Source organism: Hakea prostrata, chromosome 10, assembly GCF_041222555.1.
Source record: "Hakea prostrata isolate BN-2017 chromosome 10, UWA_Hpros_2, whole genome shotgun sequence".
In the NCBI taxonomy this organism is placed as follows: Eukaryota; Viridiplantae; Streptophyta; class Magnoliopsida; order Proteales; family Proteaceae; genus Hakea; species Hakea prostrata.
This window is the reverse complement of record NC_142609.1, coordinates 31,802,026-31,870,170: the sequence shown is the minus strand read 5'-3', so window position 1 is coordinate 31,870,170 and position 68,145 is coordinate 31,802,026. Positions and strand designations below refer to the sequence as shown.

The following is a 68,145-nucleotide window of genomic DNA, read 5'->3' as shown; positions in this document are numbered from 1 at the left end:
CTTAGAGGGATGATACCATATAGAAGACAGGAAAATAGAATGTATTGAATGTTATCTATTCTAAATCTCAGTACGAATATTTATAGAAGCTTTGAGTACTTTCTAACTATATGGCTATACACCATTTATACAGGTGTCTCTATAGATATAACTTGACAACATCATTGAAGTTGATTTCTCCTGGTGGGTCATGGACAATAAGTATGTGTTTTTGCTGGATAAAAAAAATGAAGAACAAATCCAATGGAATCCAGAACTAACTCTTGTCGGCCGAGTTATCGCTGGAAACCATACATTCAGCAAGCTATTGAGGAAGCCCTTGTTAAGGCATGAAACACCAGATTCTCAGCTGAGGTGAAGTTGTAGGAGAAAAATGTGTATCACTTTTGTTTTCAACATAAATTGGACATGCATAATGTGATCAATGAAGGCCCTTGGGCGATGTCTAAGTAATAATCTTATCGTATTAGAATTTAGAAAAATGAAGATTAAGAGAAAAAATGGAATTTCTCACATGCTTGGTTCTGGATTCAACTGCATGAAGTCCCTAGAGAACTCTTGAATCTTTATTCTGCATCTAGAATAGCTAATCATGTTGGGTTGGCTCATAAAGTCATGATTATTCATTTTATGAGAGGAAATATATCGAATTCGTTTATCATGATCAGAACTATGTAGATATCATGAAACCATTAAGCAATCTATCAAGATTCAAAGAAGAGATTGTTCATTACATTCCTTTTTGATCAAATATGAGAAGATGCCACTCTTTTGCTTTTATTGTGGACTGATTGGACACGAGAAACAGTGATGATGCGCAAAGTTATTTGACGATGAACAGCATCACAAAGTGAAGTCCATGGACGCAGTTTGGAAGCCAAGTGTGAAGCCTTTAAAAGAATGAATTACAATTCAGATATTAGAGGTGTTATTCCAAATTCAAGTCACTGTCAAAAAGCTCCTACAAGGTTTATCAAGAGTATGGACGATATTTGTTATGATCCTGGTTAAGGGTAGGGCCTCATATAGGGTTTATTACACGGAGGTGTGGGTGGGAATGTTTTAATGGAAAATAGACCATGGTTAGTAAAGGTTAGTATGGTCATTAACATAGGGTAATAGTTCTAGGCTATAAAGATGTAAGGGTTAGGCATTCGGAAGTGAATGAATATACAGCAAACTTCTCTTCTATCTCTTGAATCCTAGGAGGTTTGCTGCCCTCTAAGCAGCTCGTCTTCCCCAATCCCCAATCTTCTGATTTCTACTCCCAACTCCTCTGAAATTCTTCTGTTGTAGATTCTTACAAAATGGGATCACAACAATGGTCTGACCTGCCGGATCTGGACGATGGCGAAATGGAACTCAATTCCTTCCAAGCAGCCATGGCGGAGCAGAAGGCTCTCTTAGCTAAGATCCTTGCACGTCTCTCATCGATGAACAAGCAACTCGATCAATATCTTCCGCCAAGTTCGTCTCTCTTCCCGTCTAAGCGGCCATGCGTGATTTTTCCTCGATTCACCGGTGGCAATCCGAGCTGCTGGATTAGATCATCTAGATGTTTCTTCAACTATTACGGCACCGACGAGAAGTTCCGTCTCTTGATTTCTCGGTTTCACATGGATGGTGAGGCTCTGCGATGGTTTCGTGAGATGAATCACAGAACTCCATTCACAACCTGGTTGAGTTTTATAGAGGCATTGGAAGCTCGATTTGACGATTCAGAGTATGAGATGGAGCAATCTAAAGCAGAACCAGAGGTAGTACTAGTCTCGGTTGGGGATAACGCGGATTCATTGACGGAAGAGATTGTACAGCCAAATGCTCAAATCGATGAAGTTCCCCTAGTTTCAGATGTGAGCAGCGGTGATTCAAGCAGCGATATTACAATGGTGGATCGAACTATGCCTTATGAGGACAAGAAGAAATTAGATATGGCCAACGGGTAGAGTGTGTGGCAGATTGCTAAATCGAATACAGATTTCGATTTGAATGAAGTGTTTGCCAAGGTAGGTCCTGATCAGAAACTTCAATCTGGTGCTCGTTCTCATGGGACGCCGGCAAGGGCACCGAACTGGCGGCGACATCGACTAAGAAAACCAAGAGCAGTGGCCAAGCCTCCATGGCTGCAAATCATGAGAGGAAAGAAGCGTCGACAACACCGCCAATGGAGGCATTTGCAAATGAACTTTGCGATGAGGACAACCCATGTTCCATTGCCGATGTTTGACGGAGAGGCTATGTACCTTAACACTGTGGCGGCGATTAGAGTTTTGTGTGAGGAAAATAAAATCGCAGGAAAAAAACGGATGAAAGAGAGAGTGAGCTGGTCTGTTCGGTGTGGGTTGATGGGCTCAATCCGAGTCAAACCCTTGGCCCAAGAAACTGAATCGTGGGAATTAAAATTTGGGAAATGGGCTTTTAAGACGTCCAAGCCATTCAAAAGGTCAAAGCCCACTTACTCATACTTTAAAGTCTAAACTATGGAATTTAGACTCCATGCAAGGGCCTGTTATTTGCAATACTACTGAGATGATACCCAAGCAAGTAGAGGCCCAGACATTAGATGAACCACTTACTACATTTAATCAACAAGGGCATGTATGGAACTATACTATTCTATCTTCTTCTTTCACCATCGTTGTAGACAAGACCGTGCAACTGATCCAAACGAAGCCACAAGAAGTGGCGTTGGTGGAGGACTTAATTCCAACGGCAGTGGAGTGGTTCCTCGTCTCTTGCGATGCGACCAACTGGGCTGATTATGCAGGACCATTACTTACATTTTCTTTGGTGTTGGTGGATTCCATTCTTATGAGTTCAGGAAGTGGTGAGGATACGCCCAAGGTTGTTGCTGAAATATATCTTGCAAGGGAAGCATTAGGTTCTCGGATTGTGCAGCGATTTTCAACTACAAAAGATGGTGATGTGGGTGTCAATGTTGCCGACTCTGTGACGTGGTTGCAGCAAACCCATCGGAAACCTCTATGCGACGCTCTGGAGAAGACGAAAGAGGGATCGATTGTGCTCGGGTTACTATATCCTCTTCTTACTGGTACCTCGAGGACCATTTCAGGTATTTGTATTGAAACAAATTACTTAAACAGCAGACTCGATCCTTGTTCTATATCTAAGGTGGAAGCTTCAGGGCTGTCTAACTCAATTCATTATTCTACTAATTTGCCAATTTTCTGTCAACATGGCAATAAATTCGAACATCGGATTGCAACTCTTGAGTTCGATCGTGATCACAAGCTCGTGGGAGTTATGAAATCGGCTTCAAGAAGAAATTCATTACTTGTAACAGCGGCAGTAGAAAATGTGTTAGAAAGGAGCTACACTGTGCAATTGCTTGGTGGTTCTGAACCCGAAATGAGTGCGAGTACAACCGACCTAATTCTGTTATTCCTTGACTTGGGTCTGTATGAGAAAGGATTTGAAGAGTTGTTGGGTTTGTCCAATGAAGATACCACTTCTATTTTACAGCCTCTTGGGTTCTCAGCTGTTACAAAAATCCTAATCACTGGAATGCCCTTAAGCCTTATGCTAAACTCTGTGGGACTTTACCAGATTTCAAAGCTGAGCATGATTCCCGTGGTTTGTGTGATGGAGTGGATTCTTCATAGCAAACAGTACTCAAACAAAGTGAAGATGGCAGTATCGGTGGTGGGGGAATGTGTAGTTGGCAGCAGCCTAACTGGTGTAAGAATTAGTGCCAAAGGTTTCCTGTGTGCTGACATAGCTGACGTTGTGACCTCCTTGCTGCAAATTTTCAAATGGTTATTGATTTTGGGTTGTGCTGGAAGGGAGAGGGTGGAAAGCTTGATCACTGACGATGGTTACAAATTCTTGGACGTGCCAAAGGGTAGGCTTGAATGGCAAGTTTTGCAAGGTATTGTTCAGCATTACATCGAAGAGAGAGAAAATATAGAGAACTTGGATCTAGACCAGGGAGGAGCAGCTGTGTATCATTGTCTTAGTGAATCAAATGGCGATTACAGATTAACAGCCCGCTTACATTTTATCCACTTATTTAACAATTCTCCAACTAGACTTGTCACAACCACATTGGATCTTGTTGGGAAGAAGTTTCACTCTGCCAGGGATGATTACAACATGATTACAACTTCAAATGTGAACACAATTGAGGCCATTAATGACAAAGCTGAAGGTCGACTGGCACTTGCAAATGTTTGGGATTATGCGTGCCACCAAGCTGCTGAGAAAACAATTATTCTGGCAACATTGACTGGGGCTTGTGTAGTTGCCATTGAGTCCATTTTTGCAACATACGTTACACCAATTATTGATCGGGCAGACAGGGTTCTTATTGCTTAGCGGATCTCTGGTGAGCAATTTGAGAGAATGCAGTTGGAGGCTGGATATTGGGAGTCTGTGAAATCTGGGTTGTTGCCATAGTGCACACATCTGATCGTCATGGTGGTGCCTGCACCACACATATCTTTCTGAAATGGTTTGTGGCTGTAGAAGTCCAGTGGTTGCACATAGACATGGCTGGCCCCATTTGGAGTGATGTGAAGGAGGGTGCACCGGGTTCGTGTGTCATCGCTCTACAGGCAGCAGAGGTTATAATTGTGGCATGCATTTTCAAAACCTTGGGGAGGTGTTCGCTTGAACCATCAATCAAGGCAGTCTTCCTAGGGATAAACTGGAAGATGTTGAGCCTGAGCCTGAACCTTGAGGACAAGGTTCTCTTAAGGGGTCACTATTGTTATGATCCTGGTTAAGGGTAGGGCCTCATATAGGGTTTATTACACGGAGGTGTGGGTGGGAATGTTATAATGGAAAATAGACCATGGTTAGTAAAGGTTAGTATGGTCATTAACATAGGGTAATAGTTCTAGGCTATAAAGATTTTTTTTTTTTTGGTAAAGGCTATAAAGATGTAAGGGTTAGGCATTTGGAAGTGAATGAATATACAACAAACTTCTCTTCTATCTCTTGAATCCTAGGAGGTTTGCTGCCCTCTAAGCAGCTCGTCTTCCCCAATCCCCTCTACTCCCAACTCCTCTGAAATTCTTCTATTGTAGATTCTTACAAAATGGGGTCACAACACAATATTGCTCTTGGCTGCTACAGACGTCATACCGTTTCAGCCCAACTAATCCACTTTAATTCTCCAATCTTCATCCAAAAATAGCTAACATACGTTTTCTACCCAAAAAATAATAAGTAGAAAAAATAGCCCACATACATTGGCTCTATAATTACCCCAACAACCCCAACTGTCACAAACTATTCAAAACCTAATTCCTTACTTGTCAGAAGTCAGCTCACTTAACTCCCCACTAAAAAAACACCTAACTCTCAATCCTCTCATCCGTCCATAACCAATATTTCCAGTACTATAGATTATGAAAACCATCCAACCCAGTGACTGATTTCTCACCCAAATAATCATCCAACCCAAAATGAACCTAACTTTGAACATTAACCAAGTGTTAAAAATAGACCTTCAGAATGTGTCATAGATAATTAAGACCTCAACTTCTTCTACGAGACTTAGAACCGTGGCATGAGGGGGATAATTGTATAGAAGGCATGGAGTTTGAAGATGCAGAAGATGACAGCATGGAAGAGTCTTTTTTATTGTATGGCCCTGTGTGGCTGGGGGAGATCAACCAACCCCCCCCCCCCACTCCCCCCTCCCCCAAAAAAAAAAAACACTCCTACGAAGCCCATTGAATTGTTTTTCAAGATCATGAAGTCTTACTCTTACAGAGCCCCACTGAGCTGTTTTTCAAGGTCTTGGAGTCTTTTTGGCATGAAGCTTTCTAAAGCACTTTCGACGCGTTTGTTGCAAAGGTGGGGTGGGAAAAAAAAAACATATGGGCCCCGTGTGTAGTGGGTGAGGGAGAAGAAAAAGGGTTTTGTGGAAAAGTGATAGTGGTGGGTCCAACTTTTTACTTTTTTTAAATTTTTGACAAAATTCCACCAAATTTGTGGGGTCTTTGGGGTGGGAAAGTTGGGCTATCACCTCACTAGACAAGTTTCCTTGATTCAAGGGAAATTGTCTCTCACTTTCCCGCACCAAACAAGATACGCTTTTAGGAAAAGTAGAAAAAGTTTGTTTTTTTAAAGAATTTTCCCACCCCACCTTTATTCCAGCAAACAAACGCAGCCTTTAGTTTTTTGGGTAATGGCTTTCTAAAGGATTTTCAAACACACCTCTTCAGTCATATGCAATGGCATGGCTCTTTTGTATTCCATTCTTGCATTGTGCACAACTAATTCAAAAGTGTCAAGGGATTCTGTAAGGTGAATTTCCACAATAGATACGATTTTGTTTTTGGGTTATTCCACTCACTCCATGCATACTGTCTGAAACATTGATTTTAGCTTTATATGTTTATTTTTTATATTGGATTAATTGGTAGCTTAGAAAGAAGATCACCGGACAAAAATGAAGGAAAAAAAGGAAAATAAATATAATTTTAAATCAGTATAATTAATATTAAAGAAGTGACAAATACCTCGTGCATATGCACATGAATTTTTACTAGCTTATATAAAAAGAAGGAATAGATGCCAATACCGATTTGACTACAACTTTCCTTCCTGCAAAGCTTAAATGATGAATTTTCCAACTCTCAAGCTTAGAAGACACCTTTTGCATTAAAAAAAAATAAAAAAAAAATCACAAGTCCCTAACCCTAGATTTGGAATGCATTAAGTCCACAGAAACCTACTCTTAGAATCCATCTTAGAAATACCTATAAGATAAGAAAGAGCTTCCCTACTATTTTGAGACACATTCTTATTGAACCATAGGCCACTCTTCTATAAGTTAATTTCCTGCCTCGATAAATCAGAAAAAGGTCAAGAGCTACTTTAATTGTGACAACATCCTTCTCTAGTGCTTTAGAAGAGATAAACACATCATCACCAAAAAACAAGGGAGTTATTTCTAGGGTTCCCTAGCCACACGGATGCCCTGAAGCCCTTCAAATCATGATACATTGTTACACCTACAAGATTCTGAAAAGAACCTCCATAGCATACAAGAAGAGATACATGCTTACTAGATAGCCCTGTCGAAGCCATCTAAATGGATAGAGAAACCCTAAAGGAGATCCTTCCAATTTTAATGAAAAAGGAGGAAGAAGAAATAAGAGATGAACTAGCTATATTCATTTCTCATTAAACCCTAATGGTTTGAATATGGATGATAGGAAGTTCCACTTAAGCCCATCATAGGCTTTAGAAAGGTCAATTTAATAGCCAGATATTCTAAAATTCCCTTCTTGTGATTAAAGTAGTGAAAAATCTCATGGGTAGTAGTGAGTATTGTCAAAGATTGTCTCTTAGGAACAAAAGCTCCCCATAGAGGGAAATAAATCTATCTAGTATCCAACATAGATCAATTTTAATCCATGGAAGTCTTGGAATGCCTACCACATATGATAATGTTCTAGACAAAATCTCATGACACAGAATGAAAATGTAAGGACTCAAAGGACCCAAAACCCTATATCTTAAACCCTTGGCGGGAATTATATGCCCATGTAGTTGACCATTAATCTTCACTTGGTATTCTATAGTTGTAATACATTGTAGAATCCATTGAATCCACCAGTGGTCAAAACCCAAAACGCTAAGGGTATCTTTGACAAAAGTCCATTCCATTTTATCATATGCCTTACATAAATCCAGTTTGAGTGTCATATATAAACTCTTTTTTTTTTTTTTTTTTTTTAATTTTTTTGGCAAATTCACTGACACCCCAAATGCTTTCACCCCCCCTTTGTTTAACCAACCCCCTTCTTACTCTGTCCTTCGTTGTTCTTTCCCTTTCTTTTCTTTCTCCTGCCCTTCCCTTCTTTCTCTCCCTCAATCGGTCTCCTCTGCTTCCCCTGTGGTGCTTGCGCCGGGGGGCGCGCGCGGGGGTCGTCGTGTGGGGTGGCTGCCCGCCTCCCTGCCCCCGGCCTCTCCTCGTCTTCCCCTTCATCGCCTGGCTTGGTCTTCGTCTCTTGGTCCTTTCGCTTTTTTCTCCCGTTCTTGTTGTCCTGTGGGCTTGCCTTTCCTTCTGCCGCGTGGTTTGCCCTTTATCCATCTCCCTTCGGTTTTCCCTGCCGTGCTCCCTTCCTGGGTCGGGGTGTTCTGGCCTGGCCCCTTTTCTGGTTTGTCTCTGGCCGTGCCTTTTGGTCCCGTGTCTCCAGCCTCTCTTCTTTGTCTCCCCCTCTCTCCTCGCGGTCTCGCCTTGGGTGAGGTGGGTGGGGTGGACTATTGGAGCCGCCATCCTTTTGCCTTTCCTGCCTCCGGTTGCGCCCCCCTCTCTCTCCGGCGCCGTGGCGGCGGCTGTTCTCTATCCCTTTGTTGTGTGTGGTGTGTGGGCGTCTGGGGGTTGGTGCGCTGGCAGTCCTTGGTCCGGTCCCTTTGTCTTCCCTTCTTCTGGTGTGCTGTTGTCCTTTCGTCTCTTCTTCTGGTGTGTGTGTTGCTCGGGTTTTGTCGCGGTGCGCGGTTGCGCGCCTCCCTCGCTCTCTGCGGCTCTCTGCTTCGCCGCTGCTTCCTCTCCGGCTGCTGCTCCTTGGTTGGCGGGGTTCGTTGGGGGGTAGTAGGTAGGGCATTTTTGTTGTGCGTGGGTTTGGTTTTCTCCGTGGCTGTGTGTTTATGTGGGGTGTTTGTGTTTTTCTGTGGTGTCGCCTTCTTTTGGGGTGTCGGTGTTTTGCTCTTTTTTTTTTGTAGTGGAGGCACTCATGCTATGTAGATATTATCAGATATTGATATACCTATAATAAAAGCACTATGGGTTTCACTATCAATGTAATATAACATGGGTTTAAGTTTATTAGCAAGACACTTTGCTATTAACTTGTAAGGCACCATGCACAGAGCTAATGGGACAAAGATGACTCACCTCTTGAGGATTTTTCTGCTTCAGGATCAAGGTGATAATTGTTTTGCTTAAGACTTTTTAAAAGGTATGCACCAGTGAAGAAATGTTGAATGTCAGCAACTAAATCGTCCCCCCCCAAAATGTCCCAATTTTCCTGATAAAACCTAGTAGGAAGACCATCGACCCTAGGAGATTTATTGCCCTTCATTTGGAAAAGAGCCTTTCGAATATCCTCTCTTGAGAGAGGTTGACACAAGGCCTCATTATCTCAATAAGAATACAAGGTTGAACTGAGTTTAAGAAAGGATGAGGAGATGGTGGTTGGGTTGAAGTGAACAGGGAGGAAAAGTAAGTTATAATTTCCCCAACAATTGAGTGGTGATCAGTTAACCATTGCCCCGACTGAGATTTTAGTTTGTGGATAGCATTTTTATGTCGATGCTAACTTGTAGCCGCATGAAAGAAGGTGATGTTTTTATCACCAACCTGCAACCACTGGATTCTAGATCTTTGATGCCAATACAACTCCTCCTCCCTCATCAGAGTAGCTAATTTGATGGTGAGAATTTTCTCATGACCTTCCAAAGATGATGAAGGGGGTAGTTGTTGCAAATCCTCTAAGGCTCTATGAGTTTCAGCTATCTCATAGACAACTACTTGAATATTTGTTTTACTCCACCGTTTAAGCATTGCAGTGCAATTGTATATTTTATGTTGGAGCAAGTAGGTTGGAGAACCATGTATGGATGTTTTCCATCCTTGTTGAATATTAAGAACTGGGTGAGCCTCGCATTTTGTTTCATAGTTTAATCAATTGGCCTTCTAATTGTTTTTTGAATTGTGACTTCTAAAGGGGTATGATCCGATCCTACCATTGCCAATTTATGCGCATGCAACTCACCAAAAGTGGTGAGCATGGATGGATTAGTAAAGACCTTATCTATGTTGTCCTTAACCAAAGCATACCCCTTTATTTTGTTTGACCACAAATATTTAGGTCCAGAACAAAATAGTTCACATAAACCACAATGGGAAATAGCCTCCCGAAAGGAGTCAATTTGGATTTGGGGTCGTGGGGACCACCCCACTTATCCTCCTAACTAAGAATTTCATTGAAATCTCTTAGCACTAGCCAAGGGGAATCTATAGAATTACCCAGTTGTTTAAGTTCAATCCAAAGCCTAGGTCTATTTTCTACTTGATGAGGAGCACCATAGACCAAGGTTAACCGAAAATCAAGACTTACATCGTTTATAGAAATAAACATATCAAACAAATTCTTAAAAGAAGAATAAAAAGTTATTGAAACCATACCATCCCACATGATAGAAATGCCCCCAGACCTACCAATAGGACTGATATGATGGCTATTCGCAAACCCCAATGAACTTGCAAATTTATTCATGGCCCTATCCGATTGTTTTGTCTCCATAAGTAGAACCAAGTTTGGTCTAGAAGCCTTGCACACCCGATATGATGCAAGTAGTTTCTAGTCAAGGGTTGACCACACCCTAACTATTCTAGCAAATAAGTCTCATGGCGCCCGAGGGTGGCTGATCAAGGGCAGCCGACCACACCCTATGAAGGTTATCCAAAGAAGGCATGTTCAAAGGAACAAAAGCTGAAGATAAATGGGAACCTGAATTCTACACATGGGCATTTCTAGCCCTAACTTTCATACGGTTAGATGGAGATGGGAAAGTAATAGCTGGAAAAGAGGGCGGAGTCACAGGTTTCTAGTTTCATCTTTTTGAATTTAGAAATGAGACCAATAGTGGAAAATATTTTCCTCTTAATAATTGGATCAGGCGGGGGACGTTTGGTTTCATGCAACGCCCCCACAACAGGAAGAGGCAGTTTTCAGTTGAAAGGAAATGCCCCCACCTCAGAAGGGCGCCCTCGCTCTCTTGGCAAAACGCTTCGAAACGAAAGAAGAACGTCTCGCCATTTCGAAGAACGCTCACCCCCTTTCTTTGCCCACCGGCCGCCTAGCTCATCCTTCCATTTTGAGATTTGGATTACCTAAAGTTGGATCTAGATTCCTCAATAATGACTGAGGAAGACATCAATAATAATCAGGTTGGCTTTGGCTAAGGCAATTTCTACTATTAGTGCAGAATCCATGTTTGGGGATTTATTATGAATTGCCAAAGAATGATTTCCACTCATCTGACATTGGGAAACCAAGCTCTCAACCTCAGAGATAGCAGGAATTAAATTATGTTTAGTTGCAGAAACACCAAAGGCTGAACCAGAACTAGAAATTGAACCTGAATGGTTGTTGGTAAGAGGTTGAAGGTCTGAAGGTTCACCAAGGGCTGGGTTACTTAAGGTTTGATCCATTACATTTAGGCTTGAGTCTTGAGAAGAGATACTCGATAAAACTTCATTGGCCAAAATATTGGGCTGTCCTTCCATCACATTAAGTCCATCCACCGTAGAAGGCCCATCCTTCAAAATTAATTGCATTTTGGAGTCTCTGTGTTTTGATGAATTTGGAACCAATCTAATTTAACTAAACTATGTTCTATTAATGTTACAATCGGATCAAATTTGGATTAGGATAATCACATTATTATCCGCCAATCATTACTTCATCAATTGATTGGAGGGGTGGCCCTTATGGTATCTCGTACACATTCCGACAACCGAAAAGGGCCATGGAGTTGTCATATTATGTAGCTCGGTGGCAGGAGCATTGATCTTATCAGCGTCACCCAAGATCGAGAGAAGGGGGAAAGAATGCAACAAGCGATAGGAATAAGGAATTGATTGGTACCGGGATCCGGACCAGAGTGAGATCATTAATATCTTCTTGATTTATTTTAGTTGCCTGTTAGACATCATTCGAATGGTAATTTTTCTAATATTGGTATTCCTAAATAACTATAGATATAGATTGAATATAAATTTTAACTATTCATGGATAATACCTATGAATATGAATTCATGTCCTATTTGTTATTTTTAGTTTCATTTTTCTGCTGGTTTGCAGCGGTCATATTGCTATATGTATTTACATTATTTAAAATTATTATATCATTGGGGATGTAGCTCAGATGGTAGAGCGCTCGTTTAGCATGCGAGAGGTACGGGGATCGATACCCCGCATCTCCACGACCAAATGTTTTTTTGTTTATACAACTACCAAAAGCTAATTGGAAGATATCCAAGGCCCAAGCCCACTGGGGATGGATGGGTTCTAACACTATGTTACTTTTAAAAACTTGGGCTGAGAACACTTCCTGAACTTTTAAACTATCAACATCTTTTAATCAGATCCTCCTTCAAAGCACATGGGCTCAGTCATGAATGATTCCCATGAGTCCGGATCAGCGACTTTGACGGGACGCTTCGTGACCACAAAGATCATGGGGCCCACGGTGAAAAACACGTTTTGGAAAAAAATTTAAAAAAACTTTTTTTTCACCAGTGGGACCCACTGGTTTTTTGTGGTCAGGAAGCCATGGGGGAGCACTCTCCGACGGGGAGATGATCCGGATTCAATTTCCATAGTGTCAAATCTTCATTTAGAACCAAAGAAAAGAAAAGAAAAACTTCAAGGGTACGAAACCAATAGCGTGTTAATCTCCCTATCTTTTCTTCTTTTTTTTTTTGTTGATACAAACAAATAAAGCTTATTACAAACTATTTGTTATATGGTTCCATTCACATGATTGTTGTTCCTGTAATGCCGCTTCCACTAAAAGTTTAGCCTTCAGTAGAAATTCCTGTTCGTCAGATGTAACAATTGGAATTGCTTGTATCTTGGTAGCTAAGAATAGCAGATCATGGATTATCTCTATCGGCCAAGGAGTAGTCGGTCTTGGCAAATATTGATTAATGCATTTCCAATTGGTTGCTATTAAATCAATTTGGAGCTTGTGATTTAGTGCCAATTGCAGCCCTGATGCTAATCCTTTAGCTATAGATGATATTAGTGAACTGCCGGCCTGTTTGCCACTGCGACAATATATGATTTTTCCTGATTGAATGATCCCCCAACATCATCCTACTTCCTTTGATGATTGTTGCGTTGTACCTGCACAAAATAACATTGTGAGATGCATAGGTACTAAGTTTTGCATATGTGAGAATATTATCCTACTATGCTCAACATGAGTGACATTAGTTACATTTGGATGGGAATGACTTGAGTTCCCAGGTGGTTGAATTTTTAAATTTTGACACCAAGAATAAATGCTTTTCATCACTTGTTCTAGATTTGGGTTAGCCTTTCTAAACAGAACTTCATTACGTACATGCCACACCATGTAGCAAGTGATGATGATAACAGAGAAAATCCAGCATAGCATAGGTTTCCCATATGAAGAGTTATAAAACAAATCAAAGCAGTAATTGTTAATCTCCCTATCTTATGAGAAGAAAAATCCAACTCCATCTAATCACTATTATTGAAATCCATATTCATCCGGGAAGAAAGATTAATTGGGAGAATGGCCAATAACTCTAGCACTCATTGGTCAATCCAAGGCCAAGAAGTTAGTCTGGAATGAGCTTAGGGGTGGTTTGGTTACTTGAGTCTGGAGATTTAAAAAATCTAGAGATTTTAAATTTATAGATTTCAAATTTATAGAATCATAGTTCATAAAATTAAGGGTAAATATCACTTACCTCCCCTCTTAGCTGAACAAATGACACTTAGACCCCCTCTTAGTTGAATAATGTTATTTACCTCCTCTCTTATCTAGCAATCAAACACCTCATCTCTATTAACTTTCTAGGTTTAATTTTACCCTTGGCTAAAAACATATTTTTAGTATAAACCCTAAATCACCTTCAATTGATGTTTCCTTAAGTCCCAAAACACTCTTAATTAACTTCAATTCTTTAATTTAAACTTTAAAAAGAAAAAGAACAGAGAGAATCGATGCTTCATCTTCTTCAACCAAGATATCTCAATTTAAATTGCATTTTGATATCAAGTAGTACGTGTTTTTTTAGTTGTTTGATAAAATAAAATAAAAATGTACGTTGGGGTTTTAATAATTAAAGATAATTTGGGTTTTAACTCTGGCATTTTGGTTTTTAACAATTATTTTAATTGAGGATAATTTAGTATTTTAACTGCTAGGCTAGGGTGATTAAGGGTTTAAACTAAAAAATGTTTTCAGCCAAAGGTAGTTTGGGGTTTTAGAAAATATTTAACAGTAAAAGTTAAATTTAACCGAGAAAGTTAACAGAAATGAGATGTTTGATATATTTGCTAGGTAAGAGGGGAAGTAAGTGACATTATCCAACTAAGAGGGGGTCTAAGTGCTATTTGTTCAGCTAAGAGGGGAGGTAAGTGATATTTACCCTAAAATTAACTATTTTGTTAGCTTAAATATTTGGAATGAAATATGTAGATTCATCCTGAAAAAAATCTATGGAGTCATCGTTCAAATGCTTAGCGCTTTCATATTAGGGATAAAATCTCTAGATTTCACTTTATACCCATAAATCCACATATTCACTTTTTTTTTTGTAAAAAGGTGAATCCTTAGATTTCATGAATCCAGGAATTCACACAACCGAACGAGTATAAATCTCCCATTTGTGAATCCAGAGATTTCATGTAACCAAACAAGCCCTTAACTTCAGTTGTGGACTTAAATGAGCCTTTTCTGCTTTTGGGCAATTTCAATGAAGTATGGCCTTCAGAAAGAAGAGGAGGTGCTTCAATTTTTCCTTTCAAAATCTGCTTCCACTTTCAAAAATCTTTGTTTTGATATGGCCCCTTCTTGAAACATCTTATCCTGAGTCAGTCATTACTTGGTCTAATAAGCAAAAATGGAGGTTTTGAATTAGGAAAAAGCTAGATTGCATTCTTGCTTCTAACAATTGGTTAAAAACTTTTCCCAATTCTACATCTAGAAAACTTCCCTTGATAGATTAGATTATAACCCATTGCCACTGTCCATCCCAAACTCTTATCTCAATATCCACAAACTTTTTCATTACCATGATGCTTAGGCATCTCACCCTGACTGTGCCTCCTATCTCTCCTCCTCTGGGCTCCAATTGAACAACCCTTCCCTTCCTTCTAAGTTAGCCAGCTTATCTGTAATTTTAAGAAGTGGATTCTTGAAGTGGAGCAGTGTTCTAGTTCCAAAAGCTAGATGTGACTTCATTAACAATGGGGATCCTAATACCAAATATTATCACTCCATTTCAAAAATTCATCACCATAAAAATATAATCAAACTTATCATCAAAGTTAATGGGAAAAGACTCTCTAATCTTAGAGATATTGCTCTAGAGTTTGTGGGTTTTTTTAAGTCTCTTTTCTCTTCGTCTAGCCCTCTTGAGCCTAACATGGTTGAATGTGTGTTCGAGCCTTGCATTTAGAGGAAGATAGAACTAGAATCTCTCATCCCCTTCCTTTAAGGAAATCAAAGATGTTGTTTTCTCCCTAAGACCTTATAAAGCCCCTAGTATGTGGGTATTAGACTATTTTTTATCAATGATTTTGGGATATTATTAGTCAAGACATGGTAAACTTTATCTTGAATTTTGTTTTTCTGTTCAATGTTGATCACACCTTAATTAGCTTGACCCCTAAAGATCTAGATGCCTCCTCTGTCAGTTTGTACAATGTGAACTATAAAGTCATTAATTACTAGGATTGTTGCTAACAAGTTTAAGTGTCAAACCCCATCCGCCGGTATTGGTCCTACTCGACAACCAGTGGGTGTGATCCACAGTCACAAGATCCACGGTTTACCTATCAATGATAATAAATGCACACAATAATAATCAAGAGCAAAAAAATCCAAATAACTAAATAAAATAACTTATATGAGTCAAGTACTCAAAAGGAATGAATCAAAGAAAAATGAATAAAGTAATTATGTCCCAAAATTTATGAAGTTCAGCGGAAGCAAAAATTAATTTAAGTCTGATTGTTTCTTTGTGTTCTCTCATAAGCGATGGTCTTTTCCTGTAACTCTGCAATGAAGGGAGTCATCCAACCCTCCTCCACTGACTTCTCAAAATGACGCACTATCTGCCTCCTCCTGCCATCAATGGGTGTTATAAGCACACTCCAAGCATCCGCAAGTGGCTTCGTGATATACATCTCACTTCTCATTGGTGCCTCCATAGCTTCTTCACTAGGGTTCTCCTAGTCATAAAAAAATTCTCCCGATTCAGGATTCTCATTTGTTTAGTTTAACAAATAATCACAAAAGGAAATGAGTTCTGATGGACCCAGTTAGAAATACATTTCACATATATATCAACATCGTACCATGAATAACAATGTATATAAAGGATGATATGCAAAAGTGTATGGATGTAGTTAAAATCTAACTATTCAAGTCTCTAATACGGTAGACATGCTTTAAAATATAATACCAGCTCTCTTCTGAGTAGGTCTAATAACTCTGATCCCTCATTGACTGATTACCTCTAATGGGATATTGGGCAAGGGATTCACTCATTGTCAATCAACCATGTTTGGGGTTTAGGTCTACACTCTCTCACCACAACCATTGGCATGAGTATTGCACATGTCGGGATTTTAATCCAATGCAAGGTCATATAACGATATACTACATGTAGTCCAGATACTTCCCCTATGGCACCAACCAACTCAGTTCAGTATCCTTCTCTACCTAGGGATGAAAATCCTCACGGACTGACTAACTCTGTTGGACTCCATTCCCTAACCTTATGGTTATCCACATATTGTTTAGGCAGATGCTCTCATTTCCTCTCACGACTTCCTGCCGCTCCTTGGACACCCATGAGCCCAACCCTAACATATGCAACCCGGCCAATGCATGATTAACAATGGACCATTAAACCTCTGCACGGATTGGCTACCGCTGTAGGATGAGATAGAGTCACATCACCGTCATCACCGGTCATTCGGCTTCAATACCCCTATCAAAAGGGTAGTAACATGTATGAGTACCTAGCCATGCAATCTAGACTTCCTAGATATGTCATCCAGCAATTATGATAGTGCTGGGAGCATCAGTAAGCAATGTCCCATACCACAACCTTTGATATCTTAAGCAATAGATTCCTAATAAGGATACCCTCAATCATAGTTACATCATATCATCAACCACCATCATATAACTAAGCATTCAACATCAAATAACAATTGAAATATATCTAATCAATGAACATAATATTAAAGCAAGTTAATACAAATGCATTAAGTGTTACAAGAATTCATCATAGATCATGTCAATACATATATGCAAGAACGTATCCTTACCTATAAAAGTGTTAAAGATTACTAAAGTGTAGTTAAAACTCACCCACAACAATTCCAAAGAGATTAAAAAATCACCTAACATAGGGTTATAAAGTCATACTAAGAACAAAAGTCAAATAGAACAACAACCAACCTGACTAGGCTACTATGACCCAGCCGGTCGCTTATGGCGGTTGGTTGGGCCAATCAACCGCCTTGAGCGACCACCCCTAATACAGACAATAACTTAAGTCCGAAATTCCGACTTTCGATATTTCAATTTTAAACCGATTTTAGGATGATCTAAATCCAAATTTTGTCTATAAAGTGCCTACAACACAAGCACAAACCAAAACCCTAGAAATTTAATGATTCAGTAACCACATCATCTTCTTCAATCAGATCAATCCTTTATTCGGATGCAAGGATCCGTTTTCAGATATGATCCAATCAAGATCATTGATGAAAATACTGTAACCATCACAATCAACCACCCATAGAAGTATGGAGTAAGGTTTCACACAATTCAAAGGGAAGAAATAGGTAGGGAGAGTGTGAGATCATCTTACCTTCGATTGACTTGCTAAAATGATCATTGATTGAAGCTTCCTTATGAAACACTCGTTCTTCACCTTCCAACACATGTTTTCTGACTCCTAACTGTCCACAGTAGCCTCCACAAATATAATATTAAGTAAATAAGACATGGTTGGCTATAGAGGTCGGGAGCAAAATAGGGTTTAATTTTTGGAATGGAAGCACACCCCAATCTAAGAAAGCTTCCATAATCACGAAAAAACAGCTTTTTAAATCGGTGTTCTTGGGCAGGGTTGGGTTTAAGGGATGCCCAAACTCACAATTTGGCTCTCCTCCACAAGGAGGATTCTACCAAGAAGATTGTTGTTAAGATGAAATACAGGAAACAAATTCTGGTTTTCTAGGGATTCAATTAAAAGTGACATTATGATTGTTGCAAGACAAAAAAGTGAAAGATTGGGGAATAGAAGTGTATAATGGTAGCTGCGAAAGGAGGGTGTGTGTACTACGCTACGGACACCAAAACATTTAGCACTTACATGGAAGCTGTTTTTGATTGTCCAATGATCAGATGGAAAGTAGGGGTTGATAAGAATCTTGTTTTTGAGGAAGCTAGGGGTGTCAATTTATAGTCCGAACCGTTAAAACCGAACCGCACCGGCCCTTTATAGCCCGAACCAAACCTTAATGGGCCGTAATTGGGCTGAGGGTTGTAGAGCCCGCACCAACCCAAAACCGAACCGCAACCCGTTATACAACCCGTTTGTAATTTTACATTAAATAGTATTTGCATCATTATATTACCATTAGGTAGTTGGTATAAACAATTAAAAAATTAAGCATGAATTCAAATATCAAATAGTCACTTTACTATTTAATATTTAAGTTCTTGATTTCTATAGAATGTGTGAGTTTTTTTATAATAAAAATTGACCAATAGCAACTTTGCTTTCCATATAATTTTCGCTTTTGTTGTAGGATGCTCAATTGTTTCTTCTTGTTATTTTTTTTACACACCATAAACCGTTAGTCAACTCAAATCTAAACCGTTAGTTTAAACCGTTAGTTAGCCCGAACCCAAACCGCACCAAATCGAAACCGGTCCTAAACCGTCATTTTGCTAATGGGCCGTATTTGGGCTAGTGTTTTTCAGTCCGAAACCGCGTCAAACCGCACCGTTGACACCCTAGAGGAAGCTTAGAATAATTGTAAGGATATCCTTGACATTGTTGTTGTTGGAGCAAATTTGGCCCCTTGAATTTGCTCTTTATTTTTACGAACATGACTGGTATTAAGTTTGATCCTATTTCATAAATATATTGTAGTAGGACCAACCAACCAACGACAAATGTTTTTTTTTTTTTTTTGGTCGAAGGTCAAATGTTTGTACCTAGGTAATCCTAATGACACTATGACGTTAGGGAGATTCCCATTTCCTTTTCTGCTAATGATTTTTATTAAAAAAATTAACAGAAGTTAATATAATATCTTTTAGATAGAATAATGCTTTCATTGGTGAAAGTTTTGATTAGAATAATATTTTGACTTTCCCTTTAAAACCCTTTGGCCGTTTTTCCACGTAACATAAACTAATATAATAATATTTTCAATTAGAATAACATTTTTTTGGGGATAAAAGTATTGATTAGACTAATTAGAATAACATTTTTTCTTGATCTGGAAATTTATCTGAAAGGTATTATTTTAATTAAAAATAAAATTTTAAAAAACTTATGTTGGTTGGTTTAATTAAAATAATACTTTTTAGGTAAAGTTTCTATTTTGAACCGAAGTGTCCTAGTCGTGTGTTATTTAACTAGAAATGAACCTAGATGGGTTCATGGTCTCATGAATGGTCCTAAGATGGAAGTCATTATTTATCATATTTTTGGAATATAAACCATGAAACCTTATGCACGAATTCAACTCGTCAGCCATGAGGCCAATGACAACAATTTTTCAAACATGTTTGTAAAATTCAAAATAATGGGACGTCCCTGGATTAGCACTCTGTCGTTTGTCACGATCATCACTCTGTCAGCGGAGCACTTTATACTCTCCAATGGCTCTACCACTACAAAATATGTGGGGCCCACAGATTAAAAATAATAAAACATAAAAAGAAATCATCATCGACCCTTGCCGTGGAGAGCAGTCCCCAACGGCTGCTGATCCGGATTGGTCTTATGTGGGGCAACATATTGCACTAGTCAATACCTGACCGAGGACGATACTCGATACTAATACTTTGTTTTTTTTTTTTGATGAGGTTCATCTGGGCCAGCTTATGCACACCACGATTACGTCCTCAAGGGAGATTTTATATATATATAATTAATGCCGCCGAACGGGTGCAAACCCAAGACCTCCCTTAGGGAAGTTGGGCCTTTAACCGCTTTAGTAACCCAATACTTTAAACCTTGATCATATGAACTATTATTTCTATGACGTCATATGGAATGACATCTAATTGCAATCAAAAATCTTTTTGGATTGATTACTTTTGTTTTTGAAAATATTATAAAACATGAGGCCTTTTCTTTTTTTAGTAATTTATTTTTGTAAGGAAGCATGAAACAGGACGCTTTGTGGAATAAAAAATTATTTAATGGAAAGGCACAGGAAGACTTTTCTGGGACGTTGCTTCGGTCCTGGACAATAAATGCGCAGGACCATCAAGCCATTCACTTTGAGCGGTGGGATCAGAATTTCGGTCGTAATTTTGGATCGTACGATCGAAATTTCGGCTTGATGATCCTGCGCATTAAATTCAAGATTTTTCGACGTTGCGGCGTAAAGAAGTCGTTTTACACGTGGGCGTAATTTGGTTCTTAAGTCTGTGGCTCGTAGAACCTATAAGTACACTCTTAACTCCCTTCACATTTCATTACATTTCAGGGTTTCTGATAGAATTTTCCTATAGAGATTAGAATCATCTTCATTGAGAGTTCAGAAATGTCGAAGGGAGAAGAGGTGAGTAACAAACTTTCATGTATTTCAATAGTCTAAATGTAAAGTACAAGGGTTATTTATAGTAGATTACAAAAGATATATGACTAACCATATACTAACCGTATACCTAACCCCCCCGGTATATCCGTCCGCCCCCTCGCGCACGGCTCTATGATCGTGCTTGTCCCGGCGTAGCGTGGCGAGGCAACCCTTGTGTGTCTGCCATCATGGAAGAAGCCCGAATTGTCGTGTGGCCCAGATCTCGAACAATAAGTCTTTCAACATGCTTTGTCGGCATGAAATTGGATTTGCAGTTGTGGTAGCCCCATTTATCCCCAAATCGGGGGCCGTCGGAGTGTCAGCTCTCGATAAGCGAACCCTCATCTCGCGCTGCCGTCTCCCTCGGGGGGCCTGTCGTTGCTTGGTCCCCTGAGACTAGTGTGGCCGGACACAACCGTCGTGGCGCGTCATCGACACCCGCCTCGGCTCGGTCCCTCTGTCATAGGGTCGAGGAATTACCCCGTGTGGTACCCGAGATCGAATCCGCTTGCCCCCCCTGTGATCGTGGGGATGCATAAATTGTGACATGACTTACGGCATATCAGGTCTAGTATTAGCCAAATAATGCAAGCTCTAACGGTGACGATACTCGGTTCCATCCTCTAGAGTGCCATCGTGTGGATAATAGCACCGGCTTGGGTGGCACGATTTAGCTTCTTTCATCTTAGTATGAACCGAGATCGTTGTATTTGTGTTGAGGTAACAGCCCTCGGGGGTGCGGTGCTTCAATACCAAGAATAGTGCAAATCGCCAAGATCTTTAATAGCAAAGACAGTGGCCAAAGATTTTATAAGAGATGAAATAGCGAAAGACTATTCCCTCTGACCAAAATGTCATCAACATAGATGAGAACATAAATTGTCACATCCACATTTGTAAATGTATAAGGAAGTATCGACGCGACCCAACAAATCCTTGGGAGCCAATGAGTAGTAGTTTAGTATACCAAGCACGAGGGGCTTGCTTGAGGCCATAGAGAGACTTTTTACGACACACTGAGTAGAACAGTTGGATCAATAAATCCGGCTGGTTGCTCCATAAATCGTCTCGTTAGATCCCCATGAGAGCATTAGAGACATCAGTTGTCGAATGCCAATGATTGGAGATCGCTAGAAGATGATGCGGATTGTAGTGTGTTTTACACGGGACTATATGTATCACCAAAATCATATCCCGGGCGTTGATGAAACCCTTTGCAACTAACCGAGCTTTATAACGATCTATTGAACCATTTGGTTTTCGTTTAATTCAAAACCCACTTCGCCATATATTTTGAGTAGGCAAAGATGGTGTCAAACCCAGTACCATTTTGAACCAAGGCATTAATTTCTTCATGCATTGCTTGTCGCCAATGTTCGTTTTGCGCTTGAGAATACGTAGTAGGACAACATCCTCACTGTGGCAGATTGAGGCGTATTTAGGTTTCAGTACCCATCCTGCCGAGTAGTCATATGATGAGAGGCAATTGGACCATCATGATTTTTGAAGCGCTTCATCTCAATGGTCTTGCTGTAATATCATTTGTTTCCAACACAATCACCGATTGTGATATTGTCATGTCTAGGAACACAATCTTTAGGCCTAGTAGCTAGATGACACTTGAGGTAAATCAGAACATGTGTTGGAGTTGAGTTACCTTCTGAGGCCCATTGCAACTCAACTCACCCATGGCCCCTACCCCGGCCCCTGGCCCATCCGGGGGTTGGGGATGCTTTATTAATTTTGTAATATCTTGTGTACAAATATCCATATTGGATCTTACACACGTATCCTAACGATCCAATTGCGTTACCGGAGATGGTGCGTGTGTGATCTCCGATGCTGGTAATAGGAGGAACGTGCTCCCTCCCACCCTTTCACGATGTAGAGGCACTTCGCAACATACTATAAGGAATTGATCTTCAACAAACACAACATGCCTTGAAATAAATGTTCCGTTTGTAGCTGGATCATAACACATATAACCTTTGTAGGCCGACGGATACCCAATAAAAACACAAGGCCTGGAGCGAGGATGGAGCTTAGTACAAGCATAAGGCCGTAGCCATGGATAACATAGGCATCCAAAGACTTTTAAAGATGCATAATCAGGTTGGAACCCAAAGAGAGCTTCTAATGGTGTTTTGTGATTTAACACGGAAGAGGAATCCGATTAAAAGATAAACAGCAGTTTGAAAAGCCACGATCCGGAAAATTTGAGGAAGATGAGCTTGGAACAGCAATGCCAAACCGGATTCAATGATATGTCTATGTTTCGTTCAGCTGTACCATTTTGAGAAGGGGTATAAGGACATGAAATCCGATGAGCAATCCCATTATCAGCAAGATAGTTGAACAATCCTTGAAATTCTGTCCCACCATCAGTTTGAAGAGAGCATATCTGGGTCTGAAAATGAGTCTCAACCAAGATCCTAAATCTTTGAAAAACAGTTAACAAATCTGATTTGTATTTCATAGGATAGACCCATGTATACTTTGTAAACTGATCAACAAACACGACATAGTAACGGAAACCATCAAAACTTACAAAAGGGGCTGGTCCCCACAAGTCACTATGAACAACATCCAAAGGACCACGACTAACAGATTCAGAAATATGAAAAGGTAAACGATGACTTTTAGAGCATTTACAAGCATTACAAGAAGGAAAAACTGCTGAACTTGTAACACCAATTGTTCTTAGAATTTCAGCAGTTCTTGAAGAGGTTGGGTGACCTAATCTTCTATGCCAGTCTACTGCAGTTACAGAAAATGCAGAAAAGTTACTGTTACAGTTTCTTGTAGTTGCAGAAAATACATTCTTGTCATCAGAAACTTCATTCTTAACAGTAGAAAATACATTCTTGTCATCAGAAACTTCATTCTTAACAGCAGAAAATACATTCTTGTCATCGAAACTTCATTCTTAACAGAAAATGCAGAAAATTCACTGGTGCTTTTTCTTGAAGTTGCAGAAAATGCACTCTTATTAGCGAAAAGACACTCTTGACAACGACGAAATGCAGTAGAACCAAGAACACCATCATGAACAGAAAAGGATATCCCATAAAGTCCATTAGAAATCTTGCCGTGTAGCACAACCTGATGACTCTGCTGCTCCTTAACAACAAAACAGTTTGGATAGAAGACAAAATAAACACCATTTTCTTGAGAGAACTTAGACACTGACAGCAGATTATATTTAATGTTGGGCACCAAAGAACCTCGGACATCTTGAAAACAGAATCACCATGCTGAACGTATAACATGCCAATATGAGAAATAGGTAAGACATTTCCATTACCTACAACCACATTTTGAGACCCTGTATACGGTTCTTGAAAAGCAAAATGAGCCAAGTCTGCAATAATATGGCAATTAGAGCCAGAGTCTAATATCCAAAAGGAAGATTCGGAAAAATTCTCAGTAGAAGATAAAATCGATGAACACATTATCTTACCCACATAAGCATGATTAAACCTTTGAGGACATTGAGCACATAGATGTCCCTCAAGACGACACAATTGACGATAACTCTCGGCTCATTAACAAAGGAAGGAGAAGGAGAAAGCGACGAGAAACAATTGCGCTGAATTTGCATCACCAACATTATGCGTAACATTCACAGGATTAACGAAAATTTCGAGATCGAGAGAGGTTACCGAACCCGGAGGAATTATAGTTTCCTCTACCACCAAGATACCGCGATTCCAAGGCCTTCGATTACCAAACGACCACGCGGAAATTCTTGCGGAGCTCTAGAATTATGAAATTGACCATATGTGTTTCGAGCGGCAACATTCGCAGTGAGAATCGATTTGCGGATGCGGATTAGAAGCCCTCATTCGAACTTCTTGAGTAAGAGTAATCCTTGCAGATCATCAAATGTTCCCGGTTCAGACGGTAACACGACGTCCCAAATTCCCGATATTGATCACCAAGTCCTCGCAAGGTTGCTGCACAAGATCTTCATCTGGACCGGTGCATGAGCGCAGAAGAGTGTCGACAATACCAAGAATCTCAAGAATATAGTCACCAATAGACATCGAACCCCTCTCGTATTTGAAACAATTGATTCTTGAGCTCCAAGATTCGAGTTCTTGAACCGGATGCAAAACACGATGTAATTTCGTCCATGCCTCATTAGACGTTGTTGCTGCAACAATATGAGGAAGAAGTCTCTCCGAAACGAAGCCACAAGCCGCTTAAGATAAGCTGGTCTTGGCGATCCCACATAACCGCGTGACACCGAAGAATCATCTTCGAGACGAAGAAGAAGAAATTGAAGATGGTCTTGATAGGTTCCATCTAAGTAACCGAACAGGCATATCCTCGTGCACGGTATGAATTGCGCCTTCCGGCGGAAATTAGAAGAAGAAAGCTTAATTGGTAAAGCTGCTGCAACATTAATGGAAACAATTGAAGAAGAAAGCATCGCAGGATTCTGAGCGGAAGCCATTCGAAATTAGGGCAAATGCCCAATACCAACTGATACCATGTAGAGAAACTGTAGAAATGTATTTCAATAGTCTAAATGTAAAGTACAAGGGTTATTTATAGTAGATTACAAAAGATATATGACTAACCATATACTAACCGTATACCTAACCACACACTGACGGTATATCCGTAACATGTTGGGTTCCCGAAAGAAACAGATATGGTTCAGAGCACTGGAACCATGAAGTTGAAGGTTCCAGAAGGAACAGAAGCGATTGTAGTGAAGAATCTCTACTTATCTTGCGATCCTTACTTGAGAGGACGTATGTCGAAGCCAGATAGACCCACCTATGTTCCTCCTCTCACGCCTGGCTCTGTAAGATTCTGAATTGTGTTTTCTGCTTTTTGTAATGTTTCGAGTCTCTGAATGGTACATGTTAAATACATTCCTCTGAATTAGAGCAAAATTTCTTTACTTGATAACTGTAATTTCATATTGTACGCCACGTTGCTGAGTGGAGTCAACTCCAAGCCATGATTCTTGTATAAAGAATCAGCAATGGAGTTGGGTTTTATGGATCTTGACGGAATCGGCTGGAATTGACTTGAAACCTAAAAATCCAGTACGAGTCGACCGAATTAGCTGGATTCCAGTTAAACCTTGATTCTTTAAACTGTGAACTCGGCGCTATGCAGTTCTGAATTTGTTCTTGACAGGCTGTGAGGCAACATTGGTTTAATAGAAACTTTAAATGGCAAGCAACATGATATTTTTATGATCATTGTTGAAGATCCTAACAATGTAAAATCTAAGACTTAGTTGTTGAACTTGAAACTTGATCATTTTTTGATTACTGGCAAACTCTATGTTTGAGCTTGCATTTTGTTTTGTAAACGTGCAGCCTATAAATGGGTATGGTGTGGCCAAAGTGGTGGATTCTAGTATTCCAGAGTTCAAGGAAGGTGACTTGGTGTGGGGGACGACTGGATGGGAAGAGTATAGCTTGATTACAAAGCTGGACCCTCTTTTTAAAATTGAACACACTGATGTGCCACTTTCCTACTATACAGGAATACTTGGTAAGTCTTTTTAGCTTCAATACATGCTTGCTTGTGGATGTTAACCAAGATAACTATTCAGATCATTGTTGATTGTTTCTTTCCATCATATTTTTATCAAACGTTAAAAATACTGCTCTCTTTGCTCCGAACTTTATGGGTGCCCTGGAGCAGGGTTCCCATGCATTTCTATAGCTCTTTTTTTCTGGGTCGGTGGGGCTTCACATGTTGATAACACAATTCAATAGATTCTTCAGACATCGAGGAAATAATTAGAAGGTGCTTTCTCAAAGGTATATGTAACAAAAGCCATGGTTACCTGTTTGCCTTAGGTTCAATCTTTCAAGCCAAACTGCTACTGTGCCATTTGTAAGGTAGGCAAGGAGTATATTTTCTTTCTGTTTTGAGATGTTCAGCATTTATGCTTTATTTGTCTTGGCCTGTCCTGAAGGTCCCAGTGATGGTTACAATATTTTCTGGGTTTTTAGATTTAGATCAATTGTGTAGCACATACAAGGTTTTATATTAATTGTTCATTTGATGAGCTTGATGTCGAAAAATTCATGACCGATGAAAAAACGAAGGAGATGAGATTTTGGTATGGATTGAACTTGTTGAAAAATATATGATAATCTGTTGATGTAAATCTTGTGGTGCTCGCTATGAGAAATCAGGAAAGGTATGTTTCTCATTAATTATACTAATACACACTATAGGTATATATAGCAACAGACACAATACATGTGGCTAGACCACATTCTCCTTAACAGCGCCCCTCAACCGCGGTCATGTAGCAAGGCCAAGTTTGTTACAATAACCAACAAACACATGCCATGGAAGAGCCTTGGTAAAGATGTCCGCAAGCTAGTGCCAAGAAGGAACAAAACGAGTGATAAGATGACCTAGTGCGACCTTCTCTCGTACAAGCCTAGGGGAATCAGTCAGGCCAAACGCTTTGACACTAGGGCTGCAACTGGGCCGGACCTTCGCAATCCCAAGCCCAGCCCTATATGGTATAATTTGAGCCCATTCCCGCCTTGGTCCTAGTTCAGGGTCAATGATTATTGTCCCTGGCCCTAAGCCCTACAAGGCCAAGCCAAGCCCATTCCCGCCCTAATTGGCCCTAATTGGGCCGGGTCGAGATGGGTTGGCCTTGATTGGCCCTGTCCTTGGCCCTAATTGGCCCTGTCCCTGCCCCTGATTGGCCCTGATTGGCCCTGTCCCTGGCCCTGATTGGCCCTGACCCTGGCCCAGGCCCTAATTGGCCTTGTCCCTAGCTTTAATTGGCCATACCTTTGGTCGTAAATATCAAATGTAAGACAGGTAGTAATTAAAATACATATTAAAGTAATTAAATTCTTAAATTCCAAACTCAGTTCTGGAAAATAAAATAGTAAAGATGTCAACAAATAATCCAAAACTTATATTCAATATGTATTTAACTATTTATACCCATTTAGATTTTAGAGAAATAGAGAAATCCAAATTTCTAAGGTTTTTTAATTTGTTATTCGATGGAAATTATGGTTATTATATGTAAGCTCGAAAGGAAAAAGAAAAAGATTTATCTCAATTCTCAATTAATTTTTAATTCTAAAACAATGTTCAAACTTCATTCCAAATTTCTAATTTGTCTTTCCCCCAAGTTTCTCTCTCTCTCTCTCTCTTTTATTCTGTTTTTTCCTTTGGTTTTTCTCCAGCAGTAAAGAGTTAAAATTATTCATAAAATAGAATAAGTAGAGAGAAGAATTGTAATTAAATTTAGGCATAATTGAAAGTTAAGTCAATTATAGAGAATGTCACATAAACTCTTTTTGTAAACTTAAAAACATCAGAGATTCAGAATTCAAAAGGAATCTGATGAAATGAAAATTTTATCTTCAAAGTCAATAACTTAAGCCGTAGGTAGGTATGTTTTTATTCACAACTATTCAATAAATTGATATCTTTATTCAATACAAAAAAATTCATATTCAAAACCTTGTTAACAAGTAAATTGACGATAATTTAGTATTCGACAAAAAAAAAGTATTTTTTTCATAGTTAAAGAAAATGATGTTTTAATTACAAACATAGTTATATGTTTTTAATAATTTTTTTGAAATATCACAGTAGATTTGTTAGATACTCATGATGAGAAGTTGGGGTATAGATTTGTTAGATATTAATTCTTTATGTAATAGTTTTTATTATTTATAATATATTATCTCGCCTTAGTCAAAAATCAAAATCAATATTTTATTGAACTAAAAATGACTTTGTTGGAAAAATAAAAATTACCTTAAAAATAATATAAAAAGTGAATTTATAGTCTAATATGATCAAAGTGACTAAATGTCAAAATCAAGACTCATATCAATGTTAGTATGAAGATTAGGGTAAAAATCTAGTATTGTAGTACATGATTATCGTCAAATAATATTAAGATTAAAGCCAAAATTAGGGTTAGGATCAGGGACAAAATCAAATAGATGCTTATTACATTGGTAATGAGGTTATAATTTATTTTTATTAATTTTCTACAAAACATGATCATGTTTCTAAAATTTGACACGTGTCAAGTATCCACCCATATGTATTACAATTAATTCCTCTCCATGTGGGTGGAGGGTCTAGAGTCTTTAGACTCAAATCAGGGCCAGGATCAGGGTTAGGATCAGGGCTAATATCAGGGCCAAGATCAGGGCCAAATCAGGGCCAGGATCAGGACCAAAATCAGGGCTAGGATCAGGGCCTGGGTTAGGGCCAAAATCAGGGCCTGGGTCAGGGCCAAGATCAGGGCCAAAATCAAGGCCAAGATCATGGCCAAAATCAGGGCTTGGGTTAGGGCCAAGATCAGGGCCAAAATCAGGGCTTGGGTCAGGGCCAAAAATCAGGGACGGGCCGGGATGGGCTGGGCGGGCCAGAGAGTAATCCCAGGCCCACCCTTGGCCCTAGTTCAGGGCCAGAATATTTTGGCCCTAACCCGCCCTTAGGGCCAAAATCTTTAGCCCAAGTCCTATTCGGGCTCAGGGAGGGCTTAGGGCGGGTCAGGGCCGCCAGGGCCAAACTTGCACCCCTATTTGACACCCTTGTACCCTTAACAACTCCACTTCCACCCCCAAAAAAACAAGTTTAGCTTTTTCTATAACTTGTGCTCCAGACCATGGATTTTGGTGTGCTATCTGCGGTGTCTCCTTATGATGGAGCATATCCTCCCAGCAATATCGGATGTGTTCATATTATTTAAATGCGCTTCGTGCTGCCTTTTTTTTTTTTTTTTTTTCGTGCTGCCTCTGTGGAGTTAAGCTTGGCGAACTTGAATCTGGGACTCTCGTTTCTGGTTGGTGCCTCCCTTGTTTGCTTCGTGTTGTCTGTTCCTTTGGTGTGTGTGGCGTGGTGGGTGCTGCCCCTGTAGGAGTTATGTGCTTGGTGATGTAAGTATGAAGCTGGGAGTCTATCGTTTCACTGGTGGCATGCACACCCACATCTTTATGCCTTACGTATTAAGCAGAATTCATCTTAACTATAAAATTGTTGCTTCTTAGGGATGCCTGGAATGACTGCCTATGCTGGGTTTCATGAGGTTTGCTCTCCTAAGAAAGGAGAAACTGTGTATGTATCAGCTGCATCCGGTGCAGTTGGCCAGCTTGTTGGACAGTTTGCTAAGTTAATGGGTTGTTATGTGGTGGGAAGTGCTGGAAGCAAAGAAAAGGTGAGTGCTTATCGAGTTCACTTTTTTCCAGGAACATGTTAACCCAGGAATTTCAGTTACTATATATGCTGAGGACAGTCACTAGTTTATTTAATGGAAAAAAATAGAAAGAATTGATCATTGTCAGGGGCTAATGGGTTGTATGTTCTCTTGGGGTTGAAAATTAAGGTTGATCTGTTGAAGAACAAGTTTGGATATGATGAGGCTTTCAATTATAAAGAAGAGAATGACTTGGATGCTGCTTTAAGGAGGTCAGTATCAGTATCTTCAATCATTTTTTTGGGGGTAAAGATTAGTTGTATAAAAGATTATGTACATCTGCTTCAGCTATAGAACACAAAGCCCTGCACAAAACAAATGGCCTTCTCCTAATATTGTCAAAACTGAGATCTTGGTCTCTATCGATCCATTGCATTGATCATCAGAAAAACCTCAATATCATATCAAAGGAGAAGCTTCATACTTTATTTGCTTGTTTGCCTGGACCACGTTATTAAAACTTCTTGTGTAACTTGTTTACAACAACATTGCATGACCCATGAATCATATCCTTGCTTCTCTACCTTGTTTTATAATTGAACTTCTGCATCTTCTACCCAGGTACTTTCCTGAAGGCATAGACATATACTTTGAAAATGTTGGTGGAAAGATGCTTGATGCAGTCCTCCTAAACATGAAAGTCAAGGGACGCATTGCAGGCTGTGGGGTTATCTCCCAGTACAACCTCGAAAAGGAGGAGGGTGTGTACAATTTGTTCTGCGTTATTACTAAGCAAATTCGCATGGAAGGATTCTTGGTTTACAGCTACTATCATCTATTACCCAAGTTTCTTGAGTTCATTATACCAGCTATCAAACAAGGGAAGATAACATATGTAGAAGATACTGTTGAAGGCCTTGATAAAGCACCTGGAGCTCTGATTGGACTCTTCAGTGGCCATAACGTTGGGAAACAAGTTGTGGTGGTTGCTCGTGAATGACTGCTGCATTTTGTAATGCCTCCAGTCTCTATTGTGGCATGTGGATATCTTGGGTTCTACCAACAAAAGAGGGGGAAAAGAAAAAATAAAAAATAAAAAAGGATGGATGTCTGGGGTTTATATGGTTTCATTTCGCATTATGAAGCTTTTCAGGGGTCTCTTACTCCGTGTTTCATTGGCAATAAACGTATCAAAAAGAAAGGAAAAGTTTAATTTGTTTTTTTTGTCTCTTGAGAGTGGCACTTAAATCATTCTGTTATTATAGTATTGGTGAAGGGGTGCAAGTATGGCCCTGAGCCCGAATAGGGTTTTGCTCAGGACTTTGGTCCTGAAGGCGGGTTAGGGCCAAATTTTCTGGGGTTACACTCTTTGGTCCATCGGGTCTATCATGACTGGTCGCTGATTTTTGGCCCCGACTTTGGCTTTGATTTGGGTCCTAATTCTCGTCATATAATTTTGTTCATGATGCTTGATCTCAATGAATTAGGAAGCAGGACAAGGATGGAGCCAATCAGGCTAGGACCAAGTATAGGGTCAATCAAGGTTAGGGCTAGGGATACGATCAGGGATAGAGCCAATCAGGGCAAGAATGTGCTTGGCCCTGTAGGGCTTAGGGTTAAGGACAATAATCTTTGGCCATAAATTAGGATCAGGACAATAATGGGCTTACATTAGAATAAATAGGACTAGACTTGGGATTGCAAAAGTTGGGCCCTGCCCGACCTGTTGGACCTGTTGCAGCTTGGTCTTAATCAGGGTTGTAGAATATTTGCAACAGCAGCTTTACCCTTGGTTTGGTTTCACAGTTTCTAAATATCGTGCATGATTATGGTTTAGACATGTCCCCAAATTAGGGTTTACGGGAAAATCTAGTTCAAGCACGATGGGAAATGGCAGATAAAGTGCTTGATGTGTCAACAAATTATAATCAAGATAATCACCATCAACACTTGCTATCCTTCTTACTAGACCTATCAAGTTTCAATCAGTAGTGCTACTTCTGTAATTTTCCTTCTCCACCTTATGTACTACTAATGTTTTTTTTTTTTGGTAAGTACTTACTATTAATGTTATGATTGGATTGGATTTAGATCGGGTTATGATAGGGGTGTCAATTTATAGCCCGCAATGGTCCAAACCGAACCTAATGGGCCGTAATTGGGCTGAGTGTTATAGAGCCCTCACCAACCCGAAACCGAACTACAACCTGTTATAACCCGTTTTGTAATTTTACATTAAATAGTATTTGAATCATTATATTACCATTAGGTAATTGGTATAGATAATTAAAAAAAATAAGCATGAATTCAAAGATCAAATAGTCATTTTAATACTTAATATCTAGGTTCTTGATTTTTATAGAATGGGTGGGTTTTTTTTTAATGGAAATTGACCAATAGCAACTTTGCTTTCTATATAATTTTTCCTTTTGTTGTATAGGATGCTCAATTGTTTCTTCTTGTTTTTTTTTTCTTACACACCATAAACTGTTAGTCAACCCGAATCTAAATCGTTAGGCCAAACCGTTAGTTAGCCTGAACTCAAACCGCACCAAACCAAAATCGGCCCGAAACCGTTATTTTGCTAATGGGCCGTGTTTGGGCTAGGTATTTTTCAGCCCGAAACCGCCCCGTTAACACCTCTAGGCTATGACCACGACCTTATTATATTCAAACGGTATCATTATCTTTGTATTGATTTTGAATAAATGTTAACTCATCTTGGGGATGTAGCTCAGATGGTAGAGCGCTCGCTTAGCATGCGAGAGGTACGGGGATCGATACCCCGCATCTCCAGATGAGAATAACTCTCTTTTAATAAGAAAAGGAAACATATAAAGACTTAAGCCGTTTTACAATTATATGTATTGGGAATTTTCACTAAGGGTCTCACCACAAGAAGTATCCCATGCCTAGGCTTTGGCCTCATAAAAGCATACCATTGCCATGGCATGAAAGTCCCACCACAAGAAGAATCAACCATTTGCCTATGTCGGTCTCTAAGGCCATCATTGTAAAAGCATTTAACCAATTGCCATTTAGGAATAGCATGATGGGGACACTTTCGAAGTAATTCTTTTAGTCTTTCCCATGCCTCATGAAATTGTTCTCCTTCTTGTTGGGAGAAACTTGTTATTGCTCTCCCAATGCTATTGGTACTACTAATGGAGAAGAACTTTTTAAGGAACTCCGTTGCATTTCTACCCAAGTGAAAATTTTAACATTGTCCAAAAAATGAAGTCAATGCTTAATTAGCTTTATCTTTAAGGGAGAATGGGAAAAGAAGTAACCTTAAAGCATCAACTGAGAGGTTTTGAATTTTAGCCGTGGATGACACCTCTAAAAGCTCATCTAAGTGCTTATAAGGCTCTTCATTGGCAAGTCCATAAAAAGATGGTAGCATTTGAATCACACTAGGTTTGATCTCATATTGAGCCACCTCTATGTCAGGCAACTTAATATAAGAAACCGGAGTATATATCGTAGGAATGAAGTGCTCACTCAAGGGCCTCATTGGAGGCTCATAGTTTGCCATGGTTCTTTGCCTTCTAAGGTTGGCCAAGGTCTCTTCTAACTCTAAGTCAAGTGGAGTCAACTCAGGATTTAGGGATCGACGACCATGCATATACACAGAAGAATAAAAAAGAATAAGCTAAATAAGTAAATTTAAAAGAAAATAACTATAGCAAAATGGAGAGTTTAGGACATATCTGAAGCGCAATCCACGTGATCTTTCGAACAAAAGTTACACATGTGGGATCTGAGGAATGGGGATTTTTAAAAAGTAACCTAAACAACCCAACCTAATGCAAAGATTACAATTGAAAAGTCCTAAATACAATTATATCTAAGAAAGAAAAAATAACAACCTAAACTAATTATCGAATCCCTACTCTTGCAGTTATCTACAAAACAAAAGAAAAAGAGATTAGTTAAATAAGCAAAGAAAAAATAAAAAATAAAAACACTAAAATTACTTTAAAAATTATGCCTAATTGACAAAAATCAATCCTAGCAACCGTGCTTTGGTTCCCCGGCAACGGTGCCAAAATTTGATCGTGTTGCTAACCAATCAAAAATAAAATCTTATACTAATCTAGCAAGCAGAAAGTACGGGGTCGAACTATGGGGAACTAAAAGGCTAAGTCACTAAGATTGAATTCAATAAAACTAAATTTAAACTAAATCTATTAATTAATGCAAAAACTTAAACTATGAATATGTGAAGATCTTTGGGATTTCGAATCCCCAATGCTTTTCCCTAACCGATATAACTCTACACTTCAAAGAAAATTAAGGATGGTCTTCCTAGATATGCCCTATCTTCGCAAGACTCTCGTCCTTCGCGGAAGCTTGGCACGCTTAGTTTGCTGAGCTATAGAACATCTTTGGCCAAATTCAAACACAATCAACTAGAAGATATAAAATAGTCAAATTAATGAAATAAACATGGTTCATCTACATCCCAAAGAAAAGGAACTAGCTACTCATTATCACAAAGTTCATAAGAAAAATAAAGATGAAACATAGGGAGAGAGAGAGAGAGAGAGAGCGATGTGGTCTTCTTCTTCAGCAATGAGAGAGATGAGAGCCGCATTTGCCGTCTTCTTTTCTTCTCTGTGGTTGGCTTCTCTTTTATGTCTCCTACACATAATGAATCCCCTCTCTTTACTCGTCGATTTGACCTTTAGTATTTCGGATTTTGAAAACACTCAAAACTGAAAAGTTGTAGATATTTTCAACATCGTTCCATAGCATCTTGAATCACCGAAATCAAAGCTCATACGAGAGAGATATGCCCAAAATACTGAAGGTAGGTCTGTTTACCCGATTTTCAGATTTATTACCAATTTTGTTCCTTAGACCTCCACATGTTTCCAATTTGGCTAAGATCTCACTTTTCATGATTTCTTGGGCAACAAGATTGAATGCTATGATTTAAAATCCACCAATATCTAAAATATTTGCCAACTTTACTCCATATTATCTATAATAACCAAAATCACCTTATTCCTGAAAAATACATAAAAATACTCCATTAGCTCTCTTTAATTAAATAAGTATGGGGAATTAAATCAAATAAATAATGGTAAATGCATGCTTATCAGTGATTAAGGGTTTAAACTAAAAAATGTTTTCAGCCAAAGTTAGTTTGGGGTTTTAGAAAATATTTAACAGTAAAAGTTAAATTTAACCGAGAAAGTTAACAGAAAGGAGGTGTTTGATATATTTGCTAGGTAAAAGGGGAGGTAAGTGACATTATCCAACTAAGAGGGGGTCTAAGTGCTATTTGTTCAGCTAAGAGGGGAGGTTAGTGATATTTACCCTAAAATTAACTATTTTGTTAGCTTAAATATTTGGAATGAAATATGTAGATACATCCTGAAAAAACATCTATGGAGTCATTATTCAAATGCTTAGCGCTTTCATATTAGGGATAAAATCTCTAGATTTCACTTTATACCCATAAATCTACATATTCACTTTTTTATTGTAAAAAGGTGAATCCTTAGATTTCATGAAATCAAGAATTCACACATTGAACGGGTATAAATCTCCCATTTGTGAATCCAGAGATTTCATATAACCAAACAAGCCCTTAACTTCTGTTGTGGAGTTAAATGAGCCTTTTCTACTTTTGGGCAATTTCAATGAAGTTATCTGGCCTTCGGAAAGAAGAGAAGGTGCTTCAATTTTTCCTTTCAAAATCTGCTTCCACTTTTAAAAATTTGAGTTTTGATAGGGCCCCTTCTTGAAATATCTTATCTTGAATCAATCTTTACTTGGTCTAATAAGCAAAATTGGAGGTTTTTAATTAGGAAAAAGCTGGATTGCATTCTTGCTTCTGACAATTGGTTAAAAACTTTTCCCAATTCTACATCTAGAAAACTTCCCTTGATAGGTTCAGATCATAACCCATTGCCACTGTCCATCCCAAACTCCTATCTCAATATCCACAAAACTTTTTCATTACCATGATGCTTAGGCATCTCACCTTGACTGTGCCTCCTATCTCTCCTCCTTGGGCTCCAGTTGAACAACCATTCCCTTCCTTCTAACTTATCCAGCTTATCTGTTACTTTAAGAAAGTGGAATTCAACTATTTTCGGTAAAACTGAGAACCTGAAATCCTTTTTGATGAACGAATGCTTTGTCGAGGAAGACTTTCATGTTGCCTTCTCCTCCTCTTTGGCTTCCTAGTTAGAATGGATTCTTGAAGTGGAGCAAGTTCTAGTTCCAAAAGCTAGATGTGACTTCATTAACAATGGGGATCCTAATACCAAATATTACCACTCCATTTCAAAAATTCATCACCATAAAAATAAAATCAAACTTATCATCAATGTTAATGGAAAAAGACTCACTAATCCTAGAGATATTGCTCTAGAGTTTGCGGGTTTTTTGAAGTCTCTTTTCTCTTTGTCTAACCTAGCTTGGTTGAATGTGTGTTCAAGCCTTGCATTTAGAGGAAGATAGAACTAGAATCTTTCATCCCATTCCTTTAAGGAAATTGTTTGTGAAATTAAAAGTAACCGTAAGCGCACGGTATCATGTAGCTAACGGGTCGATTTCAAGGAGATATGCTACTTATAATTCAATTTCTTAATAGTAATGCGATAGTGGAATGATTCAATTTTTGTTAACTAATTAAATAAACTAAACGATCCTAATCTATACATCTAATGCAATCGAATTGAAATGAAAAATAAATTAAACACAATCAATGCATAAATAAAAGATAGGAAAAAAAATGCGAACAATAAAAATAAAATTGAAAAGGGAAGTGATCCGAGTGTCAGCTCTAGATTGAGGGAAGGGGAGTATAATAATAATGACTTTGACCGTGGACCCTTTATCGTAGCTTATAGTTCACCAATCGGAGGAATGGATACTAAAGAGAAAAAAAACAGTGCATAAAGTAAATAACAAAACAATAAACAAAGCAATAAAATGAAAAGGAGCCTTAACCAAAGAGAGGCACGACTGTAGGCATCTCTGATTAAGGATCCAGGGGAAGGGAGAACAATAAATAAATGTTGAAAGTAAATTGCAAAAAGTAAATAACATAAAGTAAATTGCAGAAAGTAAAAAGGAAGCCTTAACCAAAGAGAGGCACGACTGTAGGCATCTTTGATCAAGGATCCAGGGGATGGGAGAACAATAAGTAAATGCTGAAAGTAAATCCTAAATTAAGAATATGGAGGGGTAGATAGAAGTGGGAATAGAGGGAGGAGAGAAGATTAATAAAGAAGGTTACTTACTTGTGAATTGAACAACGATTCGAATCTCAACCAACCCTAACAACCAGATCTAGATCTAGAATGATCTAAATCTGTAATTGCTAGACCCAGAGAAAAACGAATCTAAAAATTTGAAACTTGAACTTGAACTTGAACTTGAATTGCATTACATAAAAAAAATTAAACCTAAACATTCAATCTAAAAATTTAAATCTCACAAATGCAAGCAAAGAAAACTAGAGAAAGCTTAAATAAACTGAAGAGAGAAGAAAGAATGCTTCTACTAAGCTCTAGAACACGTTCTCCTTTGATGGAGTATGCTCTCCTTTTATAGAGTTTACATGAGATATGAGGCACGGCTGAATTTGAATAAAACTCAGGGTTCCTATTTGACTCAGCCAATTAGGGTTTTGACGAACCAATCGCACCAACTTAGAGAGATCATTTGCATAATTCCACCATTGGATTTGAGGTTTAAGTAATTGTGAAGCTCTCCTCCAAAAATCAGCACGATCGGACATTGGATGACCGTTCGATGAAGGGCTTGATCGAAACTGGACAAAGACATTCAAAAACGGGATTTTTGCTTCATCCTTATCTGAATATAATTCTTTTTCCTCTTTTTCTTTCTTTAATCAAATCTCAAATAGAAAATAAGATATTGAAGTATGCAAGGACTCTTTTCTCCATGTGGACTCTCTCAATAATATCTCTGTAGATTTCATTGTTAATTTATAATCTTAGCCGTAGATCAAATTTATCTTCTTTATCTCTTCAATATTTCGGAGTTGGCCCATAATCACACATCTCTAGCCCATCATGCTCCAGATCAAGCCCATTTTAGCATTTGAGAATTTGAATGGACTTTTTGACGTGTAAAATTGCATGATTCAAGCCCAAAACTCCAAATATTTTCTTAAATCTTGAAAAGTCCTAAAATATGCAAAAACAACATAAAACCCAAGAAAACTCCACTCTAAGTGTATAAAATGCATGCTTTATGCCCTAAGATTTCACACATAAATGTGCTCATCAGAAATCAAAGATGTTGTTTTCTCCCGAAGACCTTATAAAGCCCCTAGTATGTGGGTATCAGACTATTTTTATCAAAGATTTTGGGATATTATTAGTCAAGATGTGGTAAACTTTATCCTGAATTTTGTTTTTCTGTTTAATGTTGATCACACCTTAATTAGCTTGACCCCTAAAGATCTAGATGCCTCCTCTGTCAGCTTGTGCAATGTGAACTATAAAGTCATTACTAGGATTGTTGCTAACAAGTTTAAGTGTCAGACCCCATCCGCCGGTATCGGTCCTGCCCGAAAACCAGTGGGTGTGATCCACAGTCACAAGATCCACGGTTTACCTATCAATGATAATAAATGCACACAATAATAATAAAGAGCAAGAATAATCCAAATAACTAAATAAAATAATTTATATGAGTCTAATACTCAAAAGGAATGAATCAAAGAAAAATGAATAAAGTAATTATGTCCCAAAATTTATGGAGTTCAGCGGAAGCAAAAATTAATTTAAGTATGATTTTTTCTTTGCGTTCTCTCATAAGCGATGGTCTTTTCCTGTGACTCTGCAATGAAGGGAGTCATCCAGCCCTCCTCCACTGACTTCTCCAAATGACGCACTATCTGCCTCCTCCTGCCATCAATGGGTGCTATAAGTGCACTCCAGGCATCCGCAAGTGGCTTCGTGATATACATCTCACTTTTCATTAGTGCCTCCATAGCTTCTTCACTAGGGTTCTCCTAGTCATAGAAAAATTCTCCCGATTCAAGATTCTCATTTGTTTAGTTTAACAAATAATCACAAAAGGAAATGAGTTCTGATGGACCCATTTAGAAATACATTTCACATATATATCAATATCGTACCATGAATAACAATGTATACAAAGGATGATATGCAAGTGTATGGATGCAATTAAAATCTAACTATTCAAATCTCTAATACGGTAGACATGCTTTAAAATATAATACCAGCCCTCTTCTGAGTAGGTCTAATAACTCTGATCCCTCATTGACTGATTACCTCTAATGGGATCTTGGGCAAGGGATTCACTCATTGTCAATCAACCATGTCTAGTGTTTAGGTCTACACTCTCTCACCACAACCATTGGCATGAGTATTGCACATGTCGGGATTTTAATCCAATGCAAGGTCATACAATAATATACTACATGTAGTCCAGAAACTTCCCCTATAGCACCAACCAACTCAGTTCAGTATCCTTATCTACCTAGGAATGAAAATCCTCACGCATTAACTAACTCTGTTGGACTCCATTCCCTAACCTTATGGTTATCCACATATTGTTTAGGTAGATGCTCTCATTTCCTCTCACGACTTCCTGCCGCTCCTTGGACACCCATGAGCCCCAACCCTAACATATGCAACCCGGCCAATGCATGATTAACAATGGACCATTAAACCTCTGCACGGATTGGCTACCGCTGTAGGATGAGATAGAGTCACATCACCGTCATCACGAGTCATTCAACTTCAATACCCCTATCGAAAGGGTAGTAGCATGTATGAGTACCTAGCCATGCAATCTAGACTTCCTAGGTATGTCATCCAGCAATTATGATAATGCTAGGAGCATCAGTAAGTAATGTCCCATACCACAACCCTTGATATCTTAAGCAATAGATACCTAATAAGGATACCCTCAATCATAGTTACATCATATCATCAACCACCATCAAATAACTAAGCATTCAACATCAAATAGCAATTGACATATATCTAATCAATGAACATACTATTAAAGCAAGTTAATACAAATGCATTAAGTGTTCACAAGAATTCATCATAGATCATGTCAATACATATATGCAAGAACGTATCCTTACCTATAAAAGTGTTAAAGATTACTAAAGTGTAGTTAGAACTCACCCACAACAATTCCAAAGAGCTTAAAAAATCACCTAACATAGGGTTACAAAGTCATATTAAGAACAAAAGTCAAATAGAGCAACAACCAACCTGACTAGGCTACTATGACCCAGCTCGGTCGCTTATGGCGGTTGGTTGGGCCAATCAAACGCCTTGAGCGACCACCCCTAATACAGACAATAACTTAAGTCCGAAATTTTAATTTTTGATATTTCAATTTTTTTTCCGATTTTAGGATGATCTAAATCCAAATTTTGTCTATAAAGTGCCTACAACACAAGCACAAACCAAAACCCTAGAAATTTAATGATTTAGTAACCACATCATCTCCTTCAATCGGATCAATCCTTTATTCGGATGCAAGGATCCGTTTTTCAGATATGATCCAATCAAGATCATTGATGAAAATACCGTAACCATCACAATCAACCACCCACAAAAGTTTGGAGTAAGGATTCACACAATTCAAAGGGAAGAAATAGGTAGGGAGAGTGTGAGATCATCTTACCTCCGATTGACTTGCTAAAATGATCATTGATTGAAGCTTCCTTATGAAACACTTGTTCTTCACCTTCCAACACGTGTTTTTTGATTCCTAATTGTCCACAGTAGCCTCCACGAATATAATAAAACATGGTTGGCTATAGAGGTCGAGTGCAAAATAGGGTTTAATTTTTGGAATGGAAGCACACCCCAATCTAAGAAAGCTTCCATAATCACGAAAAAACAGCTTTTTAAATTGATGTTCTTGGGTAGGGTTGGGTTTAAGGGATGCCCAAACTCACAATTTGGCTCTCCTCCACAAGGAGGATCCTACCAAGAAGATTGTTGTTAAGATGAAATATAGGAAACAAATTCTGGTTTTCTAAGGATTCAATTAAAAGTGACATTATGATTGTTGCAAGACAAAAAAGTGAAAGATTGGGGGAATAGAAGTGTATAATGGCAGCTGCGAAAGGAGGGTGTGTACTACGCCACGGACACCAAAACATTTAGCACTTGCATGAAAGCTGTTTTTGATTGTCCAATGGTCGGATGGAAAGTAGGGGTTGATAAGAATCTTGTTTTTGAGGAAGCTAGGGGTGTCAATTTATAGCTCCGAACTGTTAAAACCGAACCGCAACCCGTTATACAACCCGTTTTGTAATTTTACATTAAATAGTATTTGAATAATTATATTACCATTAGGTAGTTGGTATAAACAATTAAAAAAATTAAGCAAGAATTCAAAGATCAAATAGTCACTTTACTAGTTAATATCTAAGTTCTTGATTTCTATAGAATGTGTGGGTTTTTTTATAATGGAAATTGACCAATATCAACTTTGCTTTCCATATAATTTTCGCTTTTGTTGTAGGATGCTCAATTGTTTTTTCTTGTTATTTTTTTTATACACCATAAACCGTTAGTCAACCCGAATCTAAACCGTTAGCTCAAACCGTTAGTTAGCCCGAACTCAAACCGCACCAAATCGAAACCGTCTCGAAACCGTCATTTTGCTAATGGGCCGTGTTTGGGCTAGTGTTTTTCAGTCCCAAACTGCGCCAAACCGCACCGTTGACACCCTAGAGGAAGCTTAGACTAATTGTAAGATATCCTTGACATTGTTGTTGTTGGAGCAAATTTGGCCTCTTGAATTTGCTATTTATTTTTACGAACATGACTGTATTAAGTTTGATCCTATTTCATAAATTTTTTGTAGTAGGACCAATAGACCAAGGACAAATGTTTTTTTTCTTTTTTTGGTCAAAGGTCAAATGTTTGTACCTAGGTAATCCTAATGACAGTATATCGTTAGGGGATTCCCATTTCCTTTTCTTCTTATGATTGTTATTAAAAAAATAGAATAATGCTTTTTTTTTTTTTGGTTGCCAACCCCGGTTCCAAGGCTTTGCCCTGACTAATCCGGTGTTCGACCCGGGTCGCACACCTAGCTGTGGTGGGTGAGTCTCCAAGCGGGGATTTTTTGCATCCACAAGGTTTCGATACCGGAACCTTGCTTAAGCGAACTAAGTTGCTTACCACTTAGACCAACCCCCGTTGGTTAGAATAATGCTTTTATTGGTGAAAGTTTTGGTTAGAATAATATTTTGACTTTTCATTTAAAACCCTTTCGCCATTTTTCATTTAACATAAACTAATATTATATTATTTTCAATTAGAATAATATTTTTTCGGATAAAAGTACTGATTAGAATAATTGAAATAGGTAACAGGTTCACACTTTCACGTTTTCCTTGATCTGGAACTTTTTAATTTTGCTTTATCTTATGTTTTAAACCAACCAACATAAGTTTTTTAAAATTTTATTTTTAATTAAAATGATACTTTTTAGTTAAAGTTTCTCCTTGGAACCGAAGTGTCCTAGTCGTTGTGTTATTTAACTAGAAATGAACCTAGATGAGTTCTTTTTTTTTGGCCAAAACAAAAAGACAACTATTATATTAAACGAAAGAGATTAGGTCCGAGGAGCTATACAAACGAGAGGAGTCTACAATAAACAAATGTGGTATACCCCACCAGGATCTTTCTAGAGATAACCTGCAAGCACCCTTAGCAAGGAAATCAGCAAAACCATTGCCAACTCTAGGAATGTAACTAAAAGAAACCCTAGAAAAGAAAGAACAACGCTTTAAAATATCTACAACTAAACTGAGACACATCCAATCTAAAGATGATTGGAGACCTTGGAGGGCACTAATAACAGATAAACAGTCCGAATGAATATGCAAATCAACCGCTCCTAAAGAGGAGCCGAGAATAATGCCATCTCTAATGGCTTCAAGTTCAACTAAGGTTGCTGAAGCACTAAGTCCACATCTTCTTTGAGCCGCTACAAAGCCACCATTGTAATCCCACATGATGCACCCTCTACCTCCTTTGTTTGAAGTATTGTCCCAAGATCCATCCACAAAAATTTGAAAAAGAGCAAGTTCTTCAGAAATGTTATGACTAGGCCTTGGATAGGGTTCCCCATGAGCCCTTTGGAATTTCATAATATGAGATTGTATATCTGCACATAGAAAAGAGAACATAGTCATTGTATGCATAATAGAGGCCTCAATCCCTCTAAATAGTGCTGCATTCCTAGTATTCCATATACACCAAGCTAAGGCACTCCACATCTGATTCACTAGGGTTAAATTGTCATAACCATTGAACTTTATTTTGATAAAATCCATCCAATCAAATAAAATTGTCCCTAAAAAATCAGATGTATTAATACGGAGAGGAGATAGTCTCCAACACTCTTGTGCATGATGACAAAAAAACAAGGCATGACATACATTCTCCGAGGTATGACCACAAGTAAGACAAAAGTAGGGTAAGGGAAACATTCCTTAAGAAAAGTGAGCTTCCAATTGCAATAGCCTCATATGAGGATCGCCACAAAAACTGTTTAATCTTTGGGAGAGTAGGAATCTGCCAAATAATTTTCCAATACATTGAAGATGAGGAAGAGGAAGCAACATTACCTTGGTCATCAGCCATAGCTAAACATTGATAATAAGCAGACTTCACAGTGAACTTACCATCCTTTGTTTTGTTCCATATCCAAGAGTCTAGAGTATCAGGAGACAAAATAGGGATTGTTAAGATAGCTTGAACCTCACCTGGAGAAAACAGAGACTGAAGTAATGGTAAGTTCCAATGGCAAGTGTCTCAATCAATAAGCTCTTGCACCCAAATTGGACTATGTCCCAAAGGGGCACTACTAATACAATGGAAAGGCAAAGAGGGAAGCCATGGGTCCTTAAAAATATGCACATTAGCACCATTTCCCACTTGCCTAATAATGCCATGTCTGAGAATATCCCTTCCAAACAGTATACTTCTCCAACCCCATGAGCAATTATTTGGGACACGACATTCAAAAAATGGAATGTCTTTAATGTATTTTGCATGCATCACCTGAGCCCATAATGAGTTTGGATTGGTTAAAAGTCTCCAACTTTGTTTTGCAAGGAGGGCTTTGTTAAAACAATGTACATCCTTGAACCCCAATCTTCCATCTCTTTTGCCCTTGCACAGGGTTTTTCCCATTTTACCCAATGAATGCCCCTTCCCTGATCATTTTTCCACCAAAATTGTTGGATCCTTTGATTCATTTGTTTGCAAATTTCATTGGGTATGAGAAAACACGACATAGCATAGACAGGAAGAGCAAAAGCTACTGCTTTGATTAATATTTCCTTCCCTACATGAGAAAGCAATTTTCCCTTCCACCCAGATAATTTAGAATCTAGACGTTTCAAAATAAAAGAGAAAGCATGCACTTTAGATTTTCCAATAGAGGAAGGGAGACCCAGATAGGTTCCATGAGAATTGACCTCTTTAATATCAAAAGCAGAAATCTATATCAATCCGGAGTTCATGAGGGGTTCTGGGGCTAAACAAAACAGCAGACTTTTCAGGATTGATGTGAAGGCCAGAAACTTGTTCATAATCTTGCAACAAAACATTTATCTGTGATGCATTAGAAATAGATGCAGGTGAAAAGATCATGCTATCATCAGCAAAAAAGAGATGGTTAATTTATGGAGCAAGACGGGAAAGCCTAAAACCAGGTAGTCGAGGGATACCTAGATTGGAACTAAGCCTTTGTGAAAAAGTCTCTTGGCAGAGGATAAAAATGTAAGGGCTTAATGGACATCCTTGTCTAATCCCTCTTTGTGGAACAATAGGTTTGGACAGGGCACCATTGATTTTGATTTTAATTCAACAGTGGTGATGCACTGCATGACCCATTGAACCCATTTAGAATCAAACCTTAGATGTCTCAAAGTATGTTCAATGAATGACCACTCTAGTTTATCATAAGCCTTGTAAAGATCCAGTTTAAGAGCCATATATCCAGATTTGGATTTGGATTTACGCATAAAGTGTAAATACTCATGAGCAAGATATATATTATCCGAAATGGCATGACCTGGAACAAATGCACTTTGAGTTTGACTAATAATGGACCTCAAGATGGGTTTTAATCGATTAGCCAAACATTTTGCTATGACTTTATGCGGAGTGGTGCATAGACTGATGGGTCTAAAGTGAGAGACATCCTGAGGGTGGGTTCTTTTGGGAATCAGGGAAATAATGGTTTTATTAAGACTGCGCAGCATAAATCCCCCATTAAAAAAGTGTTGCACAACAAGGGTGAGATCATTGCCAATGATATCCCAGTGCCTTTGAAAGAAATCTAGTAAGGAGCCCATCATATACAGGAGCCTTGGTACCCTTTATTTGAAACAAAGTTCTTTTAATCTCATCAAGAGAAAAATGTGAACAAAGAAGGGAGTTATCTGAAGCTGTAATGCATGCAGGAGTGCTAGTGAGAAACTCCTGGGGGGATAGGGTGAGAAGTGGTGAAAAGGGAATTGAAGTGTGACCATATTGCAGAATTGATTTGAGAGTCTTCAAACAATCAGTTACCCAGATGGTCTTTAAGTTTTGTGATAGAATTTTCCTGCCTCCTTTGTGCAATGGAAGCATGGAAGAACTTGGTGTTTCTATCACCTTCTTGTAACCATTGGACTCTAGATCTTTGGCACCAAAATTTCTCTTCTGCTAAAAGTTGTTTCTCAATTTCTCTTTTCAGCTCAATTTCTTCCTTAGTAGATGTTTCAGAAACAGATTTGGTCTAGCACTCTTCCAACAATTGGGATAATCTAGAAAGTTCCTTTGAGGCATTATGGAAAGTAGTTTTACTCCATAATCTTAAAGAATTTGTGCAATTCTTGATCCTTTGGTGCAGTCTGTATGTGGGGGAGCCATAGTTTGGTGAGTTCCAACCAGTGGAAATTTGAGAAGTGAGGTCCAAGTGATCTTCCCATTTGGTTTCATAATGAAATCTCATAGGTCATTTATTTGCTGGGTGTACGGAGATCTCTAAAGGAGTATGATCCGATCCCACCATAGCATGTCTATGACCTTGGGTACTCCAAATAAATCAAGAAAGTCCATATTGATGAAAGCCCTGTCTAGACATTCTTTGACCAAATCAGTCCTTTGTCTTTTATTGGACCAGGAGAACTTTGGACCCGTGCATTTAACCTCAAGAAGATTAGATGACTCAATAGCATTTCTAAATCTATCCATTTGGGCCAAAGGTTTAGGTCTACCTTCTAACTTCTCATCATTATGAAAAATCTCATTAAAATCACCTAGAACTAACCAATGAGAACTTACAGATCGACCCAATTGTGTAAATTCCTCCCAAATTCTTGCTCACTACTCCACCAAGGGGTGTCCATAAATGAGTGTCAGGCGAAACTCTACACCAGAAGAAACAACCCCAATTAGCAAATCAACAATATTAGAAGAAGAAGAAAGAAATGTGATAGAAATATTACCATTCCACATTATACCAATTCCGCCTGAATTGCCAATTGCATCCACACAAAAATAGTTATCAAACCTAAGTTTCCTTGATACTTTAAAAATTCCAACATTTTGATGTTTAGTTTCAAGTAAAAAGACTATGCTTGGCCCAATTTTCCTACAAAACTTTTGTAAGTATTGTTGAGTTAGCGGAGGGCCAAGTCCCTGACAATTCCTTAGACCTTCTAGTAGAGCGACCTCCAACACACATAGCCAAGATTTGGGGAACTGAAAAGAAAAGAGATTAACATTCTACGGTTACAATGCATTATAAGAACCAAAACATCTACGACAACCTAATAAAAGAAAAAGAAAACAAACCGGACCGCAGACCACTTATAGAATAGGGAAAAAGATACCATGTGGAAACAAAAGAAGATAAAAACACAAGATAAACCAAAAAGATAGATCAAAATGGCTAATGAAAAAACAGAGTGCTCACAAATATATACATGAAAATCTATAAATATAACAAAACACATACTATCTGCAACAACATTGGATACAATAACAGTTGGGAACAAAAAACAAAGGAAAAACGGGTGAGGGAGAAAATTGAACAAAATAGAGCAACATAAAATTTACAGCATTAAGATTCCAAAAAGTTAACATCAATTATTTCCTTAAACAACCAGGCAAAGAAAAAACTAGAACCATTTCGGTTGATAGAAAAGAAATAGAGAAAGACATTTATGTGATACAAAAATTCTGCAACTAAGAAGATCATGGAAAATCCTAGAAACAGAGAACTAGTTCCATGGCATTGAAGATACTAGAAAAGAGAAAAAAAAAAGGGAAAACGGTTGAGACAAAAGAGGAAAACAGAGGAAAACCATCTATATATGTTCAATCAGACCCTACGATACAGAATCGATGAGAAAAACTACTGTGATACCCTATGGAAGAAGCCATCAAAAGGAAAAACGTATGAAAAGTTAGAAGTTTACAAAAATGAAGAGGGAAAACGAAGTCGTTTCAGGGGAAATACTTACCTGTAAGCAGTCCGGCGTTCTCTGATATCGTCGAGACAGAGAGGAAAAACGGTCCAGTGCCGCAGAAAAAACCCTTAAAGTAAGGGAGATGTAGGAGAACCTAATTCACAGGTTATGAGGGAAAACCCTAATCGAAGGGTATAAGACGACCCCAAGTCATCACCGTGAAAAACCCTAATCGAAGGGTAGAAGACGACCCCGAACCTAGATGAGTTCATGGTCTCATGAATGGTCCCAACATGGAAGTCATTATTTATCATATTTTTGGAATATAAACCATAAGACCTTATGCATGAATTCAACTCGCCAGCCATGACAACACTTTTTCAAACATGCTTGTGAAATTCAAAATAATGGGATGTCCAATGTGACTCTGGATCAACACTCTGTCAACAGAGCACTTTGTATTCTCTGATAGCTTTATCACTACAAAATATGTGGGGCCCACATGTTAAAAATAATAAAACATAAAAAATAATCATCATCCACCCTTGTGGACCCTCACATGTTTTGTGGCGATAAAACCGTCCGGGAGCATTCCCCGACAGCTACTGATCTCGGATTCGTCTTATGTGAGGCGTCATATTGCACTAGTCAATAAAATTTCTTATAATTCAACATGTAATCTTGAAAAAAAGAAATATATATATGTATCATATGAACTCATATGGAATGACATCTACAATCTAAAATCTCTTTGGATTGACTATTTTTATTTATGAAAATATTATTAAACATGAGACTTTTTCTATTTTTTAGTAATTTATTTTTTTAAGGAAGCAGAAACATGCCAAACAGGACGCTTTGCGGAATGAAAAATTATTTAATGGAAACGCACTAGGAAGACTTTTCCAGTCGTTTTTACACGTGGCGTAATTTGGTTCTTATATCGTTATATGACTTATATCTATATAATGGCTCGTAGAACCCAGAAGAAGTAAGAACACTCTTTATTTCCTTCGACACATTTCATTACATTTCAGGGTTTCTGATAGAATTTAACTAGAGAGATTAGAATCATCTTCATTGAGAGATCAGAAATGTCGAAGGGAGAAGAGGTGAGTAACAAACAGATCTTGCTGAAAGATTATGTTGTTGGGTTCCCGAAAGAAACAGATATGGTTCAGAGCACTGGAACCATGAAGTTGAAGGTTCCAGAAGGAACAGAAGCGATTGTAGTGAAGAATCTCTACTTATCTTGCGATCCTTACATGAGAGGACGTATGTCGAAGCCAGATAGACCCAGCTATGTTCCTCCTTTCACGCCTGGCTCTGTAAGATTCTGAATTGTGTTTTCTGCTTTTTGTAATGTTTCGAGTCTCTGAATGTTACTGTTTGTGGAATTTTTGAGTTTTGAATTCAACTGATTGAAAATAAAGTAATGGGCTATGTTATTTGTTTATGAATTTATAACCACAGACGAGTAATTTCATACTGCTGAAATACGGTTTTACTGAGTGAAATCAACTCAGCCCAGAAGATTAGATTGTTCTTTGGAACAATCTGATCCTCTGAATTAGAGCAAATTTCTCTACTTTATAACTGTAATTTCATATTGTACACCACGTTGCTGAGTGGAGTCAACTCCAAACCATGATTCTTGTATGAAGAATCAGCAATGGAGTTGGGTTTTATGGATCTAGACGGAATCGGCTGGAATTGACTTGAAACCTAAAAATCCAGTACAAGTCGACCGAATTAGCTGGATTCCAATTAAACCCTGATTCTTTAAACTGTGAACTCAGCGGTATCCAGTTCTGAATTTGTTCTTGTGAGGCAACATTGGTTTAATAGAAACTTCAAATGACAAGCAACCTGATTATTTTGAAGAGTTGGAAAAATTTTATGATCAATGTTGAAGATCCTAACAATGTAAAATCTAAAGACTTAGTTGTTGAAACTTGATCATTTTTTTATTACTGGCAAACTCTATGTTTGAGCTTGCATTTGTGAATCTTTGTTTTGTAAACTTGCAGCCTATAACTGGATATGGTGTGGCCAAAGTGGTGGATTCTAGTAGTCCAAAGTTCAAGGAAGGTGACTTGGTGTGGGGGACGACTGGATGGGAAGAGTATAGCTTGATTACAATGCTGGACTCTCTTTTTAAAATTGAACACAATGATGTGCCACTTTCCTACTATACAGGAATACTTGGTAAATCTTTTTAGCTTCAATACATGCTTGCTTGTGGATGTTAACCAAGATAACTATTCAGATCATTGTTGATTGTTTCTTTCCATCATATTTTTATCAAACGTTAAAAATACTGCTATCTTTGCTCCAAACTTTATGGGTGCCCTGGAGCAGGGTTCCCTTGCATTTCTATAGCTCTGTTTTTCTGGGTCGGTGGGGCTTCACATGTTGATAACACAATTCAATAGATTCTTCAGACATCGAGGAAATAATTAGAAGGTGCTTTCTCAAAGGTATATGTAACAAAAGCCATGGTTACCTGTTTGCCTTAGGTTCAATCTTTCAAGCCAAACTGCTAGTGTGCCATTTGTAAGGTAGGCAAGGAGTATATTTTCTTTCTGTTTTGAGATGTTCAGCATTTATGCCTTATTTGTCTTGTCCTGTCCTGAAGGTCCCAGTGATGGTTACACTATTTTCTGGGTTTTTAGATTTAGATCAATTGTGTAGCACATACAAGGTTTTATATTAATTGTTCATTTGATGAGCTTGATATCAAAAAATTCATGACCGATGAAAAATTGAAGGAGATGAGATTTTGGTATGTATTGAACTTGTTGAAAAATATATGATAATCTGTTGATGTAAATCTTGTGGTGCTCGCTATGAGAAATCAGGAAAGGTATGTTTCTAATTAATTATACTAATACCCACTATAGGTACATATAGTAACAGACACAATACATGTGACTAGACCACATTCTCCTTAACATCGCCCCTCAACCGCGGTCATGTAGCAAGGCCAAGTTTGTTACAATAACCAACAAACACATCCCATGGAAGAGCCTTGGTAAAGATGTCCGCAAGCTAGTGCCAAGAAGGAACAAAACGAGTGATAAGATGAGTGATAAGATGACCCAGTGCGACCTTCTCTCGTACAAGCCCAGGGGAATCAGTCAGGCCAAACGCTTTGACACCCTTGTACCCTTAACAACTCCACTTCCACCCCCAAAAAAACAAGTTTAGCTTTTTCTATAACTTGTGCTCCAGACCACATGGATTTTGGTGTGCTATCTGCGGTGTCTCCTTATGATGGAGCATATCCTCCCAACAATATCGGATGATGTTCATTATTATTTAGAATTGCAGCTTCATAGTGCTGCCTCTGTAGGAGTTATATGCTTGTGACGAAACTATGAATCTGGGACTTCTATCGTTTTACTGGTTGTGTGCACTTACACCTATAGTAATGCTTTACGTGTTGTCTGTTCCTTTTTTAGTGTGTGTGTGTCTGTGGTAGAAATGGTGCTACCCCTGTAGGAGTTATGTGCTTGGTGATGTAAGTATGAAGCTGGGATTCCATTGTTTCACTGGTGGCATTCACACCCACATCTTTATGCTTTACGTATTAAGCAGAATTCATCTTAACTATAAAATTGTTGCTTCTTAGGGATGCCTGGAATGACTGCTTATGCTGGGTTTCATGAGGTGTGCAATCCTAAGAAAGGAGAAACTGTGTATGTATCAGCTGCATCTGGTGCAGTTGGGCAGCTTGTCGGACAGTTCGCTAAGTTAATGGGTTGTTATGTGGTGGGAAGTGCTGGAAGCAAAGAAAAGGTGAGTGCTTATCGTGTTCACTTTTTTCCATGAATATGTTAACCCAGGAATTAGAGTTACTAGATATGCTGAGGACAGTCACTAGTTTATTTAATGGAAAAAATAGAAAGAAGTGAGCATTGTCAAGGGCTAATGGGTTGATTGTTCTCTTGGGGTTGAAAATTAAGGTTGATCTGTTGAAGAACAAGTTTGGATTTGATGAGGCTTTCAATTATAAAGAAGAGAATGACTTGGATGCTGCTTTAAGGAGGTCAGTATCAGTATCTTCAATCATTTTTTTTTTTTGGGGGGGGGGGGGGGGGTAAAGATTAGTTGTATTAAAGATTAAATATGGTAAAAGATTATGTACATCTGCTTCAGCTATAGAACACAAAGCCTTGCACAAAACAAATGGCCTTCTCCTAATATTGTCAAAACTGATATCTTGGTCCATCGATCCATTGCATTGATCATCAGAAAAACCTCAATATCATATCAAAGGAGAAGCTTCATACTTTATTTGCTTGTTTGTCTGGACCATGTTATTAAAACTTCTTGTGTACCTTGTTTACAACAACAATGCATGACCATGAATCATATCCTTGCTTCTCTACCTTGTTTTATAACTGAACTTCTGCATCTTCTACCCAGGTACTTTCCTGAAGGCATAGACATATACTTTGAAAACGTTGGTGGAAAGATGCTTGATGCAGTCCTCTTAAACATGAAAGTCAAGGGTCGCATTGCAGTCTGTGGGTTGATCTCCCAGTACAACCTCGAAAAGCAGGAGGGTGTGCACAATTTGTTCTGCATTATTAGTAAGCAAATTCGCATGGAAGGATTCTTGGTTTTCAGCTACTATCATCAATACCCCAAGTTCCTTGAGTTCATTATACCAGCTATCAAAGAAGGGAAGGTAAAATATGTAGAAGATACTGTTGAAGGCCTTGATAAAGCACCTGGAGCTTTGACTGGACTCTTCAGTGGCCGTAATGTTGGGAAACAAGTTGTGGTGGTTGCTCGTGAATGACTGCTGCGTTTTGTAATTGCACCAGTCTCTATTGTGGCATGTGGATATCTTGGGTTCTACCAATAAAGAGAAAAATAATAATAATAATAATAATAATAATAATAATAAAAAAAAAAGGATGGATATCTGGGGTTTATATGGTTTCATTTCGCATTATGAAGCTTTTCAGGGGTCTCTTAGTCCGTGTTTCATTGGCAATAAACGTATCAAAAAGAAAGGAAAATTTTAAATTGTTTTTTGTCTCTCGAGAGTGGCACTTAAAACATTCTGTTATTATAGTATTGGTGAAGGGGTGCAAGTATGGCCCTGAGCCCAAATAGGGTTTTGCTCAGGACTTTGGTCCTAAAGGTTGGTTAGGGCCAAAATTTTCTAGGGGCGGGCCTGGGGTTACTCTTTGGTCCACTGGGTCTATCATGACTGGTCGTTGATTTTTGTCCCCGACTTCGGCTTTGATTTGGGTCTTAATTCTGGTCATATAATTTTGTTCATGATGCTTGAGCTCAATGAATTAGGAAGCTGGACAAGGATGGAGCCAATCAGGGCTAGGACCGAGTATAGGGTCAATCAAGGTTAGGGTTAGGGATACGATCAGGGATAGAGCCAATGAGGGCAGGAATGTGCTTGGCCCTGTAGGGCTTAAGGTTGACGACAATAATCTTTGGCCATAAATTAGGATAATAATGGGCTTACATTAGAATATTTAGGGTTGGACTTGGGATTGCAAAAGTTGGGCCCAGCCGGACGTGTTGCAGCTTGGTCTTAATTAGGGTTGTAGAATATTTGCAACAGCAGCTTTACCCTTGGTTTGGTTTCACAGTTTCTAGATATCGTGCATGATTATGGTTTAGGCATGTACCCAAATTAGGGTTTACGGGAAAATCTAGTTCATGCACGATGGGAAATGGCAGATAAAGTGCTTGATGTCTAGACAAATTATAATTAAGATAATCATCATAGTCACCATCAACACTTGCTATCCTTCTTACCAGGTCTATCAAGTTTCAATAAGTAGTGCTACTTCTGTAATTTTCCTTCTCCACCCTACGTACTATTAAGAGTTTTTTACATGAGCCCTCTCCATTTTCATGGGAAACAAATCGCACCCCCTCTAAAATAAAAACCTTGCAAATACCCCCTCCATCGTTAACTCCGTTACTTAGGACTGTTACCTAATTTTAATATGACCATTTTACCCTCAAATATGGTAACGTTTGAACTTAATTTTCAAGAACTTTTTACATGAGCTCCCTCCATTTTCATGGGAAACAAGGAACACCCCCTCTAAAATAAAAAAACTTTGCAAATACCCCCTCCACCGTTAACCTTGTTACTTAGGATTGTTAAATAATTTTAATATGACCATATTACCCTCAATATGGTAACGTTTGAACTTCTTATTTTCAAAGCCATACCACCTCACTCCTCACAGTTATTCACGATGCCTCGTAATCTGTCATCACTACTGCCAATCAACGCCCACGATTACCACCGGAGGAACATTTGAGGAGAAGCAGTGCATACTTCATCTTGAGGAGAACAAACATTGCAGGAGAAGAAGAAAAAAAAATGCAAGTGAGGTACGCAATGCTTCTCCTCAAATGTTCTTCCGGTAGAGGGGGTATTTGTAAGGTTTTTTATTTCAAGAGGGGTGCACCTTGATTCCCATGAAAATGGAGGGGGCTCATGTAAAAAAACTATACTATTAATGTTATGATTGGATCGGATTTAGATCGGGTTATGATAGGGGTGTCAATTTATAGCCCGCACTGTTAAAACCTATCCGCACCGGTCCGAACAGAACTTAATGGGCCGTAATTGGGCCAAGGGTTGTGGAACCCACACCAACCCGAAACCAAACCGCAACCCGTTATAACCCGTTTTGTAATTTTACATTAAATAGTATTTGAATCATTATATTACCATTAGGTAGTTGGTATAGATAATTAAAAAAAGGGTAATTTTTATCTGAACCCCCTGAGGTTTGGTCCATGTCATTTTTAGTCCAATGTCATTTTTAGTCCAAAAAAATAGACACTTTGCATCTGCCTCCCCTGAAGTATTAAATAGATCAATTAAAGATAATTTGTGATTTTTATGACCAAAATACCCTCACATCTATTCTACCATAAGATTTGCATATTTTCTTCACAATTAAATCCAACGGTAAAAATCAAAAGAATGTTTTTCCTCTTCAACAAGAGCTTCTGTTCTTAGTTGCCGTAACTGGCGCTTTGCAACGCCCCAACGGCATCATGTTATGCCGAAGCCTTTCCTGCCGTAACCCTCCCCGTCATTGTCTACTTCGACGGTGGAGGTTTCTCCTCTACACACCCTTGGGTTTTTCTTTCCCTCTTGATTTTGGTTTCGGTTTCGTTTGGGTTTTTTAACCCTTCGTTTTGGTTCCTCCATCATCGGATAATTATAAGTAATTAATCAGACTAGTTCCTCTCCGTCTCTCCGTTCCTGAGAGCTGCAGAGTTTGTTGACTCCCTCCCTCTACAAAATTGGGCTGATGGTGGACAAATTCGAGCTTGCATTGCAGTGCACCTTCAAGGGTTTATTCTAGTTAATCGGCTCTGTACCCAAGAGTAATTTCTTAGAAAAATATTCTCAGTAAGCGCTTATTTCAGAAGCTAGTGAGCAGTGAAAAGGAAAACCAATAACTATCTTTTAAGATTGTTCCACTGTAAAGTTGAGTAAGGTCCTGTCTTTTGCCAGTAGCTTTCTTAATCTTCATGTGATCGGGTTTGACTAAGCATAAACCCTTCATGTAATGTTATCTTCCTCATACTTACAAGGGAAAAACCTCTGCCGTGGAAGTAGACGATGACGGAGAGGGTTATGGTGGGAACGGCTCCAGCGGTTTCAGTAGGTGTGTAGAGGCAAAACCAGAGGTTTCGGGTGGCGTCGTCGGAAGCTTTAACACCTCCGGGTTTATCTCTTGCTTTGGCTTTCAGGTCAAGGAAATTTATTTTTTTTGTCAAGGAAATTATGTATGCTGCCGTTGGGGAGCTGCAAAGCATCCGTTACGGCAGCTAAGAACAGAGGCGGTAGCCGGAGTTGAGGAGGAAAAACACTCTTTTGATTTTCACCGTTGATTTAATTGTAAAGAAAATATGCAAATCTTAGATGTGAGGGTATTTTGGTCATAAAAATCACAAATTGTCCTTAATTGATCTTATTGAATACCTCAGGGGAAGCAGATGCAAAGTGCCCATTTTTTGGACTAAAAATGACATGGATCAAACCTCAGGGGGTCCAGATGAAAATTACCCTTAAAAAAATTAAGCATGAATTCAAAGATCAAATAATCATTTTACTGCTTAATATCTAGGTTCTTGATTTCTAAAGAATGGGTGGGTTTTTTTTTTAATGGAAATTGACCAATAGCAACTTTACTTTCCATATAATTTTCGCTTTTGTTGTAGGATGCTCAATTGTTTCTTCTTGTTTTTTTTTTTTTTTTTTTTTTTTTTTTTTTTTTTTTTTCTCCTTCTTACACACCATAAACTGTTAGTCAACCCGAATCTAAATCGTTAGCCCAAACCGTTAGTTAGCCTAAACTCAAACCGCACTAAATCGAAATCGGCCCGAAACTGTTATTTTGCTAATGGGTCGTGTTTGGGCTAGGTATTTTTCAGCCCGGAACCGTTAGGTCTAGTCTGAAACCGCCCCAAACCACGCCGTTAACACCCCTAGGTTATGACCGCACCTTATTAATTCAAACGGTTTCATTATCTTTATAGTGATTCTGAATAAATGTTCACTCATCCTGGGGATGTAGCTCAGATGGTAGAGCGCTCGCTTAGCATGCGAGAGGTACGGGGATCGATACCCCGCATCTCCAGATGACAATAACTCTTTTTTAATAAGAAAAGGAAACATATAAAGACTTAAAGCCGTCTCACAATTACATATTGTAAGAATACTTGTGTGTTTTCTGCATACTTCAAATCTAAATTGCATCATAGGGCACCTAAATAATACAACCCTATTCGAAGTACGCAGAAAACGCCATCAACTCCATCAAATGACACAAGTATTCTTAAAATATGTAATTGTAAAACGGCTTAAATCTTTATATGTTTCCTTTTCTTATTAAAAAAGAGTTATTGTCATCTGGAGATGCGGGGTATCGATCCCCGTACCTCTCGCATGCTAAGCGAGCGCTCTACCATCTGAGCTACATCCCCAGGATGAGTGAACATTTATTCAGAATCACTATAAAGATAATGAAACCGTTTGAATTAATAAGGTGCGGTCATAACCTAGGGGTGTTAACGGCGTGGTTTGGGGCGGTTTCAGACTAGACCTAACGGTTCCGGGCTGAAAAATACCTAGCCCAAACACGACCCATTAGCAAAATAACAGTTTCGGGCCGATTTCGATTTAGTGCGGTTTGAGTTTAGGCTAACTAACGGTTTGGGCTAACGATTTAGATTCGGGTTGACTAACAGTTTATGGTGTGTTAAAAAAAAAAACAAGAAGAAACAATTAGCATCCTACAACAAAAGCGAAAATTATATAGAAAGCAAAGTTGTTATTTGTCAATTTCCATTAAAAAAAAAAACCCACACATTCTATAGAAATCAAGAACCTAGATATTAAGTAGTAAAATGACTATTGTTACAGACTGTAGAGGTTCTCTCAATCCATATAGAGTATCATGTTATTATGAAAAAACATGTCTTAGAAACCTTATTCAAATTAATATTAATTAGTAAACAATTTCCTTTTGAGTTACATCCGTTTCACGTTATTCAATTAACATAAGCTATTATAATAATATCTTTAGTTAGAATAATGTTTTTCGTTCTGAGTACGGTATAAATGGATAACCAAAATCTGCTTTCAAATTTGCATCCGCATCCATTTAGGAGTATCCGAATCAGTCAAATTACTAATAGGATGCGACTATGATATACCCATTTCTTATCTATTATTATCCGTACGATAAAATTATCCGATTAAGTTTCTTATTTAGATTTATTTTTCTTATTTTTATAAAACAAATTTACGTGTGATATGTGACTATTTTTCTAGAATTTCTATAAAATAGTTATCAAAGTTGTTAAATTCTTAAATTTCAAATCTAGCCCTTACAAATAAATTGGTAAAGATGTGTAAACAATATTCGAAAACTTGTATGCAATCTGTATGTATGCTCATTTAAAAGAATCTACATAAAAATAACTATGCGATTATCATCTGAATCCGACTGAACCCGTCCAGAAATCGATAGGATATTATTCGAATCTGTCCGAATATAATAGGATGTGGATATGGTATTACCACTATCTGATCTCCGTTTACACCCTAGTTCTGAGTGGAATAACTGAAGTAGGTAACGGTTTACACTTTACGTTTTTTCTTGATTTGGAGGCCTTTATAAAAACACTTGGCATCGGATTAAAATTTTCCCACTTTCTAAATTAGGTTTATTTTATATTCTAAATCAATTAACATAAGTCGAAACTTTTTTTTTTTTTTTTAAATAGAATAAGGTTTTTTAAGTAACATCTTTTATCTTAAACGAACTGCAGTATCCTAGTCGTTATTTATTTTAACTAAAAATGAACCTAGATGGATTCATGGGCTCATGGATGGTTCCAAGATGAAGTCATTATATATTCGTTTTTGTTATTGTTATGTAATTTCTCATATCGAATATTATATCATACTGAACAATAAATTTTGATGCATTTCAAATATGTCCTTAAGAAACATATCAATACGTAATATATCAGCTCAATACTTCTTTTTTTTTTTTTTTTTTTGTCAAAAATGAAATACATTAGGTTCTCTCGAGAAATCCTCATAGAGGCAATAAAATCAAAGTCTACAAGATACCTGGGTGGTTGTAAGTAGAGGTGTAAATGGGTAATTGAAAGCTGACTTCAAATTTGCGTCAGCATCCGTTTATAGGTATCCGAATCCGCCCGGTTACTAATAGGATATGGATATGGTATACCCCTTTCCTACATATTATTATTCATCTGATAGAATTATCTAATTAAGTTACTTACTTGGATTTATTTTCTTATTTTTATTACTTTTTTACTTGAGATATGTGATTTTTTTTAAAAGATTTTCTATTAAGATAGCTATCAAAGTTGCTAAATTCTTAAATGTCAAGCATAGACCTCACAATAAAATGATAAAGAAGTCAACAGATAGTTGAAAACTTGTATTCAATATGTATTCATACCAATTTAGAAGAATCTACTTAAGAAAAAAAAATATCCGACAGTCTTCCGAATCTGACAAAATCTATCTAATAACTAATAGGATATTATCCGAATCCGACTAATTATAATAAGATGCGGATATGGTATTACCACTATCCAATCCAAATCTTGAAAATCCCCCTGGATTTCTACCCCTTTAACTCGTGGTTTCAAGACGGAGAACCCGGGCCTCGAGTCGGTGACAACTGTGAGCCATTCTAGTCAAGCCTGAATGATTGAAAATGGAACCAATGTTGGTGGATGACCCTGGTGATGACTTAAAAACTCTCCTAGAGTTTAAATAAAGAGAGAAGATTAATCACGATGGTGTAAAAATGGTGATTTTTGAACATCTGTAGATTGGTGATGGAGAATTTGATTGACACGAATAAGATATCAAATCGAAGATCGTCGAAAGACCTTTCTCCAAAGGCAAAAATCATCAAAATCAGAGTTCGTTTGGGGGGGTCCAACCATGGGCGGTAAGTTGGGCCGTTTGGGTGAACCAACCCCCCACGCCATTTTCTGTTTAGGGGCAAAAATGAAATTTCAGATTTTTAAGCCCTATTTATGTTTTATCTCATCCGTAAAAGCATTTTTGGAGGCTAGAATGAGGCGGAAGCCTGGAGAAGAGGAGAAAGGAAGGAGAAAAGTATTTCTCATCCAATCAAAGGTGCTCTGCTACTCGGATCATTGCATAAATATTAGGAAATGTTAATTTTCTTTAATCCTTCTTTTATACATGATTCTGGGAGTAATTTCTTTTCTCTTCTTTTGGGAGATCTTGAAAAGAATTTTGGGAGATCTTGAAAAGGAATGTTATTAGGTATCTTGGATGATCTCATTTTCTTGTATTAATGTTCCTTTGAGTTTGGGAGTAATGGTTTGTCCCATTGCAAAAGATTTTGGAATTTGACTCCCCAGGTCACCCACGAGTGATTTAGGAGAGCCAAATTTGGGGTTTTTTGAGCTGGGTTAAATTTGATCCAATTGAAGGTACCCGTAGAATCCTTTTGCTGCCAATTAGCTCCCCAAAGTTTTGTTTCGTTTAAACTTCTAATTGTTGGTGAATTAGAGATCATTCACTAGTAAGGTTGGGAACTACTTTTCGTACAGTAGTGGTAAGGATTTGGATTTTCGTGGGAAGATTTTGGAATATCCTTTGAAACCCAAAAATTAACTCATATTTTTAGTTTATTAATCCCCTTGTATGAATAAATTTATTTATCTGTTAGTGACCAAACTTGTGGGAGTGAATTTTTGGACTTTGGAGAAAGGAGCAAAATAAAAGGTGAGGAATAACCATGTTATACATAATTAATTGTTGCTATTTTAATTACTTTTATTGATATAAATCGTTGTAAATTCATATTTACCATGATATACTTGTGTATGATTTTGCACAAATGAAATGTAAGATTTATTGCTTAAGTATTTCTCTTTGCTATTAAATCCTATTTTATTAGTTCAAAATGGACATCCATTCATCTTTGGGATGTAGCTCAGATGGTAGAGCGCTCGCTTAGCATGCGAGAGGTACGGGGATCGATACCCTGCATCTCCATATATAAATTACTTTTTTGTTTTCCAATTACATATTGTCAGAATATTTGTGTGATTTGGTGAGATTTAAAACCACAAAGTTCAATGGATTTGGTACATGTTGATATCTCTGCCAAGCCGAGACTAGTTTGAATGGCCAAATTTGGTCTTGATTTCCTTTTAAGATGAAGTTGATGGTTTGTTCATCACACCAGATTGCCTTTAGGTTGATACTATAGTCTTTTGCTGTCTTGATCTCTTGTTGATCTCTTGTAGAATACCCATTGCTCGTGCTTCTAATAGAGTTGTATTGTTTAGGTTTCCTACTGCCCTGTGATGCAATTTAAAAATTCATTATGTATGCACACATTAAAATAGGTAAGCACAAGTATTTAGAAATGAGACATTGACAGATATTATGGTCATCATTTGTTATTGATTGTTGAATTTTTATTTTAAAATAAAATAATAATATAATATAATATACTATTTAAATAAGTTTCAAAACATTAAAACTCTATCTCTCTAGTTTTGTTTTAGGGCTCTTGTTTAATTCTTACTCTATAGGACTTTTCTAGATGTATAGATTCCAATCAAAGGGTTTTGATAATTCGACATATATATTAGGTAATTTAATTTACTATACGTGTTTAGTCTCACATCGGATGGAGCTAACGATTTATATGATTTATATATACATATATAGCTCCTAAGTAGGGTGTATGCCGGTAGAGAGCTAAGTGTGGATCACATGCATGCACCGAGCTGGACCGAATCGGGCATGGTTGCGGTTGTGGTCCGTAGACCTTAGTCTAACCAGGCCATGGGGCATTATAATATTATATAAATAATATTAAATTTCTATGATGGGACTTGGGACTTGAATCCAGAAAACCCGGTTTTGGGTTTTGTTGTAGGACTCTAGGAAGGTGACTGATCATATAGTCATAACTCTTTGAAGGTGTCCATGCGAGCCTATAAATAGAGGTGAATTTCTAAACAAAAGTCTTACTCTGATTTTTGTGGAAAAACAGAAATCGTATTCTAGAGTTAGAAAAATTCCATTTTGTTTTCTTCATTTATGTGATGTGTACTACTTTCGTATTTCCTTAGCAAGTAGTATCTGTTGGAGTGCTAGTCTTCAGATCTAAGGAGTTAGTTGTATTTTAGAGGTGATAACGCCAATGTCAAACCCAGTTTGACATAAAGGAGGCGTTCAAATACCTTAAGAAAAAGTACTGTACGTACACCTCAACTCACCCTGTTCGAGTTTGTATTGGTTTTATCTTCGCTTCTTCTACTACATTCGGGTAAGTGCTTCTAACATAAGGTATACTTTATATACTTGTTTCTCTTTGTCTAATATTGGTCTGTCTATACTGTGCCTCTGGTCTTGGTTTTAACATTGATTGATCCCTTATGTTGTTAGTGATTGATGGATGTATCAATTTTAAATCCCTTATCCATTTACTTGTTATTTGCTACAATTATGACCCTAAATGAATTTAGTTCACTATTGTTCACGCTATAGAGTTTCTTTCAATCCATATAAAGTAACATGTTATTACAACAACTGAAAAAAACATGTTTTAGAACCTTTACCAAACTAATATTAATTAGTGAACAATTACCTTTTTGACTTACACTCGTTTCACGTTATTCCAATTAACATAAGCTAATTCTTACCCCAAAAAATAAATAAATAAATAACATAAGCTAATATAATGTTATTTTAGTTAGAATAATGTTTTTCGTTCTGACTAGAATAATTGAAGTAGGTAACGGGTTACACTTTACGCTTTTCTTGATTTGGAGGCCTTTATAAATACATTTGATATCGGATTAAAAATTTCCAACTTTCTAATTTAGGTTTATTTTTATATTTTAAATCAATTAACTCAATTAACTCAATTAACATAAGTCAATAAATTTTATATTTTTAATTACATGGGCGATGGATGGTCCCAAGATGAAGTCATTATCTAATCGTTTTCGTTATTTATTTATTTTTTTCGTACTAGTGCTTTCTAATACTGAAAATTTAATGCCGTCCGCAAGGATCGAATCTACGACTTTTCCACTAAGAAGTATGGATCTTTACCACTCAACCAACCCTGCATTGGCAATCATTTTCGTTATTGTTATGTAGTATATGGTATCGAATACTACATTATACTGGACAATAATTTTTTAGGCAATTTAATTAGGGGTGTCAACAGTGCGGTTTGGGGTTGGGCCTAACGGTTTCGGGCTGAAAAACACCTAGCCCAAACACGATCCATTAGCAAAATAATGGTTTCGGGCAGGTTTCAGTTTGGTATGGTTTCGGGCCGGTTTCAGTTTGGTGCGGTTTGGATTCGGGCTAACTAACGATTTGTGGTAACGGTTTAGACTTGGGTTGACTAACGGTTTATGGTGTGCAAGAAAAAGGACAAGAAGAAATAATTGAACATCTTATAACGGAAGTCAAAATTCTCTGAAAAATAAAGTTGCTATTGGTCAATTTCCATTAAAAAAATCCAGCCATCTTATAGAAATCAAGAACCTTGATATTAAGTAGTAGAATGACTATTTGATCTTTGAGTTCATGCATAATTTTTTTAATTGTTTATACCAACTACCTAGTAGTAATATAATGATTCAAATATTATTTAATGTAAAATTACAAAACGGGTTGTAAAACAAGCTATAACGGGTTGCGGTTTGGTGCGGGCTCCGCCACCCTCAACCTAAACACAGCCCATTAAGGTTTGGTTCAGGCCAGTTCGGGCTATAACGGACCGGTGCAGTTCGGTTTTAACGGTTAGGGCTACAAATTGACACCCCTAAATTCAATATATGTCCTTAAGCAACATATCAATATGTACTATATCATCTTAATACATATTTTTTTGGTAAAAAATGAAATTACATTAGGTTCTCCCGATAAATCCTCATGGAGGCAATAAAATCAAAGTCTACAAGATACTTGGGTGGTTGTAAGTAGGGGTGTAAATGGATAACTGAAATATGCCTTCGAATTCGTATCCGCATCCGTTGAGAGGTATACAAATCCGTCCAATTACTAAAAGAATGCAGATATGGTGTACTTCTTTCCTACCAATTATTGTTCATTCAATAAAATTATCCGATTAAGTTACTTACTTGGATTTATTTTCTTATTTTTATAATTTTTTTACTTGAGATATGTAATTTTTTTAGATTTTCTACTAAAATAGCTATCAAAGTTGCTAAGTTCTTCAATTTCAAACATAGTCCTCACAAATAAAATGATAAAGATGTCAACAAATAGTCAAAAACTTATATTTAACCAATTTAAAAAAATCCACTTAATAAAAAAACTATCCAACAATCATTTGAATTTGACAAAATCTGTCCAATAACCGATATGATATTATCCGAACCCGACCGATAATAATTGGATGTGGATATGGTATTACCACTATCCAATCCGGATCCGATCCTTTTACACCCCTAGTTGTAAGCTTGTAACCAAGGTTCGAAATGTCAGACAATGTCGCCTTGTTGGTGGCTAGCGACACCATCGACAGGACGACATTTCGCCAACATGTCGGCGACTTTTGGCAAGGTGTCAATGAAATTCGACCCCCTGGTTTCGAGGGGTATTTAGGGTGGTTTTGACTTGAATTTTTTGTGTAGCCTAATTTGATGCCATACTGGAAGCCTTATTTTGGCCTAAAATATCATTTAATCTTAAATTTCTCATTGGCATATGCCCGGCTATATGTGGGCAAAACTGAAAGTTTGGAAAACTCATATAAACTATTGTAAATATTCAAAGAGAATAAATACACATCTAGTGAAGAGAAGTACTAAAGTTCTTCAATTCATTATACAATTATGTTGTGTATGACTCATGCTTCACATTCTGTTGCCCACGGACAAGGGGTCCCACTCCCCGGTGAGCGGGCCAGGGTCCGAGGAGGCCGCTCCCGCGGGCCGGGTGTGGGGGCAGTGCCCCTAAGCCTGTAGAGGTCCTATGTCACTTTGTAAAAATTATATGAAAAATTGGTGAAATTGAATGAAATTTCTGTTGAATATGGTGAATTTGACGATATATCATTGAAAAATTGAATTTTTACGATATATTGCCGATTTTTTGACAATATATCGTCAAAATTTGGTATGTGTCGTGCGACTCCCCCCAGCAATAGGGTGATATATCACCGACACTTTATACTATGCTTGTAACCACCAAATATTCGTAACATATAAAATCTTAGCGCTTCAAGAAAGAAAATTTGCATACAAGTTATGATTTTTGGAGATAAATTGAAATATAAAAGACACAATCTGAGAGCAGAGTGCAAGAATTTCTTCCACCAATCCACAACACACCCAATCTAAGGAGTGTGGAAGTCTTTGTAAAGCCTTGCCCGGCTTCTAAACAATCTGAGTTGATTGTCAACTTGGATACATATTGACTAGTATTATATTCTATCGGGTAATACTTCAAACCAAATCCCAACCAGATGCATGATGTTTTTAAACTACACAATAAGAATGTGACCCATAGTGAGACCCATGATGAACACTTTTGAAATTTTATTTCTTATAATTGAGTCGGAAAGCAAAAGAAAAATAGCATACTCTTCTCCCCTAGTGCAAAGTGAGCCGGACAATGTGAAACCGGAGACCTTTTCCCTTTTTTTTTTTGGCAATGAGAAACACGAGACTTTGCGGCATAAAAAATAATTAAAAGCAAACGCACGAAAATCTTTTCTGGTATCAAAGAAGTCGTTGTCTACGTGGCAGAATTTGGTTCCTATCAATGTGACCTGCAGACCTACTCACTCTCAAAACATTTCATTACATTTCTGGATTTTTGATAGAATTTTCCGAGAGAGATTAGAATCGTCTTCTTTGAGTGATAAGAAATGGCGAAGGGAGAAGAAGTGAGTAACAAACAGATTCTGCTGAAAGATTATGTTGTTGGGTTCCCGAAAGAAACTGACATGGTCGAGAGCACTGTAACCATGAAATTGAAGGTTCCAGAAGGAACAGAAGCGATTGTAGTGAAGAATCTCTACTTATCTTGCGATCCTTACATGAGAGCACGTATGTCGAAGCAAGATAGACCCAGCTATGTTTCTCCTTTCACGCCTGGTTCTGTAAGATTCTGAATTTTGTTTTCTGCTTTGTCTTTTTTCTTTTTTAATTAATATTTGGGTCTTTGAATATTACTGTGTGGAATTTTTCAGTTTTGAATTCAGATGATGGAAAATAAAATAATGGGCTATGTTATTTGTTTATGAATTTATCACCACAGACAAGTAAACCTTGTTTTTTGGAACAAGCATATCCTACCTGGTCAACAGGAATTTCACACTGCTAAATACCACTTCTCTGAGTGAAATCAACTCAGCCCAGAAAAGTAATTGTCCTTTGGAACAATCAGGTCCTCTGAATTAGCGCCAAATTCCTCTACCTGGTAACTGTAATTTCATATTGTACACCACGTTAATGAGTGGAGTCAACTCAGCCATGATTCTTGTATAAGGAATCAGCAATGGAGTAGGATTTTATGGTTCTGGGTTTCTGTTTTGATGGAATTTGCTGGAATTGACTTGAAGCCTGAAAAATCAGTACGAGTCGACCTAATAAGCTGGATTCCAATTAAATCCTGATTCCATCAACTGTGAACTCCGCGGTGTCCAGTTCTGAATTTATTCTTTACAGGATCTGAGGAAACATTGATTTTATAGGAACTTTAAATGACAAGAAACCTGTTGTTTATGAGAGTTGGAAAAATTTTAATATAATTGTTGAAGATCCTAACAATATAAAATCTAACAGAGAGCTGTTGAAACTTTACCATTTTCTGATTACCAGCAAAGTTCTATGTTTGAGCTTGCATTTGGTGAATCTTTGTTTTGTAAATGTGCAGCCTATAACAGGGTATGGCGTAGCCAAAGTGGTGGATTCGAGTACTCCAAAGTTCAAGGAAGGTGACCTGGTGTGGGGGATGACTGGATGGGAAGAGTATAGCCTGATTACAATGCTGGACTCCCTGTTTAAAATTGAACACACTGATGTACCACTTTCCTACTATACAGGAATACTTGGTAAGTCCTTTATGGTATTATCCAAGATAACTAAAGTATTGCTCTCTCTGCTCAGAACTTTATGGGAGCCCTGGAGCAGGGTTCCTTGGATTTCTATATCTAGATCTGTTTTGCTGGGCCTTTGGGGCTTCAGACATTGGTAATGCAATCCAATAGACTCTTTGGACTGTGATAAAGTAATTAGAAAGTGCTTTCTGAAAGGTACAAGTAACAGAAAGGTATGATTACCTGTTTGCCCAGGTTCAATATTTCAAGGCAAACTGCTAAGGTGCCATTTGTAAGGTAGGCAATGAGTGTATTTTCTTTCTATTTTTAGATCTTCAGTGTGAATGCTTTGTTTTTGTTGTCCCATTGGTCCTAGTGATGGTTACACTAGTTTCTGGGTTTTTAGATCAATTGTGTAGTACATACAAGGTTTTGTATTAGTTCACTGGATGATCTTGAGGTCTAAAAATGCATGGCCAATGAACAAACAAAGGAGATGAGATTTTGGTATGGATTGAACTGGTTGACCAAATATATGATAATCTCTTGATCAGGTTTGATGTAATCTTGTGGTGCTTGCCTGGGGCAGGGGAATCAGTCAAGCCAAACTTTGACACCCTTGTATCCCAACCCCAAAACACCCTGCCCCCCCCCCCCCCCACACACACACACAAGAAAAAAGAAAGAAAGAAAAAAAGGCTTCTTTTTCCCTGGTTTAGCTTCTCCTTTACTTTTGCTCCAGACTGTGGATTTTGGTGTGCTATCTGCAATGTCTCCTTATGATGGAGGATATCCTCCCAACTATATGGGATGATGTTCAACTATTATGTCAGTTGCAGCTTCATAATGTGTGTGATACAAATGGTGCTGCCTCTGTAGGAGTTATATGCTTTGGTGCTGTATCTTTGAATCTGGGACTTCAATCTTTTCACTAGTTGCATGCATATACACCTATTGTTATGCCTTATGTGTTGTTCATTCCTTTTTTAGTTTGTGTCTGTTGTTGAAATTGTGCTGCTCCTTTAGGAGTTATGTGCTTGGTGGCATGCATTTCTACATCTTATGCTTTATGTATTAAGCAGAATTCATCTTAACCATGCAACTGTTGCTTCATAGGGATGCCTGGAATGACCGCTTTTGCTGGTTTTCATGATATCTGCTCTCCTAAGAAAGGAGAAACTGTGTTCATATCAGCTGCATCTGGTGCAGTTGGCCAACTTGTTGGACAGTTTGCTAAGTTAATGGGTTGTTACGTGGTGGGAAGTGCTGGAAGCAAAGAAAAGGTGAGTCTTTATCAAGTTCACTTCTTTCTTTGAACATGTTAGACCCAGGAATTAAAGTTACAAGATATGATGAGGACAGTCATTATTTTATCTAAATAAGTGAGCATTGCCAGGGGCTAATGGGTTGATTGTTCTCTTGGGGGTTGAAAATTAAGGTTGATCTGTTGAAGAACAAGTTTGGATTTAATGAGGCCTTCAATTATAAAGAAGAGGATGACTTGGATGCTGCTTTAAAGAGGTCAGTACTAGTATCATTGATCATTAAAAAAACCTCAATATCATATCAAAGGAGAAGCTTTATACTTTATTTGCTTTTTAGGCCATGTTTCTGAAACTTCTTCTCTACCTTGTTTTCAATAACAACAAGAATAACAATAGTAATCCTTGTCCCTACTAGATACAAGGTCTAAGCTATGCATAACCTTGCTTCTCTGCCTTTTTTGATCCTTGAGATTCTGTATCTTTCTACCCAGGTACTTTCCCGAAGGCATAGACATATACTTCGAAAATGTTGGTGGAAAGATGCTTGACGCAGTACTCCTGAACATGAAAGTCATGGGCCGCATTGCTGTGTGTGGCATGATCTCCCAGTACAACCTCGAACAGCCAGAGGGTGTGCACAATTTGTTCTGCATTATTAGCAAGCAAATTCGCATGGAAGGGTTCTTGGTTTTCAGCTACTATCATCAATACCCCAAGTTTCTTGAGTTCATCATACCATTTATCAAACAGGGGAAGGTAACATATGTAGAAGATACTGTTGAAGGCCTTGATAAAGCACCTGAAGCTTTGATTGGACTCTTCAAAGGCCGCAACGTTGGGAAACAAGTTGTGGTGGTTGCTCGTGAATGATTGCTGCATTTTGTAATTCCACCATTCTCTCTGTTGTGTCTATTATGGTTTGGTCTTTATTGGTTGTTATCAAACTAAAGTAGCAGCTTTGCCCTTGGTTTCACAATTTCAAAATATGATG

The 68,145-nt window shown here is 38.0% G+C and overlaps 3 protein-coding genes and 5 non-coding genes across 8 annotated transcripts in view; 7 read left to right on the top strand and 1 right to left on the bottom strand.

Moving 5' to 3' along the window:
• Window positions 1–11,898: 11,898 nt before the first annotated feature.
• TRNAA-AGC (transfer RNA alanine (anticodon AGC)) lies at window positions 11,899–11,971 on the top strand. The gene has a single exon. It is a non-coding gene; the product is annotated as a tRNA-Ala (tRNA).
• A 13,264-nt stretch (window positions 11,972–25,235) lies between these two features.
• LOC149002494 (2-alkenal reductase (NADP(+)-dependent)-like) lies at window positions 25,236–30,966 on the top strand. The gene is made up of 5 exons (XM_089136754.1): window positions 25,236–25,410; window positions 25,937–26,114; window positions 29,621–29,787; window positions 29,956–30,038; window positions 30,388–30,966. Exons 1-5 carry the CDS (start codon window positions 25,255–25,257, stop codon window positions 30,764–30,766), a joined length of 963 nt encoding a protein of 320 aa, XP_088992880.1. The 5' UTR covers window positions 25,236–25,254; the 3' UTR covers window positions 30,767–30,966.
• Window positions 30,967–32,489: 1,523 nt separating this feature from the next.
• TRNAA-AGC (transfer RNA alanine (anticodon AGC)) lies at window positions 32,490–32,562 on the top strand. The gene has a single exon. It is a non-coding gene; the product is annotated as a tRNA-Ala (tRNA).
• Window positions 32,563–32,810: 248 nt separating this feature from the next.
• On the top strand, window positions 32,811–32,917 carry LOC149002492 (small nucleolar RNA R71). The gene has a single exon (XR_016170540.1). It is a non-coding gene; the product is annotated as a small nucleolar RNA R71 (small nucleolar RNA).
• A 15,316-nt stretch (window positions 32,918–48,233) lies between these two features.
• Window positions 48,234–52,124, top strand: LOC149002491 (2-alkenal reductase (NADP(+)-dependent)-like). Its single transcript, XM_089136369.1, has 5 exons — window positions 48,234–48,567; window positions 49,270–49,447; window positions 50,874–51,040; window positions 51,208–51,290; window positions 51,671–52,124. The coding sequence occupies exons 1-5, from the start codon at window positions 48,334–48,336 to the stop codon at window positions 52,047–52,049; spliced, it is 1,041 nt and encodes a 346-aa protein (XP_088992495.1). The 5' UTR covers window positions 48,234–48,333; the 3' UTR covers window positions 52,050–52,124.
• A 3,699-nt stretch (window positions 52,125–55,823) lies between these two features.
• TRNAA-AGC (transfer RNA alanine (anticodon AGC)) lies at window positions 55,824–55,896 on the top strand. The gene has a single exon. It is a non-coding gene; the product is annotated as a tRNA-Ala (tRNA).
• A 273-nt stretch (window positions 55,897–56,169) lies between these two features.
• Window positions 56,170–56,242, bottom strand: TRNAA-AGC (transfer RNA alanine (anticodon AGC)). Its single transcript has one exon. It is a non-coding gene; the product is annotated as a tRNA-Ala (tRNA).
• Window positions 56,243–64,613: 8,371 nt separating this feature from the next.
• The window catches only part of LOC149002488 (2-alkenal reductase (NADP(+)-dependent)-like), a 4,074-nt gene continuing 542 nt past the window's right edge, over window positions 64,614–68,145 (top strand). The window contains exons 1-5 of the mRNA XM_089136368.1: window positions 64,614–64,950; window positions 65,727–65,904; window positions 67,006–67,172; window positions 67,328–67,410; window positions 67,646–68,145. The exon at window positions 67,646–68,145 is cut by the window's right edge and continues 542 nt beyond it. Coding sequence (XP_088992494.1) covers window positions 64,717–64,950; window positions 65,727–65,904; window positions 67,006–67,172; window positions 67,328–67,410; window positions 67,646–68,024 — 1,041 coding nt within the window. The 5' untranslated portion in view covers window positions 64,614–64,716 and the 3' untranslated portion in view covers window positions 68,025–68,145. The remainder of the gene's footprint in view (window positions 64,951–65,726; window positions 65,905–67,005; window positions 67,173–67,327; window positions 67,411–67,645) is intronic.

Excerpts from the sequence above, each read along its gene's own strand:
- LOC149002494 (XM_089136754.1), top strand. The coding sequence starts at position 25,255 with ATGGTTCAGAGCACTGGAACCATGAAGTTGAAGGTTCCAGAAGGAACA. Across the intron at positions 26,115-29,620 it reads CTACTATACAGGAATACTTG|GGATGCCTGGAATGACTGCC; the intron begins GTAAGTCTTTTT and ends GTTGCTTCTTAG. Across the intron at positions 29,788-29,955 it reads GTGCTGGAAGCAAAGAAAAG|GTTGATCTGTTGAAGAACAA; the intron begins GTGAGTGCTTAT and ends TTGAAAATTAAG.
- LOC149002491 (XM_089136369.1), top strand. The coding sequence starts at position 48,334 with ATGTCGAAGGGAGAAGAGGTGAGTAACAAACAGATCTTGCTGAAAGAT. Across the intron at positions 51,041-51,207 it reads GTGCTGGAAGCAAAGAAAAG|GTTGATCTGTTGAAGAACAA; the intron begins GTGAGTGCTTAT and ends TTGAAAATTAAG. Across the intron at positions 51,291-51,670 it reads TTGGATGCTGCTTTAAGGAG|GTACTTTCCTGAAGGCATAG; the intron begins GTCAGTATCAGT and ends TCTTCTACCCAG.